This window comes from Grampus griseus (assembly GCF_964374135.1).
Source record: "Grampus griseus genome assembly, chromosome: 11".
Classification (NCBI taxonomy): Eukaryota; Metazoa; Chordata; class Mammalia; order Artiodactyla; family Delphinidae; genus Grampus; species Grampus griseus.
The window spans coordinates 44,529,161-44,585,487 of record NC_139005.1 but is presented as its reverse complement, the minus strand read 5'-3'; the positions used below and the strand labels follow the sequence as shown (position 1 = coordinate 44,585,487).

The following is a 56,327-nucleotide window of genomic DNA, read 5'->3' as shown; positions in this document are numbered from 1 at the left end:
ACTCTGTTGCTCTTTTTTCATGACATTTCAAGCTTTTTTTTTTTTTAATAATTTTCTTTCTGTTTAAAGAAATTCCCTTAGCCATTCTTTTAGAGTAGGTCTGCTGGTGACTAATTCTCTTAGTTTTCCTTAATCTGAGAACATCTTGATTGTACCTTAATTTCTGAAGGATGTTTTTGCTGTGTTTTCTCATAGAGGGAACTTTTCACACCACCAAGCTGTTGATTCTGCCAGTCTCCTAGCCCATCCTCCAAGAATCGGCTCGAATGTGCTTTCTTTTGTGAAGCAGTCTGTGTCACTTTTTTTTTTTTTTTTTTATCGTGGTGTGCGGGCCTCTCACTGTCGCGGTCTCTCCCATTGGGGAGCACAGGCTCCAGACACGGACGCTCAGTAGTTGTGGCTCACGGGCATAGCCGCTCCGCGGCATGTGGGATCTTCCCAGACCGGGGCACAAACCCGTGTCCCCCGCATTGGCAGGAGGATTCTTAACCACTGAGCCACCAGGGAAGCCCTTTGTCACTCTTTGAACCCCAAACCAAAAGCAATCACTTTTACAGCTGGGATTTGTTCATTCCCCTGATAAAGCACCAGTCTTACAGGGTTTCATCTTGTTCTTTTTCCCACTAGACTGTGAACTTGAAAGCCAGGATCAGGTGTATTCACCTTTGGATCCCACAGGTACATTCATTAATATATCCAACTAACACAACAGTGTATTGATGCCTCCTACTTAGGAGTCACTGTGTTGGGCACTGGGTGTCAATTGGATGTGATTACCCAAAGACTAGGTATACAGAGGTGAATAAAGCGATGATAATAAGGGTCCCAGCGCTTACTGATCTTCACCAGTGCAGCATTAAGCACAGAGTAGCTGTTAATACTAACAATCTGGTAAATCTAGAGGCTAGTCCTTTTACTCTGCTGCCACTTTCTACTTCTTTGACCCCATGGGAAAACTTCCTGTGGAGTCCAGACATGCTGAACCCCGAGAAAGTTAGATGCTGCTTTGAGTCATTCAGAGGAGGAGGAAAGCTTCAGCCAGTGCTGGAACCTGAAGTCTCTGGAGGGTAAGGCCTGAGGAGGAGTACTGAGCACAAGCCCTGAGGGCCCTCCTGTTAGCCAGCAAAAGGAGAGCAGGTCTGGTGTCCCAAGGGGCTAATAGGAATGCTATTGATTACTTATGTACCAGCCTTGCTGGTCTAGGGGGCTGATGAAGTTACTTCGATGCCTCCTAGCTCAGTGGGAAACCAGGCTGATGGGGACTGACAACTAAAAACAACACCCAAGATTTTTAGGGCAGTGAAAGTATTCTGTATGATACTGTAAATGTAGATATATGACGTTATACATTTGGTAAAACCCATAGAACTGTGCAATGCAAAGAGCTGAACCCTAATGTAAACTGTAGACCTAGGTAATAATAATACGTAACATTTAAATAATATAACAATCAAGTGTAACTAAGGTACCATACCAGTGGAAGATGTTAAAAATAGGGGAAACTGAGGGGTTGGGGGAGAGGGAATATTTGGGAACTCTGTACTTTCTGCTCAATTTTTCTATAAACCTAAAACTACTCTAAAAAATAAACTTTTTTTTTTTGGACTCTGCTTCTTGAGCCATTTTATTTTATTTATATATTTGTTTTGGCTGTGCTGCATGGCTTGTGGGATCTTGGTTCCCCAACCAGGGATCAAACCCGTGCCCCGTGCAGTGGAAGCATGGAGTCCTAACCACTGGACTGCCAGAGAATTCCCAAAAATGAACTATTAATTAAAACAAAAAACCCATCATCCAAGAAGTGACAGCTAATGGGAATTGATGAACAGATAGAAGATGAGGACAGGAGCAAAGGTAGGAAGTCTGATTGGGGGGACCTGGCTTTGTCTTCATCCCTCTGTCATTCCTCAGTCCTGGAGACAAGCTCACCACCACTTTCCATCCCCCTACATATTTGCACAATCTCTCTTCCCTGTCATTCCCAAGGCACCAGAGTTGGAAATTCAAGGAATTTCAAGGAAAAGTAATTTTCATATTGAGGATGAGGATGACGCTGATTGTAGAACTGGAGGTCCAGTTATGGATGGTGAACTCAAGTCAGAAATGGGAGACTCTGGCAGGACCCAAAAACTTCTCTAAGCTGTCCGGAAGCAGTAGAGTCTTGAGGTTTCCTGTGGACTTAGGGTCCAAGAATTTCAGGCAATAGTGTTGGATACCTCTACATCTAGTTCTCCCAGTTTTAGGAATGTGTCCCTGTAGCTTTCTGAAGACTTAACTTCTCTTATTCTAGGGACTGATTTCTTTTTGCTTATTAGGGAGCCATCCTGGGACTGAGAGGAGTGAATAAGATAGGAGGAGGGACCCAAGACCCCTTCATTGACCCGTTCCCTTTGGTTGTGTTCCAAGGTGGGTTATGGCACCAGAGAGAAACCTTTATGCCACAATGATGTGTGGACTTTTGTACCAGTTTTAGGAGGCACCATATGCCATTGTTCCTTACTGTTCAGACTACAGTTTCTCACCTAGACCCCTGTATGAGAAATGAAGCCCTATTCCTATAGTTTTGATGTAGGCTTAGAAAGGGGTACTATCAAGGTAATGGATGCATTTAATTAGGGAATTGCACTGGAATTAATGTAAACACTGAAAAGTTGCTCTTATCTGGTCTGACTTCTGGTGGATTCTATTGTCCTATTCCTCTACCTATTAAATCCATTGAATAAGAACTATTTTGGGCAACTTCCCTGGTGGTCCAGTGGTTAAGGCTCTGTGCTCCCAATGCAGGGGACCTGGGTTTGATCCCTGGTCAGGTAACTAGATCCCTCGTGCATGCGCAACTAAAAGATCCTGCATGCCACAACTAAAGACTCCATGTGCCACAACGAAGACCTGGCGTAGCCAAATAAATAAATAAAATATTTTGGGCAAAGTTACAGTTACCAAAGGGGAAACCGGGTGGGGGGAGGGATAAAGTAGGAGTTTGGGATTAACAGATACACACTGCTATAGGTAAACTAGATGAACAACAAGGACCTATATATAGCACAGGGAACTATATTCAATATCTTGTAATAACCTATAATGAAAAAGAATCTGAAGAAGAATATATATATATATATGAATCACTTTGCTGTACACCTGAAACTAACACAACATTGTAAATTGTAAATCAACTGTACTTTAATTAAAAAATAATAAAAATTTTTATGGGCTTCCCTGGTGGCGCAGTGGTTGAGAGTCCGCCTGCCGATGCAGGGGACACGGGTTCGTGCCCCAGTCCGGGAAGATCCCACATGCCGCTGAGCGGCTGGGCCCGTGAGCCATGGCCGCTGAGCCTGCGCGTCCGGAGCCTGTGCTCCGCAATGGGAGAGGCCACGGCAGTGAGAGGCCTGCGTACCGCAAAAAAAATAATAATAATAATAGTAATAATAAAAATTTTTAAAGAACTATTTTGGGGTCTCCTACCCAGAAATCACTGGTATCCCTGCCTTTCACCTCTCACTTCCCCAGAAGACCCAGAGGAGTTTTTTCTCATCGAAGTTTAGGTCTAGAGAAATCCTTAGGATGAGAGGGATACGGGGCAGGAAAAGGGAGAAACCTGATATCAGCATGGGGGCAAAGGTAAGGGCAAAGCCTGAACTAAGAAGAGGCAGATAAATATTTGTGAATGTTATGTCCTTCACTGTTTTCAGAGGGGTCAACTGTTTTGTCTCAGGTAAAGAGAAGGTCAGATCTAGAAAGCAGTCATTCAGATCAGAGAAGCACAGAGGCAAAGGACATGTTCAGACCATCTCATTCCTCTGGCTTCTTTTTTTACCAGGAGCAGGTGAGTATCTCCCACAGCCTATAAGGTTTGATGTCCAGCGTGATTGAAATTTCCAAGGGCTAAGACACTTCCAAGCTCTGACCAGTCCTGGTGTCTCTTCATCCCAAACCTTTCCCCACTTCCCAATCTGAGCATTGCTTCTTTCCAGCAGGGCTGTTCTGCTGACCCAATGATCCAGGCTGTGCTGCTCCTTTGCTGTGTCTTGCTGTCCCAAGGGGCTGCCTTTCCAAGAAATGCCCAGGAAGGGGCCCTGAACTTCCAGCCATCTTTCACAGAAACGGCATCCTCTGAATGTGCTCTCCAACCAGATCCCTCTCCCACATCCCCATACTTGCCGGGATCTCTTGCACACAGTCCCCTCCTTAGCCCCTCTCTCTGAGTACCTATCCAACTTAGCTCTGGAGGCGGCCCTGGAGGAGGTTGGTTGCACAACCAAGGCCCACATTCTGCAGCTTCAGCTTGTTAAGATGGGAGGAAAGGATACCACTGAAACCCTCATCCATGAGAGCAAAAAGCACAACAATAAGGAAGAAGAGATTGGTAATGCTAAGGTCATTCTGAAGGATCTGGGAGGATCCTTAGGGGAGCTTAGGCGGGTACAGCGCTGTTACCCTTCCTGAGGCATGTAGGCAGGAACATAAGTGGGTGCTCTACGAGACAGCGCAACTGATAGTTGAATTTGCTGAGAAGCTCCCTTCCACTGAGCTGGTAACAGAGTTAAAGATTTCTGTCATTAGTGTCACCCAGAAGTGCACGGATAAATCTTGGGAGCATTTGGAAGGAGTAGGCAAACGGCTGATGGAAAGCCCTGAGATTAAAGACTTCACAATGCCTATGGAAGATCAGATATACTTTGTCAAACATTCCACAACTATTCTGATGTGCCTTATACTGGGACTCATACAAAAACATTTCCAGACAGTTTTTGGATAGGGAAGGCCTCTGAGGAATCCCATCTCCTGTCTCAAATGTCTCTGATAGGACTGTGTACAAGGACTGTGCACAACAGGTAGTTAGAAATGTTGAGACAGCTTAGGGCAGAAGTGTGCTATTCATTTGATCCCAGTGCTGAAAGACATGTGACCAGAGTCAGCTTTGCCCCCTCTCTTAATAGGTCCTAGCCCCTATTTTTTTCTCCCAATTTCTCTTTATTTCAGTTAAAAGATACTGTGGTTATATCATGTGCTAGACATGAAGGATATTGTAATCTTTCCCCGTTCATCTACCTTTTACTTTCTAATTCCCCAACTGGATGCTATAGCTTGCTTGTGTTAATTTTTAAACTGAAAAGAGAAATTAAATGTTGCTTCTATATCAGAATCACTGTTATTTGATCTCTCTTAACGGCAGGTCTCCGTGGCATTTTTTGGGGGGTGGGGCACTGTGCAAAATGGGATCTTAGTTCCCTGACCAAGGATCAAACCCAGGCCCACAGCATTGAAAGTGCCGAGTCTTAACCACTGGACCACCAGGAACTTCCCTCCACGGCTTCTTTTGTGAGCTGGAGATGAAATGTGGCAGGAACATGTAAGAAGTGCCAATGTATTTTCAGGCTGAGTGTGTAACAAGGGGACAAGGTTTGAGCAGTCAATACAAATGGGCAAATAGTTATAGAGGTCATATCCCTTGCTGATCATTGGGGAAAGCAACCATCTTTCCTCCTTATGGGACAGAGAACTGGGCAGAGTGGGTCTAGATCTACCAGAGCAGTTTCACTTCTCACTGACTGGATTGTGTGGTAATTTGGGGCCCCATACCTGCATGGAATGGGGCCCATGTAAAGCAGAGGAAGTACCTGGTGATCTGGATAGGGAGACCAAGAAGAGCAATTGAGTCCCATTCCCTGGCCCCAAACTTAAAAGGAAGAGAGGCTGGGAGTTGATGGGTGAGATGTCCTCTAACTGAGCTCTGGATTCCTTCAGACCACAGCCCAAAGGAAACAGTTTGTGTGTTGTCTTCCACTCTAGTATAGTCAGATCCAGCTAGACATCACCAAGACCCACCATGACCTGCTCCTTTAGTGCCTCCTGCTGTACCCCGTGGTTGTCACTTCATGTGGTGCCCAGAAAAAGACCCTGGTGCCTTTTTCCTCATCTCTGGGGATCCAGCCACCCACAGCAGGCTCTTGGTTCTGCCAGACTCTGCTCCCAAAGTCCCTGGCTGGCCTCACCCACTTTGTACTCCACCAAGGGTGTCCCTGGAGCAGACTGATCATGAGACTGATTCCTAGACCCTGCAGCTTTGTCTTTATAGCCTGGAGGATGTGAAAGCCATGCAGGTTTTCTTCAATCAAATACATGCTGCCATGCTGCCACATGGACAGCAGCACAGGGAGGGGCCTCCCAGGGAGTGCCCTGGTCTCTGTTCCACAGCTCTTAGGCAGGGTTTAGCCTGATCCAGGGAGATAAAGATGTGCCTTCTCTACTCTACAATGTTAGTATGAGCAAGAGCAGCATATGTACAACGTGGTCCAGCTGTTGCCAGGACTGGGAATCTACTACGAAGTCAGGCATAGCTTTGTACTCTGCTGCTCAGAACTACAATAGACCCAAGGAGTGAGGCTGAGATGAGGCCACAGACCTAGGCTGCAGCCTTCGGATGATCATGCCCAGGTTATCAGGGGACCCAGTGGCTACTGGTGAGCTCTGTGCTTAAATCTGCAGCGAAATCTGGGGTTCAGCAGCTGAACCATTATTACCATGAAAAAGAGGCAAATACCCCTCTGTGAGAGACTAGGGAGGAGGACTTGGAAGGCACCACAGATGTAAATCACCCAGGGGGACAAACAACAACCATGGCCTCGGAAGACAAGACTCCTGAAGTAAAGTCACCTCCTACTCATTTCGGGCCTTATTCAAGGGCCATGACTTAGATACTTTTTGTAGGAATCTTCTGCTTTATATAAATAGATTATTCACAGAAGGAATTAAACTGAATTTAAAATTATCACCAACTCCCTTATCCTAAACTTCAGATATGGAATAGAATATTCAACTATGATTATGTCAGTCTGTCATTATTCATGGTAGTGAAGAGAATCCTCTTCCCTCAAAAACAAAACAAAACAAAACAGGTTTTTTCCCTTCATCATAAAATCATATGACTCCTTAAATCATATACATGCTTGCTTTATTCTGTTAGGCTCTGGGTACTGCAATAAATTGAGATTTCCCAAAGATCAGATGGCCCCAGGAGCAAGAATGCTGCCCAGGCCAGCAGGTCTTTCACAGATGTGCTAATCCACGTACTGAAAATCAGAGGTGACAAGTTTTACCAGTCCTTGTTGAAATTCCAGGTGGTTGGAACGGGGATGATCCCTCTGATTAAGGTAGGGAAGAGGGACCTGGGGGTGTATTAAAATAGAGTCAATTACAATCTTAGGGGTTTTATGACTTCTCCCACAATTTCCAGACTACTGCAATCCAACAGAAATTCGAGAGATGATGGAAATGTTCTATATCTGTGCTGTCCAATATGGTGGACACGAGCCCTATGTGTCTACTGGGTGCTTGAAATGTGGGTGGTACAACTGAGAAACTGACTTTTCTTTCCAAGTTTTAAATTATTATTCATAGTTTTTATTGTTGGTATTACATGATAATGTCTCTAGGTATTATGGACTGAATTGTGTCCCCCCTCAGAATTCATTAGTTGAAGCCCTAACCCACAACGTGACTATATGTGGGGAGAGGGCCTTTAAGGAGGTAGTTAAGGTTAAATGATATCATAAGAGTAAGATTCTAGGGACTTCCCTGGTGGCACAGTGGTTAAGAATCCACCTGCCAATGCAGGGGACAAGGGTTCAAGTCCTGGTCCAGGAAGATCCCACATGCCGCGGAGCAACTAAGCCCGTGCACCACAACTACTGAGCCCGCGTGCCTGGGGCCCACACTCCGCAACAAAAGAAATCACTGCAATGAGAAGCCCGTGCACCAAAACGAAGAGTAGCCCTCCCTGCACCGCAGCTAGAGGAAGCCTGCACACAGCAACGAAGACCCAACGCAGCCAAAAATAAATAAATAAATAATAAAATTTAAACAACAACAAGAAAAAAAGAGTGGGACTCTAATCCAAGGGGACTGGTGTCATAAGAAGTGGAAAAGACACCAGAAATGCATAAACACAGAGGAAAGGCTATGTGTGGGAACAGCAAGACGGCAGCCATCTGCAAGCCAAGGAGAGATGTCTCAGGACTAACCGAACCTGCCAACACCTTGACCTTGGACTTGTAGCCTCCAGACCATGAGAAATAAATTCATTTTGTTAAAATCACCCAGTCTATGGTATTTTGTTATGGTGGCCCTGGCACACTAATACATTAAGTATGGGGTTTTTTTCACCTATTTTCTGGTATCCTGTGAGTCTACTCAATCTGAAAATTTTTTCTTCTTCATTCTTTTCTTAGTTTTTTTTTTTTTTTTTTTGGCTGCTCTGCGCAGCTTGTGAGATCTTAGTTTCCTGACCAGGAGTCAAACCCGGGCCCACGGCAGCGAAAGCACTGAGTCCTAACCATTGGACCGCCAGGGAAGTCCCAGTTTAGCTTTTTTAAAACTGTGGTAAAAAACACATAGCATAAAATATACCTTCTTAACCATTTCTAAGTGTACAGTTCAATAGTGTTAACTACCTTCACATTGTTGTGCAACCCATCTCCAGAACTTTCTCACCTTGAAAAACTGAAAATCTACCCATTAAATGACTCCCCATTTCCCCCTCCCCTCAGCCCCCAGCAACCATCCTTCTACTTTCTGTTTCTATAACTTTGACTACTCTAGATCTCTTCCTACTCATTGCAATTTGTCATCTCCGACTGAGATTCCTGCAGCAGCCATCCTGCTAGTCCTCCTCACTCTAATCTCCCCTCCTCCTAAGTCCACCTTCCACATTGCCTCTTGAGTTATCTTTCTAAAACATAGGTTTGATTCTATCACTCCCCTGTCCAGACAACCTGATGGTTCCCCACTACTTTCAAGACAGAGTCCAGAGCCTCTGTGTCTGGCCTTTGTCCAACCTTGGCAGCCTTAGGTCCATGCCACCCACATACCTACTTTACATTGAAGTCATCTTCATCTTGGACTACTTTCCATACTCCAAAAGCAGGCTTTTTCTCTCAATGGTTGGTCATGCCCGTCCCTCTACTAGAAGGCTCCAACCACACACACACATACCTCACCTGTCCTCCGGATAAACCTCTGCCTTCAAGACTCAGCTCAATTGTCACTCCTTTTGAAAAGTTGTCCCTGTTACCCTTTGAATCTATGGAGAAACTCTGGCAGTTGAGCTCTCTTCTTTCCACTGCTATAGCACAAATCCTCTGGTGTCACAGCACATTTCCTACTTCTCCCCCTAAATTGTGAGCTCCTAGAGTGTAAGGATCCTGCCTTGCTCACTTTTAGACCTTTAGGATCTATTCAGTAATTTACACAATTAACAAATATATTTGGGGCAGCTGGAGAAGTGGCTAGAAGCACTTCCCGCCCTACCCTTACCCCACACTGCCACCTGTGCTTCCTAACCTTTAATGGTACAATGGTACAATAGCTGTGGTCAAATTTGAGCATACATCAGAATCACCTGTAGAGCTTGTTAAAACAGATTTCTGGAGAATTCCCTGGTGGTCCAGTGGTTAGGACTCCGTGCTTTCACTGCCAAGGGCCTGGGTTCGATCCCTGGTCAGGGAACTAAGATCCCAAAAGCCTGCGTGGAGTGGAAAAAACAAAACAAACAAAAAAAACCCACACAGATTTCTGAGCTTATTTTGAGTACCTGATTTAGCAGGTCTGGGATGGGGCCTAAGAATTTACATTTCTAAGTTCCCAGGTGACGCTGAGGCTGGTGACGGTCTTGGGACCACACTTTGAGATCCACTACCCTATAGCCATCAGGGGGTATTGGTCTCATGTTTCTCCCCTCCTCATAATGATTTCATCTCTCCTGCCCGACTCCATGGCCTCTCTGCAGCCTCATTCTCACTCCCCAGCCTTTTGTTCAGTGGGAGTGATGGTTTAACCCAAAATCTTTTTTTTCTTTTTAAAATATTTATTTATTTATTTATTTATTTGACAGTGCCATGAGGCCTGCAGAATCTTAGTTCCCCAAGCAGGGATTGAACCCGCGCCCTCGGCAGTGAAAGCCCAGAGTCCTAACCACTGGACCACCAGGGAATTCCCTAACCCACAATCTGACAGTCTGATTTCTTCCTTTTTAATCTTGTATGAGTATTTTTTTACTTTTGTTTGAAATGAACATAATGTAAAAAAGTAAAGAAAAATTACCTATAGACCCACCTCATGGGGCTAGTTTATTAATATTTGGGTGTCCAACTATCCTTATAGAATTTTTCTATAACTGTAATATGCACATACATTTAAAAAATATTTATTTATTTATATTTTTGGCTGTGTCGGGTCTTCGTTGTGGCATGCAGGATCTGTTTTGTTGTGGCGCTCGGGCTTCTCTCTAGTTGGGCGTGCGGGCTTCCTCTCTCTAGTTGAGGCTTGCAGGCTCAGTAGCTGTGGTTCCAGGGCCTAGTTGCCCCACGGCACGTGGGATCTTAGTTCCCTGACCAGGGATCGAACTCGCATCCCTTGACTTGGAAGGCGGATTCTTTACCACTGAACCACGAGGGAAGTCCCTGCACATATATTTTTAAGCAAAAATTGGACTTTACTCTTCATACTAACTTGAAGCCTGTGACATTTGTTTTGTGACTGGAAGTTTGTACCTCTTAATCCCCTTAACCTAATTTACCCATCCCCCCATCCTGGATTCATTCTTATTTTCCGGAAATAATTTCCCAGAAGTGGAATTTGTGGGTCAAAGGATATACACATTTTTGCTGTTGGTTGATCCATTAATATCTTCTCCTTTTTTTAATATCTTCTTTAAAATGAAAGAATTGGTTTTATTTTCTGGTAGTAAATGTAATATATCCATATTGCAAAAAAATCTGGACAATTTAAAAGAAAAAGCCCCCCAAATTTGATCACTCAGAGATCACTTCTGTTAATAATTTTTTGGCTGAGGTATAATTAACCTATAATAAAACAGGCAGATTTTAAACAGCAGTTCAATGTGCTTTGACACACAAAAAAACAGGAACTCACAGAGATAGATAGATACATAAATAGATACATAGATACATCATCAGGCCAAACAAGGTACAGAACATGTCCTACACTTTAGAAAGTTCCCAGTCAATCTCACTCCCCTGCCCTCCTCGTCTCCTATGACTCCCTCCCCATCTCCTATGACTCCCTCCACACATGCAAACATTGGTCTGATTTCTATCTGTGTAGTTGTGTTGCCTCTCTGTAACTTCACACACATGAAATCATAGAATATGTCTTTTGAGTTTGGCTTCTTCTGCTCAGCGTGTCTACGCTTTATCAATGTTCTCATGGGTATCAGTAGTTTATAGCTTTTTAATGCTAAGTAATATATCAGTTTGTGAATATACGACAGCTTTCTTAAAATTCGTGCACCTGTTAGTGGATATTTGGGTAGTTTCCAATTTGGGGCTATTATGGATAAATATGCTATGAACATTCTTGTCTTTTATGGGACATGTGTTATCATTTCTCTTTGGTAAATATTTAGAAGAAAAATTGCTAGGCAATAGGATGGGTATATATTTAACCGTATATACATATATATGTGTATGTGTGTATATATATATATACACATATAACTGCCAGTTTTCCAAAGTGATTGTACCAATGTATGAAAGTTCTACTTGATTCTCATCAACACTTGATATTATCTGTCTTTCTAATTTTAGCTATCCTAGTGGGTATCTCCTGATGGTATTAATTTACATTCCTTTGATGACATGATATTGTACATCTTTTGATATGTTTATTGGCCACTGTTTTCTTTTGTGAAGTGAGTATCTGTTCAAGTCTTTTGTCCATTTATAAAATGGAATTGTTTGCTTATTTAATATTGTGTGTCTATATGCATATTGCATGTATCATACCACTGATGTAAATTATAGTGCCATACAGTCCTCCCTCGGTATCTGAGGGGGATTGCCTCCAGAACCCTCCCCCCATACCAAATCTGTGGATGCTCAGGTCCCTTATATAAAATGTCATAGTACAGTCGACCTTCCATACAGGTTCTGCATCCATGGATACTGAGGCCAACTGTTTATCACTGACATAAATTTCACACATGTATCATATGTGATAGATATTCTTTGGCAGATATATATTTGCAAGTATTTTCCCCAGACCATGGCTTGTCTCTTCATTTTCTTAACAGCAGAAGTTTTCATTTTGAAGTCCAATTTATTGATCTTTAATTTCATGATTAATGCTTTTTTATTGTGGTAAAACATACATAACATAAAATCTACCATTTTAACCAATTCTAAGTGTATGTTTAGTGACATTAAGTACATTCACACTGTTGTTAATATCCATTCACTTTGTTAACATATCAATCTCCAGAACTTTTTCATCATCTTCTCAAACTGAAAGTCTGTACTCATTAACACTAACTCCCCATTCCTCCCTGTCCTCAGCCCCTAATAACCATTATTCTACTTTCTGTCTCTGAATTTGACTATTCTAAGTACTTCATGTAAGTGGAATCATATAATATTTGTCCTTCTGTGTCTGGCTGATTTCATTTACTATAATGTCCTTAACGTTCATTCATGTTATAGCATGTGTTCAAATTTCCTTCCTTTTTAAGGCTGAATAATGTTCCATTGTATGTGTATACCACATTTTGTTCACCTATTTGTGAGGGACATTTAGGTTGTGTGAAATGGCCTTTCATTGTGATTTTGATTAGCATTTCCCTAATGATTAATAATATTGGGCATCTTTTCATGTGCTAACTGGCCATTTGTACGTCTTCTTTGGAAAAACGTCTATTCAAGTCCCTTGCCCTTTTTTGGGGGGCAGGGGAGTGGGCTGTGCCGCGAGGCTTGTGGGATCTTAGTTCCCTGACCAGGGGTCCAATCCAGGGCCCACTGTGGTTAGCAATCACAGTGAGAGTGCCAAGTCCTAACCACTGGACAGCCAGGGAATTCCCTTTTGACCACTTTTAAATTGAATTGTTTGTTTGCTGTTAAGTTGTAGGAATTCTTTATATAGTCTGCATATTAACCCCCATCAGCTATATGATATGCAAAGATTTTCTCCCATTCTGTGGGTTACTTTTTCACTCTGTTGTTAGTGTCCTTTGATGCACAAAAGTTTTAAAAGTTAATTAATTTAAAGTTTTTAATGAAGTCCAACTTATTTTTTCTTTTGTTGCCTGTGCTTTTAGTGTCATATGCAATAAATCACTGCCAAATGCAATGTCATGAGGATTTTTTTCCTATGTTTTCTTCTAAGAAACTGTTTTAGCTCATGTTCAGGTCTTTGATCCATTTTGAGTTAATTTTTTTTTTTTTTTTTTTTTTTTTTTTGCAGTACGCGGGCCTCTCACTGTTGTGGCCTCTCCCGTTGCGGAGCACAGGCTCCGGACGCGCAGGCTCAGCGGCCATGGCTCACGGGCGCAGCCGCTCCGCGGCATGTGGGATCTTCCCGGACCGGGGCACGAACCCGCGTCCCCTGCATTGACAGGCGGACTCTCAACCACTGCGCCACCAGGGAAGCCTTTCTCAGTTTATTTTTTAAATTGAAACTATGTTTTGTTTTTCTCGTTGATTTTTATAAGTTCCCAATATGTTAAGCAATGTTAAGCAAAGTCTCTCATCCACTTATCTGTTAGGGCTAAACTAGAATTATTTTCAGGAAATGCTTTCATTTGCTGAAGCATATTCTCTCGGGAGGCAAGGCTTCTTTAGTTGTGTGTCCTCGTTTGTATCTTCATTTTTTAAAAAAATAAATTTATTTATTTATTTATTTTTGGCTGTATTTGGGTCTTCGTTGCTGCACGGGCTTTCTCTAGTTGCAGTGAGCAGGGGCTACTCTTCTTTGCGGTACACAGGCTTCTCATTGCGGTGGCTTCTCTGGCTGCGGAGCACGGGCTCTAGGTGCGCGGGCTTCAGTACTTGGGGCTCGCGGGCTCCAGAGCGCAGGCTCAGTAGTTGTGGCGCACGGGCTTAGTTGCTCCGCGGCAGGTGGGATCTTCCCGGACCAGGGCTCCAACCCGTGTCCCCTGCATTGGCAGGCGGATTCTTAACCACTGTGCCACCAAGGTAGTCCCAGTATCTTCATTTTTAAGAAGAGGAATTATTCTCTCACTGCAGCTCAGCTGCTTACAAAAGCATGCAAGTGTGGCTTTGACTGGCTTTGCAGAATGACTCCTGTGAGGTACTTGTCATTATGTGTAGTACCATACTGTTATGATTACTGTAGCTTTTTTTTTTTTCAGGAACCACTTCAGTCTTATTTTATTGACTTCTTTTTGATCATCAAAATTGTTTTCATCTTTGTAGTGATGTAGCTTTGTAATATATTTTCAAATCAGAAAGCAAGTCCTCCAAGTTTGTTTTCTTTTTCAAGATTGTTTCAGCTATTCAGTGTCTCTTGAAATTTCATGTGAATTTTAGGATGGATTTTCTGTTTTTGCAAAAAACATTACTGGGATTTTGGAAGAGATTGCATTAGATTTGTTAGTCTCTTTGGGTAGTATTGACATCTTAACAATGTTAAGTCTTCCAATCTATGGGTGTGATGTCATTCCATTTATTTATGACTTCTTTAATTTCTTTCAGCAATGTTTTGTAGTTTTCAATGTATAAGTCTTTTGCCACCTTGGTTAAGTTTATTCCTAAGTATTTTATGCTTTTTGATGCTGTTGTAAAAAAATTGTTTTCTTTCTTTATTTCGTTTTTCATATTTTTCACTGTTAGTGTATAGACATGCAGCTAATTTGGGGTGTTGATTTTTTATCCTGCAACTTTGCTTAATTTGCTTATTAATTCTAGCAGGGGTGTGTGTGTGTGTGTGTGTGTGTGTGTGTGTTGTGAATATTTAGGGTTTTCTACATATATGATCACGTCTTCTGCAAACAGAGATAATTTTGCTTTTTCCTTTCCAATCTGCATGTCTTTTTTTCTTTTTCTTGCCTAATTGCTCAACACTATGTTGAATAAAAGTGTTGAAAGCAAACATCTTTGTCTTGTTCCTGATCTCAGAGGAAAAGCTTTCAGTCTTTTACCATTGAATATGATGTTAGCTGTGGGTTTTTCATTTATGACCTTTATTATTAAGATAGTTTCTTCCTATTTCTATTTTATTGATGTAAAATGCTTTTCTACATCAATTGAGATGATCATGCGATTTTTCTCTTTCATTCTGTTAATGTGGTGAATTACACTGATTGATTTTCATATATTGAACCACTCTTACATTCTAGAAATAAATCCCACTTTGCCATGGTGTATAATCCTTTTAATATGCTACCAAATTCAATTTGCTAGTATTTTGCATTAATATTTTCATGAGGTATAGGTCTGTAGTTTTCTTTCCTTGTAGGGTCATTGTCTAGCTTTGATATCAGGGTAATGCTGGTCTCATAGAATTAGTTAGACATGTTCCCTCTTCTTTGATATTTTAGAAGAGTCTGAGAAGGACTGGTATTAATTCTTCTTCAAATGTTTGGTAGGAAAAAAAAGAATATAAAAAATAAAAACTAAACTAAAAAAACCCACAAATGTTTGGTAGAATTCACCAATAAGACTGTTTTGTCCAGGACTTTTCTTTATTGGGAAATTTTTGATTACTGACTCAATCTCCTTACTAATTATAGGTCTATTCATATTTTCTATTACTTCATGATTCAGTCTTGGTAGGTTGTATGTTTCTAAGAATTTGTCTATTTCATCTAGATTATCCAATTTATTGTCATACACCTATTCATAGTACTCTCAAAATCCTTTTTGTTTCCGTAAAACAAATAGTAATATCCCCACTTTCATTTATTCTTTTTATTGAGATGTAATTGACATATTATATTAGTTTCCTTGGTGGGAATGTAAACTGGTGCAGCCACTGTAAAAAACAGTATGGAAGTTCCTCAAAAAATTAGGATTTTCTACATAAACAGTCATGTTTCTAAATAAATACCGTTCTAATTTCCTTTCTATTTTTTATGCAATTAATTTTTTATTATTTCCTCATTACACTACTTAGGACTTCCAGTACAATGCTGAAAAAGTGATGAGTAGATATTCTTGCTTTTTGATAGATCTTAGGAAAAAAGGGTTAAATATTTTATCGTTTGTTATGTTACTCCACAGAAATGGTATAGTCCTAGGTAGGATTCCCTAGGGATTTAGCAACCAGTAACTTCAGGTAGTGTTGGACCGCTTTGCACCTAGTTCTTGCTTCCTACAATTTTGGTAGTGCATCCTTACAGACCTACCCCTCTTCTTTCTTCTGTCTGCTGTTAGTTGTCAGGGACCGCTGCTGGGAACTGAGGGAAATGAAATAGAGGGAAGGACTCTGGACCCCTCCCTCTGGCCTGTTCCTTTTGGTTGTCTGTCAGAAATGAGTGACAGCAACTACTGAGCCCATGCGCCACAACTACTGAAGCCCGTGCACCTAGAGCCCGTGCTCCTCAACAAGAGAAGCCACCGCAATGAAAAGCCCTCGTACCGCAACAAAGAGTAGCCCCCGCTCGCCGCAACTAAAAGAAAGCCCACGTGCAGCAACGAGGACCCAACGCAGCCAAAAATAAATAAATAAATTATTTTTAAAAAAGAAATGAGTGACAGCACCAAAGAAACTTTTTACCATAACAATATGTAGGAACCTGTACCAGTTTCAGAAGGCATCAGATACCTTCTTCCCGTAATTTTTGGACTGCAGTTATGCTAAGCCCTAGATGAAGCCCAATGTTTGGAGTTTTGGTTAGATATGGAAAGAGTTACCACCCAGCTGATGAACACATTTTATTTGTGTTTTGCATTGGAATTAGAAAAGTGAGAAGTAGAAGTTGTACCGATTTCATTTAACTTACCAATATTTTAAGTTTCCCTGGACTTTCACCCAATGTGTACTTTTAATAAGAACTTATTAAACGTTTTGGGGGTCTCTTGCCAATGGTCATCAGCGTTTTTGCCTTACCTCTTCTCCCTTTCAGAAGATACAGGGGAACTTCTCCTCATCTCATGTATAGGTCCAGGGTAAAACCTTAGGACAATAGGGATATGGGGCAGGACTAGTAGGGTCAAAAAGGGAAAAGGCCTATTTGTCAGTATAGGACAAAGGTGAGGAGGACAAAGTCTGAGCTGGAGAGAGATGAATAAATATTTGCAAATGCTATGTCCTTCATTGTTTTGGATACTATCAGCATTCTGACATCCTCGTGATTCTGGCTGGGGCAAAGGAGAAAGTGGGATACAACAAAAAAAATCAGAACAGTCATTCCAGCCATGAAGATACCAAAGCAAAGGAGATTTTTGGACTTTCTTGTTCCTCTGGTTTGTTTCTTCCTCAAAACAGTGAGGATCTCCCATAGCCTTTAATAGTGGGCCTGAGGTATGCCCAGGTAACCAAAGTTTCTAAGGGCCAAGACACTTCCTAGTTCTGACCAGTCTTAGTATCTCTTCATCCCAAGCCTTTCCCCACTTCCCAATCTGAGCACTGCTTCTTTCCAGCAGGGCTGTTCTGCTGACCCACCATGATCCAGGCTGTACTGCTCCTTTGCTGCATCTTACTGTCCCCATTGGCTGTCTTTCCAAGAAATACCCAGGAAGGGGTTCTGACTTTCCAGCTGTTTTTCATAGAAACTGGGCATCCTCTGAACATGCTCTCCAACCAGATCCCTCTCCCAGATTCCAAGACCTGCCAGGTTCTCTTATGTACGGCCCCATCCTTAGCCCCTCTATTTGAGTACCTATCCAACTTAGTTCTGGAGGTGGCCCAGGAGGAGGATGTCGGCCCAGCTGAGGCCCACATTCTGTAGCTTCAGCTTGTTAAGATGGGAGGAAAGGACACCACTTAAACCCTCATCCATGAGAGAGAGCAAAAAGCACAATGAGGAAGAAGGCATTGGCAATGCTAAAGTCATTCTGAGGGATCTTGGGGGACCCACAGGGAGGCTTGGATAAATCCAAAACTCAGCTACTCACCCTGAGGAATGTATTAACGATGGCAAATATGCCCACTGGGGTGGCTGGTCTGCCAGTTAGCTTGGATGGTGATTGAGTTTGCTGAGAAGCCATTCCCCATGATGCTGGTGACACAATTCAGAGCTTTTGCTATCAACATCCCCTAGAACTGCGGGTATGAGTCTTGGGAACATGTTGGAGAATTAGGTAAAAAGCTGAAGACACCCCCAAGTTAAGAGCCTCTCAGTGTCTATGGATGATGACAATATAATTTATCAAATGTTCCACAGTTATTCTGAAGTGCTTTATGAGGAAATTTATTCAGGAACTTGTCCAGATTTTTTACTTCAGATATTCAGTGCCACCTAGGTGACAAGTCTGCTTTCCCAGGACTACTTTCAAGGATGGGACACAGTAGGTAGGCAGAAATGTTGGACACCACTTAGGATAGGTATATGCTCTTTATTTCATCCCAGTGCTAAAAGACACAGGTGACTGGTGTTAGCCTTGCTTTTCTCCACTTAGTAGCTCTCAGTCCTTATTTCACATTCCATTTTCCATTTTTTCTTTCAGTTATCATATACTGTACCTGTAATATGTCTAAGCATGAGAAGCATTTTAACTTTCTTTTTCTGTTTTTATAATTTTTATTGACGTATAGTTGATTTACAATGTTGTTAGTTTCAGGTGTACAGCAAACTGATTCAGTTATACTTATACTTATAGCTGTTTTTAGATTCTTTTCCATTGTAGGTTATTAAAATTTCTAATCATCTTATTTCTACTCTGTGCCCACTAAGCTAATAGTCTCTTACAAGCTCTTATCAAACTCCACTCCACCCTTTCCTACTACCCTCTCTTTATAAGTTTTCATTCTTCAAAGTCATTACAAAAAAGCATCAACGTTATGAAAAGTAAACACAGGACTCAATGGTTCCTAACACTTTTTTTCCTGAACTTTGTCGATGCGTTGTAGAGCACAAAGTGTTACAAAGATCAAATGACTTAGAAATTATTCTTTTGAAATCTTGAATTGCTTCTAGGAGGTATATGATTTCAATCCTCCAAATGAATTCCCAGGCACCATTGAAGCTGACTTGCCCTAATGAAGTGTTAAAAACTAAATAGATAGGTTGCTTACACTTCTGTATGCCCATTTTGTTTCTTTGTTCATTTGTTTTTCTATTCTCCTCTTTTAAAAAATGATAATTTTATCTTTGGAATGCACGCAAAGAAACTTCATCATATTCTTTCTATTCTCCAGTCCCTCATATTTCCCTCCACATGTTGAAAAGTGTGCTATTGAAAACATTAGCTAGATAGAAAGACAGAGAAATAGATACATAGACAGATTGATTTTTTATTGATAATTACATTTATAATTCAAGGAAACTTCAAATGTTCAGAACATTTACAATCTGATGAAAGCTTAAAGACACTTATTGTTAACTAATAAAAATGGCTAAGCAATGATATCACAAATCTGTGATCCATTATTATATCCATTAGAATGACTGGATTAGTAAAAGAAACAAGTGGAAGTTGGGTGGATTATACTGGAGCTCAATCTCTCTCAGCATAGAGAACAGCTGATGGATAAACAATTGTTATCCACAATGGATGAGTCCAGCAGATTCTTATGGGCTGCATAACGTTATTTCTATCTTTGGAAAGGGAAGTTAAAAATAAGGCAAAACTACAGAATAGAAACACGTAGAAGCATTTTAACTTTTTTCTCATTCATCTACCTTGTACTAAATCTCCAATGAGACACTGAATCTTGCTAATTTAATTTTTTTTTTGCTAATTTAATTTTTAAACTGAAAAGAGAATCATAGATACCTAACCTCTTCTGATTCTGGGTTTCCCAGCTTCTATCATGAGCTGGAGTGTGAAAGTGACAGGGACCGGCAGGAAATGCCAAAGAACAGAGTTTTTAGGTACTGAGGTCCAGTGTGTGACAAGGGGACAAGGTTTGAGAAGCCAGTACAAATGGACAAATATTTGCAGAGATTACATCTCTTACTGATAATAGGGGAAAGCCAATATCTACTTTCTTCACCCGACAGAGGAGTAGGCAGAACAGGATCGAGGAGCTACCAAATCTATCAAAGCCGTATTACTTCTTAATCACCAGACTTTGTGGTAATTTGGGGCTCCCTATTAAATGGGTGGAAATCAGGCAGAGGAAGACCTGAAGATGGAGAAGGTCAAGAGGGAACAATTGGGTTGCATTTCCTGTTTCTCAGTCCTTTAGCTAAAAAGAACAGAAGTTTGGAGGTGATAGATGAGGTTCTTCTCCCTGAGTCCTGGGCTCCTTTTGGACCACAGTCCTTACGGAAACGGTTTGTATGTTTCTGGTTTCTCCCGTCTCCAGTGCACTCTGCTCCGGACATGCGTGGTCTCAGACTCATCATGGTACCAGCTGAGCTACTTCTTTGCTGCTTCCTGCTGCACGCTGTGGATGCCATTCCATATGGAAACCAGACAAACGTCTTGGTGCATCTTCACTCATCCTTGGGATCCTGGCTACCTTCCTCAGCCCCATTGTCTTGCCGGGCCCTGCTCCCCAAATCCCTGCCTGGCTTCACCCACATGGCCCTTCTCCCCAAGTTCCTGGTAGGCCTGCCCCTGATGATTGCCTTGGAGAAAGCTGGCTGTCAAGCTGATGTACGGGTCCTGCAGCTTCAGCTCTACCGCCAGGGGAGTGTAAAGGCGACACAGGTCCTCATCAGACATCTTCAAGAGCTCGAGAAAAGCAGAAGCACAGGGACGGGAGTGTCAGTGGATGCCCTGGCCTCTGCTCTGCAGCTGTTGGCCAGGGAGCACCCAGACCCAGAGAGGGCCCGACGATCCCTCTCCATCAAGGACTGTGAGCAGGAGCAGGAGCAGAGTGTGCACAATGTAGTCCAGCTGTTGCCAGGAGTGGGAACCTTCTACAACCTGGGCACAGCATTGTATTATGCTGTTCAGAACTGCTCGGACAAGGCCAAGGAACGAGGCCGAGACGGGGTCATAGATCTGGGTTATGAACTTCTGATGGCCATGGCTGGATTGTCAGGGGGGCCCACGGGAGTAATGATCAGTACTTCACTTAAACCTATAGTGAAGGCTGGGGTTCAGCGGGTGATCCAGTATTATAATGAGAGAGAGGTGAACAGCCCTCCACCAGAGACCAGCAAGGAGGTCTTGGGGGGCACCTCAAATTGAGTCACCTGGAAGAAACAACTACCATGGCCCCTTTGGTATCAGTAGTAAGTTCAGTTCCTTACTGGCAGTGGACCTTACTCTATGACTATGGCTTAGATCCTAGGGATGGGAATACTACTGAGATATAAAAGAAGGTGGTATGGAATTCCTTGGCTGTCCGGTGGTTAGGACTCCACTCTTTCACTGCCCAAGGGGCCAGGTTCAATCCCTGGTCGGGGAACTAAGATCCCCGTAAGCTGCGCAGCAATCAATCAATTATAAAAGAAGTGGTGGGACTTCCCTGGCGGCCCAGTGGTTAAGAATCCACACTTCCACTGCAGGGGGTGCGGGTTTGATCCCTGGTGGGGAAACTAAGATCCTGCATGCCAGCGCAGTGCAGCCAAAAAAAAAAAAAAAAAAGGTGGTAAACATGATGACTGGATCTAATATTCTGACAAGTTGTACGTGTGTGTTCAAAATCCAAATCTCTGATTTTTTTTATCAGGGAGGAAGGCAGTACTGTAAAATGTAGAAATTTTAAAGTTTGTGGTTTGGAATCAGAGGATTTGGCTTTGAATCCAGGCTCCACTTGTTAGAGCTTCAGCGACCATTGACTAGTACCTTCTTTCTCCAAACTCAGTTTTTTAAATTTCTAAAGAATAGTGATATGCAATGGGTTTCGTGGAAATTAAAAACGGTACGGTGTCCTAATGCTTAGCACGGTACCAACAATAAATAGGCTTTTGTGGGTTTTGTTGTTATTACTTAAGCCCTCCCCTTCCTGTCCCAATATGTCGAAATTCCGTCTCGCTTGTTAGCTCAGCGCCTCCAAGGTCCTGAGTCAGTCTCGGTTCCGCTGCGTATGTGCGGGTTCTCGGAAATCAGCTGTTTCAGTCCTGAGCTCTTCTGTTCATTGGATTCCTCCCTCCGCAGATACGGGGCAGGGCTTACTTGAGCTTTCCTACCAATCGCTGCAGTTAGAGGTGTGGTTTCAGCTCCGCTTGTCCCGCCTCGCGGAGAAGGAGGAGTTGTGGTGGCGCCAATGAACTCACAGCCTGGAGAAGAGGTTGGCTGAATGGCAGCCAGTGTCGGGGCGCCTCTATGGGAATGGCGAGTTCCGGGGTTCAGCCGCTCACTCAAGCCTGTGGCAAGGGGGTGGGTTCGAGAGGCGGGCCGAAGCCGAGGGCGGCGCGGGAGGCCCTGGTGCCAGAGCTGTCTCTGGGAACCGGAAGCCTGGACCACAGCTACTGGAGGGAGCGGGGGCTGAGACTCTAACCAGGTACCGGCCCTGAGAAGGTGCGTGGGGGTGTGGGTGGAGGCGGGGGTTTCTCTTTGAGAGGGCAGGCAGGCCCTGGGGGGTACGCCCCGCAGGATTCAGACTCTGTCCCCAGGTTGAAACAGGAGCTGTCGCCTCCTTCATCCTCCTGTCCAACCTAGGTCCCCAACCGTAACGCACCCCGCCCTCCAGAAACGCCCCTGCAACTTCCAAGACCCGAAACCTGGCATTGTTGCATTGGTTCAGTGTCTTGGCCAACGCTTTTACCTTCCGGTCTGTTATTTTTGATTCTTACCAAAAAAAAGAAAGAAAAAACTAGAGTTCTTTTCAGAAAAGCTTATTGAGCACAAAATACGCGCCTAAAAGAGTGTTGGATAACTGGAGAAAAAAGGAGTTTACAGCCCTTAACCTCCGTGCTTGCAATCTATTTAAGAAGGCCAGGTTTTTTGGTTTTGTTTTTCGTATTTAAACCTCAGGGTTTACTTGCCGCCTTGCTTTATTAATACCAGCCAATTAGTTCCTTAGGAGCTGGGGCCTCGTCGTTTGTTTTTTAGTGTAAAAAGTCAAGCACTACTAAAGGGTTAAAGTGAAAAGTAGGAGCCCCAGCCCAATTCTTTACTTCCCTTGTTCCTGCTTCCCAGAGGTAGAAAGGCAGCTCATGATTATTTGTACTGGTGGAAAAGAATCTTTCCCACCCCAAGCATTTGATTTGTAATAAAATCATGTGACCTTTTTTTAGACCACAGACGTGGGTGTTAATTCTTTTTTGTTAGGTTCAGGCTGCAAGATGTTTTGATTTCCTAAACAGACAGATGGCAGTGGGCGGGGAAAGGTAGGGAGAAGGGCTCCTCCCAGCCTGCTTGGTGGCAGGCAAGAACAAGTTTTGAGTGAATTTTCTCATGAACTTAATAATCCACATGAAGAATCAGAGATTGACAGAAGTCATAAAAGTGTCACAATCTTAGGGATTCAGTGACCCCTTACACAGTATTTAAATATCTTAAACATCTTCTAGAGAATGGAGCTCCTCCTTCCAACATGGAGAGCAGTTTATCTCCAAGGAGGTTCAGCCTCTGATAAAGCTTTGGGGCCAGCCGGGATAATGCTGAAATAAATACTTAAGACTGAGACTTCCCTGGTGGTCTAGTGGTTAAGACTCCACGCTTCCACTGCAGTGGGTTCAGTCCCTGGTGGGGGAACTAAAATCCTGCATGCCGTGCGGTGTGGCCAAAAATAAATAAATAATTTAAAAAACCCTCTTTTTAAATACTTAAGACTGACCTTTAAATGCTCCAGCATAAGTGAATACAAACACGAACAAATAAATTTAAAATAAATTCATTGGGGGAGATAGATGACATGAGATTGCGGAAGTGTCATACATGTTTGTTGAAGCTGGATGATGGGTACATGGATGATCCTTGTACTATTCACTCTACTTTGTTGTGTGTTTGAAAATTACCATTGAAACAAAAAGGCCTATGTATTGGAGCTCTTAAGTAGTACTCCCTGGAAGAATATACGCCAAACTGATAATATTGGTTACTTCTGGAGAGGAGGAAAAGGGACCAAGATTGGGAGTGGAGTCAATCTAGACTTTACTTTTTTTCTGTATTTTTTCTTACCTGTATAATTAAACATTTCTTAAAATTTGTAATAATAAACAATCACGAGACTGTGGATGGTTTAGTCCAGCAAAATTTCCAATTGGGAACATGCGTCCTTTAGGCTCAGACCCCAAATGGCGCAGTGGGAGATGCTGCAGAATCTTGACAGCCCATTTCAGGATCAGCTGCACCAGCTCTATTCAAATAGCCTCCTGCCGGTGGACATTCGACAGAACTTGTCTGTCTGGATTGAAGATCAGAACTGGTGAGGCCTTCAGGAAGTTGGGGGGATGAGGAAAATGATTTCTTTCTTCTGAGCCCCCAGGATCCTGGAGACACCAAGGGCAGGAAGGGGTTGGAAGGCCTCAAGATGGTAGCAACCCTGCAGAGATACTAATCCTTGTCCTTCCTGGTCCCTAGGCAGGAAGCTGCACTGGGCAATGATGAGGCCAAGGCTAATATGCTGTTCTTCCACTTCTTGGACCAACTGAACTATGAGTGTAGCCGCTGCAGCCAGGACCCTGAGTGTTTGTTGCTACAGCACAACTTGCGAAAATTCTATCGGGACATTCAGGTACTTGGAGGAGCCAGGAATAACAAAGTAGGAATGGCAGCTGAGTGTAGAGGAGTACGTTTTAGGGTATGGAACATAGAACAGGACCTGGAGGTTCAAAGGACAGGGGAAGATCTGGGGAAAATGGGACAGAGTCTGGACTCGGGAGATCACTGGCAGAGAGAAGGACATAGTCTAGATGACCTGTTTGGAAAGAGGCTAGGGTTTGGGGGACCAGTGGTGAAAAGGGGTAGGGCCTGGGACCCTGAAGAAGGGGAGAATACTGAGGTCACTGGTGGGGAGGGCCTGAGGTGGTAGTTCATTGATGGTAGTTAAGTTAAATCAGTCCTTTCTCTTTTCCTACTGCAGGCCTTTCCCCAGGGTGCTACCCAATTGGCTGAGATGATCTTTAATCTCCTTCTGGAAGAAAAAAGAATTCTGACCCAGGCTCAGAGGGCTCAATTGGTGAGAACAATTTGGTGGTGATGTTGAAAGCTCCTGGAGTAGAGAGGGATCCTGCAAAGGACTCAGTAAATTTGCCTCAGAACAAGATCCCTCCACATCCTGTGGTTTCATTTCAGGCCTGGATTTCAGGGATGAAAGGTCAGAGTTGAAATGTGCTCAGAGCCTCTTATTTCAGGAGCAAGGAGAAGAACCAGCCCTTGCAGCACCTGGGGAGAGCCAGCAGCATGAGATTGAATCCCGGATCCTGGAATTAAAGGCTATGATGGAGGTTGGTAGATGTGGCAAGAGCCAGGGTGGGCAGGACTCAGCCTGCCTCCTCTCACAGAAGCAGCCTCATCAGGGTCTCATCTCCTCTGCAGAAGCTGGTGAAATCCATCAGCCAACTGAAAGACCAGCAGGATGTCTTCTACTTCCGATATAAGATCCAGACCTCAGGTAGAAAGCACATTGAGGGGTGGGAGAAAGGTGCCTACTGGGAAGCCAAGGGTAGAATAGAGCAGAAGGGGAAAGCCCCAGCAAGCAGTAATCACCTTCGGCTGCATCTTGCTGGTTACAGTCCTGCTGCCATTGCAAAGCTGGAGGTGCCAGGGTATGTTGTAGAGGTCAGGCTGGAGGTGTAGCTGAGGGACAGCTAGTGAATGTTGGAGGGGATGCTTGGGAAACTGCCTTAGCAGATTGAGTGGGCTTCTGGTTCTAGCAAGACCATTCAGAATTTGCATGAGGGCCCAGAGGTGCCTGTGCTTTGGTTGGTTCCCCTTCTTCTCCCTTCAGAACTCCCCACTCCTGACTCTGGCTGAGGTCTGGGCTGGGAAGGAGAAGGGGAGGAGCCCTAGGTCTGAGCATTTGTCTCACTCCTGCTCCTGCTGTCCAGCAAGGACACCCTCTTTGGACCCCCATCAGACCAGACAGCAGGACATTCTGCAGGAAACGCTCAATGAACTGGACAGAAGGAGAAAGGTGGGTGGCAGAGGACAGAGGGAGTGGGCAGCAGGGAACTGGGGAAAATGAGGCATCGGGAGCCCGGGCCTCCTAGCCTTGGCTTCTTTGTCTCTTCATCCCTGGTTGAATGGTGGAGGGTGATGGTGAGAGGCTCTCAGCACTCACTTTATGTCTTTCATAGGAGGTGCTAGATGCCTCCAAAGCACTGCTAGGCCGATTAACTACCCTGATTGAGCTACTGCTGCCCAAGTTGGAGGAGTGGAAAGTTCAGCAGCAGAAAGCCTGCATTGGAGGTCCCCCGGATGGAGGGTTGGAGCAGTTGGAGAAGTGGTGAGAGGCACCTCCCCACCCTCGTGCTCACCTGGCCCTAGTCCTACCTACCCCCTGTGCTTTGTAGGTTATAATGCCCTGTATATGACAAGAGATATTGCCCTCCTTAATCTCTGCTCCCCAGGATGATCCCAGCTCCCTTGTCTGACTGCAGCTATGCTCTGCTCTTCATTCTCACCACTCAGGGAGCCCAGAGCCCAGTCTTTGCTTTGGGGAAAGTAATGAATTGATCCACAATCCGATTTCTCCTTCCTGCTTAATCACCCGAGAAATATCGTTTTACCTTTTTTTCAGTGCAGTGAATATAATGCCAAAAAAAAAAATTACCAGTTACCTTAATATCCAGATGTAGCTACTATAATATTATTAAACAAAAATTGAATCATACTGTTCATACTGTTTTGAGACCTGTGGGTTTGTTTGTTTTTTTTAACTTGGCACTATATCGTATTTACCCATGCCCATGATACTTTTATTTTTTGCATCTTTTGGCCATGCCACACAGCATATGGGATGTGGGATCGTTCCCCAACTAGGGATCAAACCCGTACCCCCTACAGTGGAAGGGTGGAGTCTTAACCACTGGACCATCATGGAAGTCCCTACGCATGATACTTTTTTTTTTTTTCTTTTTTTGGCTGTATTGGGTCTTCGTTGCTGTGCGCGGGCTTTCTCTAGTTGTGGTGAACGGAGGCTACTCTTCATTGCGGTGCACAGGCTTCTCATTGCGGTGGCTTCTCTTGTTGTGGAGCACAGGCTCTAGGCGCGCGGGCTTCAGTAGTTGTGGCACGTGGGCTCAGTAGTTGTGGCTCTTGGGCTCTAGAATGCAGGCTCAGTAGTTGTGGCGCACAGGCTTGGTTGCTCCGCAGCATGTGGGATCTTCCCGGACCAGGGCTTGAACCTGTGTCCCCTGCATTGGCAGGCGGATTCTTACCCACTGCACCACCAGGGAAGCCCTAAACAAATTTCTTTATTTGTTTTCCAGTAAACTCCTTATTTTATATTAATTTTATTGTGATGTAGAAAAAAATAACTAATGTGTCCTTCAACATATTTGAAAAATACCTATTATTTAGATATTTTGTCATGAGAAAATTTATTATAATTTAAACTATTAAAAATATACCATGGGGGGGCACCCGTGGAATGAACTGGGAGACTGGGATTGACATATATACACTATTGATACTATGTATAAAATAGATAACTAATGAGAACCTACTGTATAGAACAGGGAACTCTACTCAATGCTCTGTGGTGACCTAAATGGAAAGGAAATCCAAAAAAGAGGGAATATATGTATACATGTAGCTGATTCACTTTGCTGTACAGCAGAAAGTAACACAACATTGTAAAGCAACTATTCTCCAATAAAATTTAATATAAAAAAATAAAAATATACCACTCTTCAGATAAATTGAAAACAGTTATATAGGGCTTAGAGTACAGGATAAGTATTTACATTACAGTTGCACATGTATTCATCATTTTGTACAGGGGTTGGCAAATTATGGCCTGTGAGTGATTTCTTGCTATTTTAAACAGTGCTACAGTAAATAACCTCATAGCTCCATCTTTATTTACATCTCCAGTTATTTCTGTAATGTAAGTTATCAGAAGTGATATTCCTGGGTTAAAGTATATATTGGATTGGCCAAAAAGTTCGCTTGGTTAGTGAATGCATTGTTCGATAAAATTCTTGGTGAAAACGAAAAATGCGTTTTTTGTTTTTACTTAAAACTGAATGAACTTTTTGGCCAACCCAATACCTTTTCTTGGTGGTGATGCTGTTACTGTGTTGTTCTTTTGTTTCATTGTTTTTAATACAAAGAGCTGTATTTCTTTTTCTGATTGTAAATATAAAATATACTAATTGGAAAAATTTCAGAAAACTTACAAGAGAAAAAAAGTAAAAATTACCCATGTGCATAATCTGATCATTCAGAGGTAACCACTATTAATGCTTTTCAAAAAAAATTTTTTGATATGGACCATTTTTAAAGTCTTTATTGAATTTGTTACAGTATTGCTTCTGTTTTATGTTTTGGTTTTTTGGCTGTGAGGCATGTGGGATCTTAGCTCCCCAACCAGGGATCGAACCCACACCCCCTGCATTGGAAGGTGAAGTCTTAACCATTGGACCACCAGGGAAGTCCCCTGTTAATGCTTTTGAATACATTTTTCCAGATTTTCCTGGTGCATATTCACAAATATACATCTATTTTAAACAGAACTCAGATTATATCATATATATACTGTCTTGTAATTTTTATAATTTAATGTTTTTGAAAATTTTTTCTTGTCAAAAATTTGTGTCTATATCATTTTTAATGGTTGCATAGTATTCCATGATGTCAATATGCCATAATTTACATACCCAATACCAATTGTTTCTAATTTTTCTATTACAGAAAACAAAGCTATGAACTATGAACATCTGTCTTTGTCCATTTGTTTGTCTGATTATTTCCTTAGGATATATCTTAGAAATGGAATACTGCAAAATGTATATACATTTTTTGAAGCTTTTTATTTTTTATATATTTTTTGGCCACACCACGCAGCATGTGGGATTTTAGTTCCCCGACTAGGGATTGAACCCGCGCCCCTTGCATTGGAAGTGTGGAGTCTTAACCACTGGACCACCAGGGAAGTACCCTGAAGCTTTTTAAAAAAATAGTTCCAAACTGCTATCCCAATCTGTTTGCTCTTATGTAGTGGATAATTGTCTTCCTGTTACCATATTGCCTATTATTATTATTTCTTATTATATAGACAGTAAAACACATACAACTTCATCCCTTACTAGTTTTATGACCTTGAGCAAGTCACTTTAATCTTTCTGTGCCTCAGCTTTACCATCTGTAAAATAGGGATAATAATAGTACCTACCTCATAGGGTTGTTGTAAGAATTAACCCTATGCATGAAGATGTGTGAAGCACTTAGAATAAAAAGTACATATCAGGGCTTCCCTGGTGGCGCAGTGGTTGAGCGTCCGCCTGCCGCCTGCCGATGCAGGGGACACGGGTTCGTGCCCCGGTCTGGGAGGATCCCACATGCCGCGGAGCGGCTGGGCCCGTGAGCCATGGCCGCTGAGCCTGCGCGTCCAGAGCCTGTGCTCCGCAACGGGAGAGGCCACAACAGTGAGAGGCCCGGGTATCGCAAAAAAAAAAAAAAAAAGTACATATCAAGCATCATGTGAAAGTTAGCTTTATTATGTTAATAAATCTTTTATCAATTTTATATGTGAAAGCGGCTTTGATATTCGTTCCTTAGGTTATGAACAAAGTTGAAAAATCTTTCACATGTTTCCTGGATTCTTTTTTGTCCCAATCAGTTTCTGACTTTCCACATAGTTAAAGGGGAGCTCTTGGAGCCTGTTTGGGGATTCCAGGAAACTGATGGATTCTTTCTCCCTTGAATTCTGTCACCCAGGTTCACAGCTGGAGCAAAGCTGTTGTTTCATCTGCGGCAGCTGCTGAAGGAGCTGAAGGGATTGAGTCACATGGTCACCTATCAGGGGGACCCTCTGATCGAAGGGGTGGATCTGCGGAAGGCCCAGGTCACAGAGCTGCTACTTCGCCTGCTCCACAGGTCTAGAGGCCAGGGAGGGACCTCGAGGGAGGCCAGAGGGAAGGGACAAGGGGAGCCATTCTTACAGATACTGACCTCTATATATTCTCTCCACATCTCCCCAGAGCCTTTGTAGTAGAAACCCAGCCCTGCATGCCCCAAACTCCCCATCGACCCCTCATCCTCAAGACTGGGAGCAAGTTCACCGTCCGAACAAGGTTGGCATTTCAGAACTCATTCCTACTTCCTTTTACCAGCCCTGGCACTGATGCTTTCTGGTTTTACAAATCTTCCCACTCTTGGCTGTTTCTTCTCTCTTTTCCCCTCAATCTCCTTACCTCTTCTAATCTCTTCCCTTGTTTTTTTCAAACATCTGGTCTATCCAGGAGATTGAAGTTGACCACTTTCCCCCATCTCCTTCCCTCCCTTGCAGGCTGCTGGTGAGACTCCAGGAAGGCAATGAGTCACTGACTGCAGAAGTCTCCATTGACAGGTAAGTTGGGGCAGGTGAAGGGTGGGACCAAGGGGTGGCCAGGAAGTGGGGTGGTGGGGTGGAGGAGGCACCTACTCTTCACAACAGGGCCCTGGGGCTGTGTTCTTTTCCCTTCCATCCCTACCTCATAGAAATAGCTCATCTCTTTTGTTGAGTGCTTACTACGTGACATGTAGCTTGTCAAGTACCCAATTTAAAGTTGTCACAGGGGGCTTCCCTGGTGGCGCAGTGGTTGAGAGTCCACCTGCCGATGCAGGGGACACGGGTTCGTGCCCCGGTCCGGGAAGATCCCACATGCCACGGAGCGGCTGGGCCCGTGAGCCGTGGCCGCTGAGCCTGCACGTCCGGAGCCTGTGCTCTGCAACGGGAGAGCCCACAACAGTGAGAGGCCCGCGTACTGCAAAAAAAAAATAATAATAATAAAAATAAATAAATAAAATAAAATTGTCACAGGAACCCCATGAGTTAGGTATTATCAAGGCACTATTCAAATGAGGAAACAAGTTCAGATAATTTATGTCTCTAGTGCAAGGCCACATAGCTGGTGAGCTGCAGATTTGGGTTTGAACCCGGGTCTGTCTGATTCCACAGACCAAATTCCTAACTTCTACACTATTTTGCTTCCCAGTGATTTTTTTTTTCTTTACAGAAATCCTCCTGAATCACAAGGGTAGGTGCCTGACAAGGACACTGCAAATTTTTGTGCACTGCATGACCTGTACCATCACATGTGGCAGCCCTGATGGGGACACAAACAAGGAGGAGGTTGATTTGGGTGGTGTATGGACAGAGGGAGAAGGGGAGGTCTGAAATGAAGTGGAACTTTTGTTATTTTCCTGCTGAGTTTTTAGAATAACTCTGCTCCTGACCTGCATATATCTTCTTCCTCCTTGGAATAGCTTCCGGAAGTTCAACATTCTGACCTCAAACCAGAAAACTTTGACTCCTGAGAAAGGGCAGAGTCAGGGCTTAATTTGGGACTTCGGCTACCTGGTAAGAAGGGATGGTATCTTAAGGTTGTAGTCCGATCGAACAAGCTGGAGGAAGTTCCCAGGCCTTGGGAAGTCCTGAGGGCAAAGCAGGGGTTCCAGGGACCCTGGGGTCCTTGCTCTGGCCTTCTCTCTCCCTCCCCTCAATTCACAGACACTGATGGAGCAGCGTTCAGGTAGTTCAGGAAAGGGCAGCAATAAGGTGAGGCCTGGACAGGGGGTTGGGGGGCAGGAGGAACTTACCAAAAGGCACGCTGATCACTGTGTCTTCTGCTGTCCCAGGGGCTGCTAGCCGTGACAGAGGAACTGCACATTATCAGCTTCACAGTCAGATACACCTACCAGGGTCTGAAGCAGGAACTGAAAGTGAGTGAAAATGGAGTGCGTTTGGGGAAAGACCTAAGGAGGGGTTAAGCAGAAGCCTCTCAGGGTGGAATATTGTCTGCCCTTGACAGATGTCTACAGCTGGAAACATCACATCCCTCTTCTGTGATTTCTGTCTCCTCCCCAGACAGACACCCTTCCTGTGGTGATTATTTCTAACATGAACCAACTCTCAGTCGCCTGGGCCTCGGTTCTCTGGTTCAATCTGCTCAGCTCAGACCCCCAGGTAGGCGGTGGGGGCCAACAGGTGAAGGGTGGCAAGGAGGGGCGTGGAAGCTTGGTGTGAGGGCACTACTTCTGAGCCACCCGGTCCCTTCCTACCTCTGCAGAATCAGCAGTTCTTCTCCAGCCCCGCCAAGGCCCCCTGGGACTTGCTGGGCCCTGCTCTCAGTTGGCAGTTCTCCTCCTACGTTGGCCGAGGCCTCAACTCAGACCAGCTTGGCATGCTGCGGGACAAGCTGTTTGGTACAGACCTTCTTTTCTCTCAGCGTTTCCCCAGCCTTTGTCTGCCCGCACCCTCCATCCTTTCTGTCCCAGGACCCTTGGCCCTGCCTTCTGTCATCTCAACTGTCTGTCTGCCCACAGGGCAGAACTCCAAGACTGAGGGTGACTTGTTGTCCTGGGTCAATTTCGTTAAGGTAACTCTCTGCATCCTGTGCAGCTAGACCTTGGCCCCCATCCAATTACTAGTCCTTCCCCACACCCAGGGCAGTTCCACATCTCTTCCTGCCTTTCCATTCCTCCTTCAGCGAGAGAGCCCCCCTGGCAAGCTACCGTTCTGGACATGGCTCGACAAAATTCTGGACCTGGTACATGACCACCTGAAGGATCTCTGGAACGATGGGTAAGGCCTTGGTCAGCCTCCCTCTCTTCCCTGCCGCCTTTCTCTGCTTGAGACTGGACTCTGTGCGCCCTCATGTGGCAAATAGGGGGAGAGAGCAGAACCTGGTGCCAGGTCATAACCCCCTCACGTTTGCAGTAATAGTCTCCTAGCCCGTATTTGTCTAGCATCCACTGTGTTCCAGAGCCTGCGGGGTGCTTTTTATGAATTCTCTCACGTAATCCTTATAACCTTGCTGGGTGATGGGTGTTGCCACCCTCAAGGGAGGAAATGAAAGCTCAGAGAGGTTAAAGGACTTACACCAGGGGCAGAGCTGAGATTCAAACCGAGGCCTGTCTGACCTCACGCCTATGCTCTTTCCACCACACTGCCTGCCCATTTGTGTAGCACTTTGCCTTTTACAAGGTGCTTTTCATCTGTGTGACCTCACCGCAGCTTCACACCTCTTCCAACCCTGGGAGGTGGATATTGTCAGTAAAGTGAAATGACTTGGCCAACATGGAACAGTTTGTAACAAGGTGGCAGAGCCAGGGCCCAGACCTGGCAGTCTGTCCCTCTACAAGGGGAGCAGGAGGCAGGAGGGCCTCACAGCTGCTCTCTGTGCTGCAGACACATCATGGGCTTTGTAAGCCGGAGCCAGGAGCGCCGGCTGCTGAAGAAGACCATCTCTGGCACCTTTCTGCTGCGCTTCAGTGAAACATTGGAAGGGGGCATTACCTGCTCCTGGGTGGAACACCAAGATGATGGTCAGCTGCCCTGCCCTCCTGTTTCCACAGCCTCTCTTGCTGCCCCTCTGCCTGCCCTTGGCTTCCCTGGCTCTGTCCTGAATCCCTCAGCAGATTTGTTGTTGGGCAGCCAGGGTGGGGAGCTCCCAGGCCCAGCCTCTTCCCTCAAGCCTGCCTGTTCCTGTGTCCACTCTCCAGATAAGGTGCTCATCTACTCTGTGCAGCCCTTCACCAAGGAGGTGCTGCAGTCACTCCCGCTGGCCAAAATCATCAGCCAGTACCAGCTGCTCACTGAGGAGAACATACCTGAGAACCCACTGTGCTTCCTCTACCCACGAATCCCCCGGGATGAGGCTTTTGGGCGCTACTCCCAGGAGAAAGGTGAGAAGCATTGATATACTTCACTGGTAGAGTGCAAGGATCCACAGGCATCCACACATCCAACTCTTTCCTTTCAGCGTGGGAAAACTGATATCCAAAGAAGTTAAGGGCTTTGTCTGTGGGACACTGCTAGTTAGTAGGGAGACATGACTGTCAGGACCACCTGCACTAGGGGACTCTGGGGCTATGTGTCCAATCTCCTGACCTCCCCTGCCTCCTGTGTCTGTCCCCCATAGTTAATCTCCAGGAGCGGAAGAAATACCTGAAACATAAGCTCATTGTGGTCTCTAACAGGTGAGATGTGAACTCTTTGCCCATCTTCCCTAACTCTTTTTGGCTGATATAGTGACCCAAACCTGCCCAATTCCGGTCTCTCCAGCCTTCTTTCCTACTGACCCACACTCCCCAGCCTTCTGGGTTTGTTTCCTGCTCTTTTAGTCTCTCTCCTCTCTGTTTTCCTGCTGCCATCCTTAGGTTGTCTCCACAGGGGTTCCCTGATAATAATAGTCATAATCATTGATGTTAATGGACATCTACTTAATGCCAAGCATGGTACTAGATTTTTTTTAGAACATTTTCAAAATTTAATCCTTATGAGAACCCATTTGAGCCAGTAATGAATGATAACAGCCACATTTAATGAAAGTTTATTATGTTCCAGGCACTGGGCTAAATGCTTTGTGTTCATTTTCTCATTTATTGAATCTTCATAATTGTCCTATGAGGCAGAAGATACTGTTATTACTGTTTTCAGCTGAGGAACCTGAGGTTTAGCGTGGTGAAGTGGCATGCCTAAGATACATGGCTAATCAATGATCCAGGTCTGTCAAATTCCAAAGCCCTGCTTTTAACATCTTACTGCCTCTCAGGTATTATGAGGTATTGTTGTTCCCTTTTTACAGATGATAAATCTGAGGTCAGAGAGGTTAGGTCACTTTGCCTAAGGTCACCCAACTCGTAAATGATAGGATTTAAACCTCTGGTTAACCTTAAGCCCTCTGCTCTATTGCCTTTTAGACTAGAGAGATAGCCTCTGCTTTCTCTACCATTCCCCACTTTACCTAAACGACTGAGCCCTGCTCCTTTGTCTGTATTGGGGTATCCAGACAGGTGGATGAGCTGCAACAACTGCCGGAGCTTAAGCTGGAGCCAGAACTGGAGTCATTCGAGCTGGATCTAGGGCTGGCACCAGGGCCAGAGCCAGGGCCGGGCCTGGACTTAGAGCCACTGCTGGAGGCAGGGCTGGATTTGGGGCCAGCACTGGAGTCCACTCTGGAGCCCACTCTGGAGCCCGTGCTGGAGTCCACTCTGGAGCCTGTGCTGGAGTCCACTCTGGAGCCCACACTGGAGTCCACTCTGGAGCCCGTGCTGGAGTCCACACTAGGCGAGGTGTCACAGAGAGTCCCAGAGCCAGACCTGGGACCAGGACTGAAGCTGGAGCCTATTCCAGAGCCTATTTCACAGCCACTGCCAGAGCCGGATTTGCCCCATGATCTGAGACACTTGAACACTGAGGACATGGAAAGTAAGTGATGAGATGGGGCTAGGGAAGAGGGGACACATTCCCGTTCCCAACTCCCCTCCCTCACCCACTACAGAAAAAGACAGTTCTGAGCTCCTCATTGGAGAAAGGCTTATATCCCTGTGATTTCTTTTATTAGGAAATACACACACGCCTCCCCCGCCCCACCTAAGTGACCCCCTCAGGCCCTGTCTAGGCCTCTGCTGCCATCCTCTCTCACTTTCCCTGCTGCTTTGGGAACTCCTTGCCTAAGATCAGGGCCTGACTTCTTTCTCTGGACTATCTAGTCTTCAGAAACAGCATGAAGATTGAAGAAATCATGCCAAATGGTGACCCACTGTTGGCTGGCCAGAACACCGTGGATGAAGCTTACGTCTTCCCTCGCAGCCATTTCTACACAGATGGGCCCTTGATTCCTTCTGACTACTAGAAACTACATTTTCTCTGTTCTTTCCATATATTTTGCCCCTCCTACCTCTCACATCATGATGTTGCTCTCCAAGGATGGGAAATCAGGCATGTGCTCCTTCTAAACTGGGTTAACCGTGGGATTTGGAGTGAGAGGTAGAAGCATAATACGGGTAAGGAACAGTCACCAATGAATCAGAACAGATGTTACCCATAGCTCCAGCTAGGAGCCTGGAGGCTGCCTGCTGTGCTGGGAGGTATAGGAATTTGAGAGCAGGCCAGAACAGTTAGGAGGTACTTGGAGGGCTCAGGGCAGTGGCTTCTTTCCAATATGGAAGGCTTTCAACATTTTAGTAGCTGATAAGACTAACCTAGTGCCTACTTCATCTTCCTGGAGTGCCCTTTCTGCTCAAAACAGCTCTGACTTCTGATCCTGCAGTGATTCAGAACTCCTGTCTTTGGCCAAATACACTCTTGGCCAGGAAAGCAGGGAAGGAAGCCCTGGGTCAGGGAGCAAGAGAGGGCCACACTTAGGATCCCCACTTCCTAATCACAGTCCCTTGTAATCTCATTCAGCTTGCTTAGCCATGTAGGGATTAAGGCCAAAAAGATCACGGTTACTCTATATACCAAGGGGTCATGAGGAAAGATCCCTCTCCACCGTAGCCCTGCAGAGTAGAAGGATGCATTTTGTAGTCCTTTGGCCCTGTTTTTCCGTTCTGTTTCTTTTTACTAACAAGCCTAGAAATTAGACTTAGATATCCACATAAATAAGTCTTTATTGAAAAAAGTGCATAATTCAGTATAAATATAATAAATAATCCTCCTCCCCAAACTGCTGCCATGACGATAAATAATCCCAAAATTTCCCTTCCCATGTAATAAATATTCATCCTGTTCTAGGTCAGCATCATAAGTCAGTTTTGGTAATTTTTCAACAGAGCAAGTCCTGTTAAAATTAATGGACTGATTAACTTGTTGGCTCACAGGTGTCTAGGCTGATAAATTCATCTTAGCATTGCTGAGCCGTGGAGGTCTGGGTGCCATCCTTAAGCTGCTGGCTTAGGGGCTCAGAGTTGCTGCTCCATGGGCAAAGACCCTGGCAGCTACAGCCACAAAGGCCTGGAGGCTGCGAAGGATCTTGAGGCGGAGAAGGAGGCGCTGCCACGGCTGGCTGGGACTGGGGCTTGGAGTCTGCTCAATCTCCCAGTGGTGACCCTCGGGCTGAAAGGACACAGGACACAATCAGAGAGGACTCTAGATCCTTCACTCCCCCGCCAGGCCCTGTCTCTGACACCTGCAAGCCCCACTTCTCCAGGCCCCTAGTTCATACCTGCAAGAGTTCCCTGAGGCCCAGTAGGGAGGCATGAAGCTGGCCCACAGGGCCATCGGGGAGTAGCGAAGGCTCCCCTGTGAAAATATCTGAGCCCAGCAGCTTCTCGTAAAAAACCAAGCCTTGGTGGATCCTTTGCAAGCAGGACTGGGGAGAAAAGAAAGCAGTGAAAGAAAACAGATACAGGGACTTCCCTGGTGGTCCAGTGGTTAAGACTCCGTGCTTCCACTGTAGGGGGCATGGGTTTGATCCCGGGTTGGGGAACTAAGATCCCGCATGTCACTCAGCGCAGCCAAAAAGAACACCAAAAACAAAAAAGAGAGGGAGAGGAAGAGAGAAAAAGAAAAAAGGAAGGAAGGAAAGAAAGAGAAAAAAAGGAGGGGAAAGCAAAGAGTGAGAAGAAGGAAGGAAGGAAAGAAAAGAGAAAGGAAAAGAAAAAAGATACTTTCTAATTACTTCACCAAAGACCCATCTGATATTTGCCATTCTTAGAAACGGCTGTGATATGAATGTTTGTGTCCCCAGAAAATTCATATTTTGATATCCTGATCCCCGTGTGACTGTATTAGGAAGTGGGACCCTTGGGGGGTTATTAGGTCATGAGGATGGAGCCCTCAAGAATGGGATTATTGCTCTTATAAAGGAGACCCACAGAACTCCCTAATCACTTCCACAATGTGAGGAGACAAGAAGTCTGCAACCTGAAGAGGGCCCTCACTCAACCATGCTGGCACCTTAATCTCGGACTTGCAGCCTCCAGAACTGTGAGAAATAAATGTCTGTGGTGGGCTTCCTTGGTGGCACAGTGGTTAAGAATCCGCCTGCCAATAGCAGGGGACACGGGTTCAAGCCCTGGTCCAGGAAGATCCCACGTGCCGCGGAGCAGCTAAGCCCGTGTGCCACGACTACTGAAGCCCACGCACCTAGAGCCCATACTCCGCAGCAAGAGAAGCCACTGCAATAGAGCCCACACACTGCAACGAAGAGTAGCCCCCGCTCACCGCAACTAGAGAAAGCCCACACGCAGCCACAAAGACCCAACGCAGCCAAAAATAAATAAAAAATTTAAAAATAAATTTATTTTTTAAAATAAAAAATAAATGTCTGTTGTTTATAAACCACTGAGTCTATGGTTTGTTGTTATAGCAGGCCGAATGGACAAGGACAGATACAACTTTTACTAATTCACCATGGTGTCCAGCTCTGTCCCCAGTCCCCTCTTCCTTGCAGCCCAGCCTCATCTTAGTACCTGACTGTTGTCCCTGAGTCCTTGTGGATCACAGCCATCCTCACACTGGATATGGGGGACATGATTTGTAGTCTCATCATCTTCCTCTCTTGGTAGATCCTGGAATGGAGGAGAGGTGGGAAGAGTAAAGAAAGAAGTACTTTCAAACCCCACCTGGATCCTCAGGCTGTGACTCTCCCTGGAACCCCACTCCCCTGTCCTCTCTTACCCTCTGATGGCTTTCAACCCTCCAGTTTCCACCCTAGGCCACAGAGTCTTCCACTGCAGCCTTGGAGGGCTTGGATAGGCTCCTGTTTGGTCCCAGAGGCTGCCACTCACCACATGTCCCATTGGTTGATGTGCACTCCAGGCCAGCATGCAGAGCTGCTGTGAGAGCTGCTGGCCCCGAACCCAAGCAGGGCTGCTGCCCTGAGGCGCAGCCCGGCCCCGAGCAATCCAGGGCAGCAGCAGCAGCAGCACAGCTCTGCTCCCCAGCATCTCGTTGCCTGCTTCTCAGATCTGGCTGGCTCTGTGCCTTGCAGTCCCTGTGGAATCTCTGTCCACTTCCCCTTGCTCTGAGCCTGATTCTCTTTGTTCTGTGCGTCTCTGGTTTGGTTCCCTCTGTCGTTCACCAAGTTTCTGAGCTGCTTTCTGTAGATTTTCTCCCCTTGTCTCTGAGTCTCTTTTTAAGCTCCCTGCATTGTAAGACCCGCCCTTTATACTAGCAGGTGACTCACAGCAGGTGGGATTCCCCTCCCTGCATCATCTCCCTCCGTGGGGAGCCCAGGTAAGTAGCCTCAGTTCCAGGGGAAATGAGTCGTGTGGTTGCCGTGACTGGAGGCCTGGGATGGGACTTAACGTGTAATGCTCTCCAGGAATCAAAGAGGCTGTAGAAGGGGGTGGGGTGGGAGTAACGAATATTTAAATGAATCTAGTCTCAAGTTCCTTCCTGCTTAACCTTTCCCTCATCTTTTTGCCTCTCTAAGCTATATCTTCCCTCCCTTCAAATCTAATTTCCTCACCCCTGCCTGCCTGAGTAAAAATCAAAACAGAAGCATTCATTTATCTCCCAATAGGATGGCAAGCTCAGTTTGGAATGAAGTTTGGTTCCCACCTGATGCCCTCAATCTAAGAATAAGGGGGCTTCTTAGTCTCTGTTGAGAACGGTGTTATTTTCACTGGGAGACAATGGACATGAAGGCACTTTGTGAACTGGGAAACCACATAAGTTCGGTATAAGGTATTATTGCTCCCTCACTTCAGGCCTCACTCTGGAGGCTAGGAGGGCTGTTGGAAGGAAAGAGCTGTTGCTAAGAACCATCTGATTCCTCAACCTTAGTGGCCTAAGTTTCTTGGGCTCTGTGGGATTCAGGTGATTTGGGGGTGGGGGACACCAGTGTAAGCAAGGGCTAGAAATCCAACTGAGATATTCCAGCACCCAGCCCTTCACCGTGGCTAGAAAGTCCAGGGTTCTGGGTAGTTGAAGGTGCACAGTGTCAATGACCCTGGCTGGTCCTTCAGCCTGTTGCATCCATGGGTAAAATCCGCTGACACTGATTTCATCACCATCCCTGATGCAACATTCAGTGAAACGGCTGAGACTGTGAAGTTGGGCGTGGGAGTGGAAGGTGGTCCAAATCTGGGACTGCCCCAACCCCACTGGAGGGTCCCAGGACAATCTGGACGTCAGAATGAGGCCATGGATGACCACACAGATGGCTCCCAAAGGCTTTCCAAGAGGTTGACCCTTTTTCTCTGAGAAACACCCTCGATAGAGGTCTCCCTTCTCACAGGACTATTCAAAACTGCCCAATGAAACCTCTGATTCGAATATGACTCTGCGGTAAATCCACCCTTTGGATAAAACATTTGCAGCATCAGAGAGGTTACCTCAGTTTGAGTGAGAAATGGTTTGCCTCTCGTTACAGTGGTGAATACAAATGAAATAAGGAAATTGGGGGTGGGGGTGGGGGTAGGGGAGCTCACCTCACTTTTGTATAATGTCTCCCATGCTTTTCCTGCCTCTGGTTCCCATTCTGGGAGCCCTATAGGATAGGAGATGGAAGGTGAAAAGCAGGAGGAGGAAGTGGAACGCTGGGGGATGGGATGAGAGGGACAAGGGTGAGTTGGAGGCATGGGGCTTTGTTTCACTTCCTGGTGCTTCGGGAGTTGGGAAGGAAGCAAGGTTGGTGGGGCGATTGTGGGACTGTTGTGTGACAGGAACTACTTCCAGGACTAGGTCTGACCTGGAGCTGCAAGGAGACCTTGACGTCAGCAGGACCTCAACCGTTAATGCAAATTATACTGACAAACAGGCCTTTCCAGTTGGATGCCCAGACGCCAAATCCAGTTGAAGTTTCCCGAGGTGGTTAGTAATGATGGCTTATATCCAACTCTCACTTTATGCCAAGTACTTAGTTTAAGCACTTTTCATATATTAACCCATTTAATTCTCACAACAACACAATTAGATAGGTACTATCGTTATCACCATATTACAGATGAGGAAACTGAGGTGCAGAGATAAGTAATTTGCCTAAGATCACTATTAAGTGGCCAGAATTACAGTGCAGACTCCAGATCCTGCATTCTCAGTCATTCCATTATATTGGACACTGAGGCAACACTAAGCATCTTAATAAAGTAGCTCATTTAGCCCAGGTATATCTGGCATCTCAGGCCCTTTAATTCTCACTGTTGAGCCTTTCTTAGAGACCTCAATATAGAAATTTCTCAAGGGTAGGTACTGTCCCTGTCTCTCAGCACCCATCTTTTTACAAGATTTTAAATCTAGGGACCTCTGAAGTCAGACCAGTTTGAGAGACCCTCTGAGTTAAGGTGTTTTTCTCTCCATCAATGACCTCTGACAAGTCTAGAACCCCTCTGAGTCCTGGAAAACTAAATTCTTGGGTTCTTTTATGAAGGTCTATTTACCAGTCTTTATTGAGAGAGAGAAATGCTTTAAAACTGTATCCTCTATGAGGAATTCCTTCCACCAGAGGCCCTCTATGTGGCCTTTAGAAACTGAGCTAAAATACCCCACAGACATCTAACAACCTGGATCTATTCCAAAGCAGTTCAAGCTCAGAGTTGGACCCCAAGAATCCCTAAGTGCTGACGCTAAATCTGTAAGAGTTTGGGGAAGGCAAATGTCTCAATTTGCTATGCCCTGTCCCTCTGAGGAATAATGTCCAGCTCCACGAGCTAGGGGAATTTGATAGCTGAGGAGTCCTGTTCCCTGGAAATATTACCGGCGCCTCCGGGGAGGGAACAATCACAGATGGGAGTTTCAGACGGTTGCCTTTAGAATCATAGAAGATACAGCTACTTGGGCCGTGTTAGGAGGCTGCCTCCCGCTTCCTTTTTTCTCTCCCATGCCTGGAAATGATAGGAAATGCCAGCGAGTTTCGGGGGTTACAGGGTCGGAGGTGGCGGAGTGCTCACAAGAGCACCACGGGAAGAGGGGGTGGACTGGGCCATACTGGGAATACCCAGCAATCGATTCCCAATGCTTTGCCTTGGGCGCCCCTTATTCTAGTTTCTAAAGCTATAGGGAGCATGAAAGTTCGATCTGCAAGCCTGGGGCTCTCTAATTTTGTTTAAAGAAGGCTTAAAAGAGAAGAGGTTACTTTCTAACGCAACAAACAGGGACAAGGTCTGACTACATTTGTCCCTACCCGCCCCCCGTATCTCTTGCTTTTGCCCAGCTCCCGTGTCACACGTCTTCTCGCGGGGCCGGCTGTACCTGGCTCCTTCCGATTGGCTGAGGTGAGCCCCTAGCCCTTCCTGATTGGAAGCGACGACTGGGAGTGCGCCGTCTTTTCCGTCGTGGAGTTTGGTTGAACCAGAGGCGCGGGGGAGAATTGGGGAAACTGGAATTTCCCGCGGAGCTGACGGCGCTTGTTCTCCCCCGTACTCGTTTTAATTCCACGCGCTCCAAAATATCCGCCATGGAGAAATCTCGGTAATGACCCAATCCCCGTAAGCATCCCGGGAACACATCTGACCCCTTCCCTAATCCCTCCCCTCCCCGCCGCCGGGGGAGAATTATGGGTAATTGATTTTTCTGGTTCCCCCAGAGAATTCTGGGTAACTAGCTATTTCCATCACGTACCCCTACCCCCGCCCCAACTGTGGGTAACTGGCCATTCTTATTTTCCCCTAGAGAATCCTGGGTAACATTGCAGAGGATTCTGGGAAATTGACTTCTCTTGGTCTCCCCTCTCAACCACCTACCCCCACCCCTAATTCTGGGAAACAAGCACGTTAGCTCCCTCTACCTAACCCCTACCCCCGCAGTTGCTGCTCTTACTACTGATGGTTCAGAGATGAACCAGGCAAGTGAGCAGGCCTGAAGAGAGGTGAAAGGGAAGTCAGGGATTAAGTTAGTGGGGTGGTGGGGAGTACAGAGTGCCTAGAGGAGAAGAGGAAGGGACAGCACTTCTCCCACCTCTATCCCAATGCCCATTCCCTTCCTGCTTGTTCGTCCCGTGCCTAGCATTCTCACATTTTCTGCCTGTATCATCTCCTCCCTGCCGGTAAAACTTGGAACACCCTAAATACAAGTACCTGGGCCTACCCCTGACTCAGCTATCTCTTTCCCTTTGCAGGTAAGGATGTCCATTCTAGGTCCACTGGTGTCATCCTGCTGAAGGCTGGGTCAGACATCCAAAGGGGCTGTGGCAAGGGAGGGTGTGACACGGGTCTGATCTGCTGCCATCATCATCATCATCATCATGAACTTCGAGGTTCTGGACCCTGGACTAGCAGAGTATGCTCCAGCCATGCATTCTACCCTGGATCCTGTCCTGGATGCCCACCTGAACCCCAGTCTGCTACAGAATGTGGAGCTGGACCCGGAGGGAGTGGCCTTAGAGGCTCTTCCCGTCCAGGAGTCAGTGCACATAATGGAAGGTGTCTACTCTGAGTTGCACAGTGTGGTGGCTGAAGTGGGTGTGCCTGTCTCCGTCTCCCACTTTGACTTGCACGAGGAGATGCTGTGGGTGGGAAGCCATGGGGTAAGAACTGTACTCCTTTGTAATGGCTGGACGGAGATGTTGGAGGTCTTTTATCTGGTTTTAACCCAAGAACAGATGCTTTGCAGGGAGCCAGAACTGAGTTGAGGTGATGAAAGTTAGCTGGGTCTCCAAGTCAAGCCAAGAGGAGGGGAGTGGAGGGAGAAAGAGGGAGTCATAGGATCCAGAGATGCTTTACACAGGTGTTCTTTTTCAGAAGGCATCCCAGTTCTACCACAATTTGCCCATTCCATGCTTTGATTAATCTTAATAACTGTACACATCAGTTAGCCTATAGCCATCTAAATATAGTCTCTAATGCTCCTCCTCTGTTTTCCATTTTTATAATTATAGAATATTTTCTTTTCTGGCCGTGCCGCGTGGCTTGTGGGATCTTAGTACCCCCAACCAGGGATCAAACCCGGGCCCTGGCAGTGAAAGCGCCAAGTCCTAACCACTGGACCACCAGGGAATTCCCTAATTATAGAATGTTTAGTGCATGTTTCTGCATGTGTTACATGGAATCATTTTGTCTTTGGCTGATTATAATCTCTCTGGGAGCAGTTATCATTGTTAATTTCTTAAAATGTATCAATATTGCCAATATGCTAGGGAGCCCAAAGATTTTGTAAGAAATAACATGGTATCCTTGGTTTACTAATTTACCTTCCATAGGGCGGGAATTGTTTGTCCATTGGAATGAGTGGTTTTTTTGGGTAATATACTCAATTCAGTAGGCAGTGTCTACTGGCAGGCTAGGCCCAGGGAATAAAGCTGAATAAAACATAATCCTTGCCCTCAAGGAGTTCACGGGACGAGGAAAACAAAAAAACATATGAACAGATAATTTTATGGCACTTTAAAAGAAACTAAAATGTTTCACTTAATAATTATGAATTTAGAATATAAAGTAATAAATGCCAGTGTGAAAATACGTACTGAGTGTTGGTGAGCATAGAAGAGGATTAGAGGATCTCCAGAAGGAAGTGACACCTGCGTTGAGTCTTGAAGGATGAGTAGGAGTCAGGTGAAGAAGAGGAGGAAATGCTATCTTGGCAAAAGCAATGGGGTAAAACAGTGATTCCCAAGATATTATATAGCATGATGATTGCGGAGCGCAGGAACTGTAAGCAAGTAGGGTTTACTGGACTAGACGATGAAGCTGAAGAGTTAGACATTTCTTCAGCCAGTGTGTTTTGAGCACCTTTAAGGTGCCAGACCTTGCTCTGGGGTCTAAGTTTGGAATAAGCATTTTAAAAGGCAACACAAATATATTTATGACATATCAGGTGTTGCTTAGAATCCTTAAGAAAAATACAGTGGAATAAGGGAGTTGAGGTATCGAAGGGTGGGAGGTGTTGCTATTTTACATAGTTGGTCAAGGGAAGGGCTCTCTGATAAAGTCACATTTGAGTAGAGACCTGGATGCAGGCCAGGATGTCCATTCTAATCTCCCTAGAAGGGAGGGAGGGAGCCATGCAGATATCGGGGGGAGAACATTCTAAAAAACCTCATATGCTATGCTAAAAGAGTTGGACTGATTCTTCAGTCCACTGAAGGTTTTTATCCAGAAAGACAAGGTCCGGTTTGCGTCTTAGGTGGAGTGCTGAGGTAGCAGTATAGAGTTTGATTTAAGGGGAATGGAGCAGGACTCAGTGTGCAGTATGTTGTAGTAGTTCACATAAAGTACATTGAAGGCCTGAATGAAGCCCTGTAGAAATTTATCCATGAGAACAGATTTGAGAAATATTTAGGAAGTAAAATAAATAAGATTTAAGTCAACTACCAGTGACTTACTCCACTGAGTAGATCATGGTACCATAGGGAATACAGTTAAGAGGAATTGAAATGGAGTAAAGATGGTGAATTTTTTTTTAAAATTAATTTATTTTTGGCTGCGTTGGGTCTCCGTTGCTGCGTGCGGGCTTTCTCTAGTTGTTGCCAGCGGGGGCTACTCTTCGTTGTGGTGTGCGGGCTTCTCACTGCTGTGGCTTCTCTTGTTGCGGAGCACGGGCTCTAGGCTCGCAGGCTTCAGTAGTTGCAACACTCGTGGGCTCTAGAGCGCAGGCTCAGTAGTTGTGTCACACAGGCTTAGTTGCCCTGTGGCATGTGCGATCTTCCCGGACCAGGGCTCGAACCGATGTCCCCTGCATTGGCAGGTGGATTCTTAACCACTGCCCCACCAGGGAAGCCCAAGATGGTGAATTTGATTTAGGATGTAACAAGTTTGAGGTTCTCATGGGATATCTAAAGAGAGACATATAGTAGGTATTTGGATGTATGAGTCTGAAGCTTGAGGCAGTGGTCTGGGCTAGAGGAGAAAAGTAGGATTCATCAACTTTAAGATGAATGGTTAAAACCTTAAGAGTAGGTGAGATTATCTAGGAAGAAAAGTAGAGTGAGAAGATAGTGGGCTGGGAATAGCCATGTTTCAAGAGTGGTCATAAGGGTTGCACGTAAGGAGAAGATAGTGAGCTAAGAGTCAGGAGAGAAACCAGGAGTGGATGATGTCATAGGAGCCAAGGATGGCATGAGTTTCACATTCTCTCTATTCCAGCCTGTGACCCACAGTACACATTTCCCAGTTGGCTGGTAGAGATTATGACTTGACTGTGGGGACTTCCCTGGTGGCGCAGTGGTTAAGAATCCGCCTGCCAATGCAGGGGACACGGGTTTGAGCCCTAGTCCGGGAGGATCCCACATGCTGCAGAGCAACTAAGCCCGTGCGCCACAACTACTGAGCCTGCGCTCTAGAGCCCACGAGCCACAACTACTGAGCCTGCGTGCTGCAACTACTGAAGTTCGTGAGCCTCGATCCCATGCTCCACAACAAGAGAAGCCACCGCAGTGAGAAGCCCATGCTCCACAATGAAGAGTAGCCCCCGTTCACCACAACTAGAGAAAGCCCGCGCACATCAACGAAGACCCAAAGCAGGCAAAAATTAAATAAATAAATTTATTAAACAAAAAAAAAAGACTGTGGAACATAAGAAAGCCAGCTGGCCATTGGAGGATTGGACCCACGTCCCTGACCTTCTGAGCACTGTTCTAACCAACTGAGCCATTACCTATTCAGCAAGGACATTGTGAGGATAAAATGAGGTAGAGTTTATAGAACTACTTTGTAAAGCATTAAACATAAGATAGTATTATCAGTGTTTTTATCACTAAGATTGGTGCTCAGCCTTATTCCTTAGTCACTGCTAGCCAGAAAGGCCAGGCAAGAATGGAGAAAAACTGAGCAATGTCCAGTCTCTGATTTGTATCTGGGATGGCCTTGCCCCTCCACTCAGGATGTCTCTCATCTTTTTGTCCACTACAGGGCCATGCCACGTCATTTTTCGGCCCAGCTTTGGAACGCTACTCATCATTTCAGGTCAATGGCAGTGATGACATTCGGCAGATCCAAAGCCTGGAGAATGGCATCCTTTTTCTTACCAAGAACAACCTGAAGTATATGGCCCGTGGAGGCCTTATTATATTTGATTACCTGTAAGTAGTTTCTCACCTCTGGACTGGGAAAGAGGGTCCCTCACAGAGTGGGAAGTCTAGAGAATTGGAAACTTTTGAGACCCTGGCCCCTTAGCTTTTCCTCTCTCACAGGCTGGATGAGAGTGAAGATATGCACAGTCTGCTGCTGACTGACAGCAGCACTCTGCTCGTTGGTGGGCTGCAGAACCACATATTGGAGATTGACCTTAACACTGTCCAGGAGACTCAGAAGGTACAAGCAGGGCCTGAGGTTATTGGGGGGAGTATAAGCTGGAAATGCCTGTGATGTGTGCGACCTTTCTGTTCCTTTGGTCTGTGGGAAGAATCATGCTCACTGGTTTCTCCCGCTTCCCTCCACAGTATGCAGTTGAGACACCTGGAGTCACTATCATGAGACAGACGAATCGCTTCTTCTTCTGTGGCCACACATCTGGCAGGGTGACTGACTACGTTCCACTTTTCCTCCCACCATGGGGCCTGTTTCACCAGATATGTGATTGGGCTCTGCCTTTTCCTCATTTCTGGGGCTGTAGTTGGAGGGTGGGAGGAGTGGATTGAGTTCCTACTTAGCCATGTTATACTATGAGATTATCTTTCAAGCCTGATGTTTTCTGTTGTAAATGGGTATCTCAGAGGCAAAGGGGTAAACAAGAGCTCTCTTTGGGGTCCCATCCGGCTCTTGGCGTCTGTTTTTCCTTTTTTTTTATGCTTTAATTGCCTGTATCCTAGAGCCGTAGTTTTTTTTGTTTTGTTTTGGTTTTGTATTTTTTGTTTTTTGTTTTTTTTGCGGTACGCGGGCCTCTCCCTGCTGTGGCCTCTCCCGTTGCGGAGCACAGGCTCCGGACGCACAGGCTCAGTGGCCATGGCCCCCAGGCCCAGCCGCTCCGCAGCATGTGGGATCTTCCCGGACCGGGGCACGAACCTGTGTCCCCTGCATCGGCAGGCGGACTCTCCACCACTGCGCCACCAGGGAAGCCCAGAGCCGTAGTTCTTTGGGTAGGGGCCTCACAAGGTTGGGTAGGTGGCAGGTCCTCTTCCTGATAGCAGCGCTGGCAGATAACCAAGTTCTCTCTTCTTCAGGTTTCCCTGCGAGACCTCCGTACTTTTAAGGTGGAGCATGAGTTTGATGCCTTCTCAGGGAGTCTGTCGGATTTTGATGTGCACGGCAACTTGCTAGCCACTTGTGGTTTCTCCAGCCGCCTCACTGGCCTGGCCTGTGACCGTTTCCTTAAGGTGTATGATCTACGCATGATGCGTGCCATCACACCACTTCAAGTTCATGTGGATCCTGCCTTCTTACGCTTCATCCCTACATATACTTCTCGTCTTGCTATCATCTCCCAGTCAGGTATGAAGGGGATGTAGGATGGGGTAGGAGGAGTTAATGAGTGAAGGGGAACTAGGCACGAGAAGAAGTGTGCTCCCTGGAATTTCTTTGTTGGGGAAAAAGTAACCTTTCTGAGGGATCTCAGGGTCTCACTTAGGTTTGGTAAGAGATTAGAGCTTTTATTTTCTCCGAGTGTGAAGAACACATATGCAAAAAATATAGGTAGAGCAGGCAAAACAACTTTAGAACTGTTCTTTGCTGGGTAGTAAACCTCCCTGTGGTTTATGGGAAGGCATCAGATGGTACTTTCTCTTATCTCTAGGAATGGATTTGGGGCCCATCTTTGCTTGATACCAGGGGAAGAGGGTAGGAACGGCATAAAAGGATGGCTCCCTTTCATCTTCCAGGGCTTAGTGGGCTTCCTTCTCCCTCCTAGGGCAGTGCCAGTTTTGTGAGCCCACAGGGCTGGCCAATCCAGCAGACATCTTTCACGTGAATCCTGTGGGGCCTCTGCTAATGACGTTTGACGTGTCAGCCAGCAAGCAGGCCCTCGCCTTTGGGGATTCTGAGGGCTGTGTGCATCTCTGGACTGATTCCCCTGAGCCTTCCTTCAACCCCTACTCCCGTGAGACCGAGTTTGCTTTGCCTTGTCTCGTGGACTCACTGCCTCCTCTGGACTGGAGCCAGGACCTGCTGCCTCTTTCCCTCATCCCTGTCCCGCTCACCACTGACACGCTTCTCTCTGATTGGCCTGCTGCCAACTCCGCTCCAGCTCCCAGGTTGTACCTCACCCCTGGGCCAAAAGGAGGGAGGGGGAAAGGGCCAAGATACCAGGATTCTCTGCAAGCCGTGTTATTATTCTACTTCTTTCCTGATTTTTGTCTACTCTCAGTATTTTCTTTTTTTTTCTGGTCCCTTGGGGATTGGGGCTGAATGGGCAGACACCACAACCTTCAAGCCCTAGAACTATGCTACATTATAGGCGAGCACCCCCTGTGGATGCAGAGATTCTGCGCACCATGAAGAAGGTGGGCTTCATTGGCTATGCACCCAACCCCCGCACCAGGCTGCGCAATCAGGTATGTTCAGAGAGGAGAGGGTCAGCCCCCACCCCAGGCCATTGGTGTTTCTCCTGTCTTTTTCCTTTGGTAGTTCTCATTAATTTTTTTAAAATAAATTTTATTTATTTATTTATTTATTTTTGGCTGCGTTGGGTCTTCGTTGCTGTGCGCAGGCTTCCTCTAGTTGCAGCGAGCAGGGGCTACTCTTTGTTGCGGTGCGCGGGCATCTCATTGCGGTGGCTTCTTGTTGCGGAGTGCAGGCTTCAGTAGTTGTGGCATGTGGGCTCAATAGTTGTGGCTCACGGGCTCTAGAGCTCAGGCTCAGTAGTTGTGGCACACGGGCTTAGTTGCTCCGCGGCATGTGGGATCTTTCCGGACCAGGGCTCGAACCCGTGTCCCCTGCATTGGCAGGCGGATTCTTAACCACTGTGCCACCAGGGAAGTCCCTTCTCATTACTATTTGCTTTTAGTCAGTCAGTAAAGGTTTTTTGAAGCCTGCTGAATTGAAGGTACTATACTAGGTGTTAGGGTTCAGAAACATAAAAGATAGGGTCCTTGCTCTTAAGAAGTTTAGTGTTCGGTTGGTGAAGGTAAGACCTGTGCATAGCAGAAATTATTTATGTTCTATCATTAAATGCTAAAGGAATGTTAGAAGCATTCAGTGCGAGAGCTGTTTAGAGGGAAAACTGTACTCTGGGCTAGAGTGGTCAGGGAGGGCAGTACTAAAAGAGGTGGATGTTGAGCTGGAAAGGTGAAAGACGGGCAAGTAGATGGTAACAGGGGAGGCTTTCAAGATGAGAGAACAGTGTTACTGAAGTCTCAGAAGGCCTGACAGGGATTATGCTGGAGTGGCTGTTAGTATTGGGAAACAGTGAGAGATGAAGTTTGGAAAGGGGCCAGTTGTGAAGCCTTGCATACCAGTGTATAGCAGAAGTGATGCACCGAAAGGGCCATTCTGGGTGGGGTAGTCTGGTGGCGGCATGCTGGACAGAGTGCACGCGGGGGAGCCCAGAGTGGAAGCCATCGGCATTGTCCAGCTGTGATGAGGTAGGGTGGTGGCAGTGGGAATGAAAAGGAAGCAGTGGATGCTGAAAATCCCATGAAATTAGAAGGTTCAGGACTTGGTGATGATAGCTTCAGTGTTGGAATAAAGGTAGGGGGAAACCAAAGACGATTATACACATCCAACGAGGCTACCTCTTTTTAAAAACCCTAGATTCCTTACCGACTCAAGGAGTCTGACAGTGAATTTGACAGCTTCAGCCAGGTCACTGAGTCACCAATAGGGCGGGAAGAGGAGCCACATCGCCACATGGTCTCTAAGAAATACCGCAAGGTGCTGGGGGATACCAAGGAATGGGCCTTCTGGGATGTGGGGAAAGGTTCCCAGGGAAGGGGGTCACATGAGAAAGAATTGAAGGGCTCATTCAGGAAGCCTTCACCTATCACTCTGGACTCAGGAGGGAGGTTTGGGGGAAGGTTATGGCTACTGCAAAGATTTAGGGGACTCTGAGGGTGTCTTCCTCTTGCTCAGACTGTTTCTGCTTCAGGTGACCATCAAATACTCCAAGCTAGGGCTGGAGGACTTTGACTTCAAACACTACAATAAGACGCTGTTTGCTGGATTAGAGCCCCACATCCCCAATGCCTACTGTAACTGCATGATCCAGGTAAGGCTGGGTGTTCCTGCGATTTGAACATGGCTACTGCTTTTCTTTTTCTCTGTGGGCCCCCCAACCCCTCGTCTTTTTCCAGGTCTCCCCAGCCAAGTCCACTTAGACCTCCTCTACCATTCTTTCTTGCCCCTCAGCCTTCAGGTCTCCTCTGTGAGCTCTGCTTCTTCAGTGGACTCCAGCTCTGTATTCTCCACCATCTCTTAACCTTCCGATTTCTCTTCCTCCCTGTACCAGTTGTCTGCATCATATCTCCTGCTCTTCCCTCCAGGTGCTCTATTTCCTGGAGCCTGTTCGCTGTCTAATCCAGAACCACCTTTGCCAGAAGGAGTTCTGCCTAGCATGTGAGCTGGGCTTCCTCTTCCACATGTTGGACCTCTCCCGAGGTGACCCTTGTCAGGTCAGTGCCTGGAGACCTGGGACAATAAAAGGGGAAGGGAGGTGGACAGTAGGCAGGGTCATCACTCTGCAGATGGCCACAAAAGAGAAAATAACCCTTTTCCACCAACACACTTCCTGGATTCCAGGGCAGTAATTTTCTTCGGGCGTTCCGCACCATTCCTGAGGCCTCGGCCCTTGGTCTGATTTTGGCTGACTCGGATGAGGCTTCAGGCAAGGGCAATCTGGCCAGGCTCATTCAGAGGTGGAATCGCTTCATTCTCACTCAACTGCATCAAGATTTGCAGGAGCTGGAAGTACCCCAGGCTTATCGAGGTGCTGGAGGCAGGTATGGAATTGGGACAGGAATAGTTAAAGCCCCCATGATAAGCCCCACTGTGACTTAAAGGGTCTCCTAACTCCCTCAGTGTGCCTATATTGCCCTCCCCACTCTTAGCAGCTTTTGCTCATCGGGAGACTCTGTCATTGGGCAGTTGTTCAGCTGTGAGATGGAAAACTGCAGCCTCTGCCGCTGTGGCAGTGAGACCGTGCGAGCCTCATCCACCCTGCTCTTCACGCTCTCCTACCCTGAGGGTAGCAACACTGGTATACCCTGCAGCTGGGTTGGGGAGGCTCCCCCAGATGGCCTGTAACATCAAGGAGAGGGTGTTGGGGGGCTAACAGTGGGTACAGGGAGGACCTGGAATGAAGCATCCAGTTTCCCCTCAGATAAAACCGGGAAGAACTGTGACTTTGCTCAGGTGCTGAAGCGAAGCATCTGCCTGGAGCAGAATACACAGGCCTGGTGTGACAACTGTGAAAAGTACCAGCCCACGGTGAGTGGGCTGTTGCACTGGACTAGAGTCCTGCCATGTTGGGGACTCGGCCATGGTCTCATCTGGGACTGGCTGGGTCAGCACCACCATCCAGCGATCTATAGGGAGTGGGAAGAACTCCAACTGGAGGATGCAGATCCAGGCTTAACTGTTCATGTCCAGGTTTCTCTCTCTGTAGGCCGCCTGCCATTCCTTGTTTGTTTTATCCTCTCAGATTCAGACCCGCAACATCTGCCATCTCCCAGATATTCTTGTCATCAATTGTGAGGTGAACAGCTTGAAAGAAGCTGATTTCTGGAGAATGCAGGCTGAGGTAAGGACTGAGTCTGGAAACAGGACTTTAGGAGTACTTTTTAGTTCTTCCCTCTTTTGACTTCCATATATGATTAATGTTCCTGAGGAATTGGATATTTTCTCCTTTGTGTTCAGGTTGCCTTCAAGATAGCAATAAAGAAGCATGGTGGGGAAATCTCCAAGAATAAGGAGTTTGCTTTGGCTGATTGGTAGGTATTGTCTATAGAGTGGTCAAAGGATTGAACTACTCAGGGGCTTCTCTTGTCACTGGTCAGATCTCCTCAGAACAAATTTCCAATTCTCCTGTCCTGATAGGAAGGAACTAGGGAGTCCAGAGGGCATGCTGATGTGTCCCTCCATTGAGGAGTTGAAGAATGTCTGGCTTCCTTTCTCCATTCGAATGAAGATGACCAAGAACAAAGGGCTGGATGTTTGCAATTGGACTGATGGGGATGAGATGCAGGTTGTTGAAAAACTGGGAAGAGGAGGGGGAATAAGGGAGAGAAGGTCCGGGAATTCCCTGGCGGTCCAGTCGTTAGGACTCGGCGCTTTCACTGCTGGGGCCCCGAGTTCGATCCCTGGTCCGGAACTAGAATCCCATAAGCCGCGTGGCGCGGCCCAAAAAAAAAAAAAAAAAAGAGAGAAGGTCGGGGCAGAAGCAAGGCAAGGGGAAGGTGGAATTTAGCATAGGGGAAAAAAGGGAATAAGGCCTAGTATTCACCAGTTGTGGGCTTTTCCAGAGTGACTCAGTTCAGTGTTGGGAGTCATAGATGGGCTAGGATGGAAAGAACCCACCCTCGTCCCCCATCCCTATACCCCAGACTCCCTGTCCTCTATCCCCATTCCCCTTCCTTCCTCATCCTTAAACTTAGCTTAGCAGCCTGGGTACCCCCCTCACAGTGGGGCCCAGCCAGGGCAGAGGAGGAGCATGGTGTCTATGTGTATGACCTGATGGCTACTGTGGTACACATCCTGGACTCACGCACAGGGGGCAGCCTGGTGGCTCACATCAAAGTTGGAGAGACCTACCACCAGCGCAAGGAGGTGAGTGAGGTAATACAGGGCAGGGACACTCCTGGTGGTGGCCACAGTGGAGTCCCAGGTCTGTCCTTATCTTAAGTCTGAGCCAGAATGCTCCAGCCATCACTTTGGCATCACTGTGTCTCTGTATCTCCACAGGGTGTTACCCACCAGCAGTGGTATCTCTTCAACGACTTTCTCATTGAACCTATTGATAAGGTTAGTTGTAATACATTCCGTTCCCCCTTTCATCTCCCTTTTTTTTAGCATCCTCATCCTCAGTGCCTGAGAGAGTGCCAGGCAGATTCAGAGGGAGGGATGGGGCCTCAATAATAAAAAGCAGAGCTAAAAATAGCACCTGAGTCCTGTCTTCTCTCTGACTTGGGATAAAGGGAAAAGGGGCATATATGTAGGCCATTAAGTGCTTTTTCTTTTATAGCATGAAGCTGTGCAGTTTGACATGAATTGGAAAGTGCCTGCTATCCTTTATTACATCAAAAGGAATCTTAATTCCAAATACAACCTGAACAGTAAGTGGTACAGTGTAGATCCAAGGGTGTGGGCAATTAGATTGGTCTCAGGAAGAGATCTGGGAAATAGCTTGTTAAGATTAGGACTGGTGACCAGTGTTAATATTTCCAGGGACAGTAGAGCAATTCCTGCTCATTAGGCCTTAAATTTAGAATCTGGAGATACTGAGGGTGTCGAGGGAAGAGGTGATGGGGGGGAAGTGTGATCAAAATGGCTAAGGTTATGATTTTGAGACTAACCATTCTTATCCCCAAGTGAAGATCTCTTTTTTTGGTGATGAACTCCTTATTAAGTCCCTTTTTGATGCCTTTAAACCATAGTTTCTCTGTAACTTTATTTTTCTGGATTTACTAAGGTAAAGTCTAAAGTGAGAATCTTATTCCTTCCTCTCTGTTAACTTCTTTGGCTTTTTTTAGCATATTTCCCGATAATTTTCTGATTTGACCTGTTCCGTCTACCTCCTCTGTCCATCAGACATGATCTTTTTACTCACATGCTTTGATTATTGGGATAACAGTGTAGACCTGGTCTCTGGTAGCCACTCCAGCTTCCCTCCCCTGGTCACTTCCCTCTCCCGAGCCATCTTGTCTTCTGGATTCTCCCTTCCAGTTAAGAACCCCATCGAGGCAAGTGTTCTGCTGGCTGAAGCCTCATTAGCACGGAAGCAGCGGAAAACACATACGACCTTTATTCCCCTGATGCTGAATGAGATGCCACAGGTTGGGGACTTGGTGGGCCTGGACGCTGAGTTTGTCACCCTTAATGAGGTAACCAAGACCAAAAAGTGTGGGGTGTTAGAACAGAACTCTGGGGATATTAGGAGTCATAAGCATTTCTCTGATTTCCTTATGAACTCTTCTCATATAGGAAGAAGCAGAGCTGCGCAGCGATGGCACCAAGTCTACCATCAAGCCAAGCCAGATGTCAGTAGCGAGGATTACCTGCGTTAGGGGCCAGGGACCCAATGAGGGTATCCCCTTCATTGATGACTACATCTCTACCCAGGAGCAGGTAATAGGATGTGGAGATGCAAGTGAGAGAGACCCTGTGCTTATATAGAGTGCCCTAGAACCCAGGGAAGAGTGGCAGGGGGAACTGTGCACCTCGTTTCCTGGGTCACTTGACCTTTTCTCTATCCCTAGGTGGTGGATTACTTGACTCAGTACTCAGGGATAAAGCCAGGAGACCTTGATGCCAAGATTTCCTCTAAGCACCTTACAACTCTAAAGTCTACCTACTTAAAGCTTCGTTTTCTCATAGACATTGGAGTCAAGTTTGTGGGTCACGGTCTGCAGAAGGACTTCCGGGTCATCAACCTCATGGTTCGGGCAGGGCTCTTTTAAGAGTCTTTCTTTGTGTGTGGGCCCCCCAGGGTATACATTGTGCTTTTGGAAAATGGGAAATTATGGATCCCCTACCTTCAGTCTCCCACTCTTTTATCCCTGGCAGGTGCCCAAGGACCAAGTCCTTGACACTGTTTATCTATTTCACATGCCCCGAAAACGAATGATTTCCCTGCGATTCCTTGCTTGGTACTTTCTGGGTGAGTTGCTCTGCCTTGTAGCTCTTGCTGTGGTCAGCAAGAGCATGAAAATGTGTGAGAGGCCAAGGGGAGTAGCTGCGACCCTGGGTTAGTGGTGAGAGTTACTGATGGATTTAATTAGCTTCAGTATCCCTTCTGTGCACTAGGGTTGATGTTTGGCTCTTTCCCTTAAGGGTAGTCAGGTTTTTGTTGTTGTTGTTTATTGGGAGTTGGGAGTGTGAGTAGAGGACATGTCCTTATCTCCCTTTGCTAGGCCCCAAACTATTCCACCTCTACTTTCCCCAGACTTGAAGATTCAAGGGAAGACCCATGACAGTATTGAGGATGCCCGCACAGCCCTTCAGCTTTACCGAAAGTATCTGGAACTAAGCAAAAATGGCACTGAGCCTGAGTCCTTCCACAAAGTGCTCAAGGGCCTTTACGAGAAAGGCCGAAAGATGGACTGGAAGGTGCCTGAGCCCGAGGGCCAGACAAGTCCCAAGAGTAAGGCCTGGGATGGGACAGGGGAAACTGGACTGGGTGGGTTTTGATTGTATATGTGAAGATTATACCCACCGTAATAAGAATGATGATGATGTTAACAACAGTACCGCCCCAACAGGTTGTAATATAAAGCACTTAACAGTTTACAAAGCACTTAATCCTCAAAACATTCAGTGAAATTGATTTTATTATTGAAACTCTCTATTGGTCCTAACCTCTTCTTGCCAAGTTCTAAAATGTTTGGGGCAGGTCCACGCCCTCTTTCCTCTTGCATTTTTCCTTCATAAGAAGTACCCCAGGTGCTTTTTCTCCACTCATCTTAGGAGTCAATGCTCTTTGTTTTGTCTCTGACAGATGCAGCTGTCTTCTCTTCAGTGCTGGCGCTCTGACCTCACCCTCTCCCAACGAACAATTCCCTCTCCCTTCAGTCTTCTGTGGCCCTAGAAGTGGGAGATGGCTTCCCAAGTTGGCTATACCCTGTCTACTTCCAGAATTGGACTTGCTCAGGGTCTACAGATGGTGCTATTAATAGAACTGGAATGCAGCAGAACTGTTGCAAAGGGTCTAGGAGCCAGATTCCTTTTTCATCC

At 45.9% G+C, this 56,327-nt stretch overlaps 4 protein-coding genes across 14 annotated transcripts in view; 3 read left to right on the top strand and 1 right to left on the bottom strand.

Moving 5' to 3' along the window:
- Positions 1-19,894: 19,894 nt before the first annotated feature.
- APOF (apolipoprotein F) lies at positions 19,895-21,322 on the top strand. Its single transcript, XM_082665479.1, is given in 3 exon segments — positions 19,895-19,991; positions 20,224-21,047; positions 21,053-21,322. Coding segments are annotated over 2 exon segments (939 nt in total). The 5' UTR covers positions 19,895-19,991; positions 20,224-20,240; the 3' UTR covers positions 21,185-21,322.
- A 563-nt stretch (positions 21,323-21,885) lies between these two features.
- STAT2 (signal transducer and activator of transcription 2) lies at positions 21,886-35,558 on the top strand. 3 transcript variants are annotated; one of them, XM_082665476.1, is made up of 24 exons: positions 21,886-22,331; positions 24,040-24,183; positions 24,339-24,492; positions 24,841-24,936; positions 25,112-25,204; positions 25,296-25,371; positions 25,808-25,893; positions 26,057-26,205; positions 29,643-29,801; positions 29,906-29,998; positions 30,214-30,273; positions 30,923-30,943; positions 31,173-31,266; positions 31,417-31,464; positions 31,545-31,628; positions 31,774-31,872; positions 31,976-32,111; positions 32,232-32,284; positions 32,396-32,490; positions 33,097-33,233; positions 33,411-33,593; positions 33,830-33,887; positions 34,700-35,118; positions 35,403-35,558. In XM_082665476.1, exons 2-24 carry the CDS (start codon positions 24,053-24,055, stop codon positions 35,543-35,545), a joined length of 2,667 nt encoding a protein of 888 aa, XP_082521602.1. In that variant the 5' UTR covers positions 21,886-22,331; positions 24,040-24,052; the 3' UTR covers positions 35,546-35,558. The 3 variants fall into 3 exon arrangements, with proteins under 3 accessions (XP_082521602.1, XP_082521603.1, XP_082521604.1); XM_082665478.1 differs by having other exon boundaries at positions 22,086-22,314; XM_082665477.1 differs by lacking the exon at positions 24,040-24,183.
- Positions 35,559-36,574: 1,016 nt separating this feature from the next.
- On the bottom strand, positions 36,575-41,471 carry IL23A (interleukin 23 subunit alpha). Of its 2 annotated transcripts, XM_082665480.1 has the most exons (4): positions 38,424-38,639; positions 38,106-38,204; positions 36,857-37,003; positions 36,575-36,747 (listed from the first exon to the last, which is right to left on the bottom strand). In XM_082665480.1, the coding sequence occupies exons 1-4, from the start codon at positions 38,580-38,582 to the stop codon at positions 36,586-36,588; spliced, it is 567 nt and encodes a 188-aa protein (XP_082521606.1). In that variant the 5' UTR covers positions 38,583-38,639; the 3' UTR covers positions 36,575-36,585. The 2 variants fall into 2 exon arrangements, 1 of the variants encoding a protein (XP_082521606.1); XR_014297413.1 differs by lacking the exons at positions 36,575-36,747; positions 36,857-37,003; positions 38,424-38,639 and adding an exon at positions 41,336-41,471 and having other exon boundaries at positions 38,117-38,204.
- A 440-nt stretch (positions 41,472-41,911) lies between these two features.
- PAN2 (poly(A) specific ribonuclease subunit PAN2) overlaps positions 41,912-56,327 on the top strand; it is a 14,837-nt gene continuing 421 nt past the window's right edge. Inside the window, exons 1-26 of one of the 8 annotated variants that reach the window (XM_082665471.1) lie at positions 41,912-42,048; positions 42,695-43,102; positions 46,422-46,591; positions 46,703-46,823; positions 46,952-47,029; positions 47,672-47,939; positions 48,355-48,697; positions 48,901-48,997; positions 50,196-50,315; positions 50,530-50,649; positions 50,924-51,052; positions 51,180-51,379; positions 51,491-51,624; positions 51,760-51,866; positions 52,081-52,179; positions 52,296-52,369; positions 52,476-52,623; positions 53,061-53,204; positions 53,340-53,399; positions 53,620-53,710; positions 54,321-54,478; positions 54,579-54,722; positions 54,854-55,033; positions 55,161-55,254; positions 55,540-55,737; positions 56,092-56,327. The exon at positions 56,092-56,327 is cut by the window's right edge and continues 421 nt beyond it. In XM_082665471.1, coding sequence (XP_082521597.1) covers positions 42,821-43,102; positions 46,422-46,591; positions 46,703-46,823; positions 46,952-47,029; positions 47,672-47,939; positions 48,355-48,697; positions 48,901-48,997; positions 50,196-50,315; positions 50,530-50,649; positions 50,924-51,052; positions 51,180-51,379; positions 51,491-51,624; positions 51,760-51,866; positions 52,081-52,179; positions 52,296-52,369; positions 52,476-52,623; positions 53,061-53,204; positions 53,340-53,399; positions 53,620-53,710; positions 54,321-54,478; positions 54,579-54,722; positions 54,854-55,033; positions 55,161-55,254; positions 55,540-55,737; positions 56,092-56,126 — 3,594 coding nt within the window. In that variant the 5' untranslated portion in view covers positions 41,912-42,048; positions 42,695-42,820 and the 3' untranslated portion in view covers positions 56,127-56,327. Of the gene's footprint in view, positions 42,049-42,694; positions 43,103-46,421; positions 46,592-46,702; positions 46,824-46,951; positions 47,030-47,472; positions 47,588-47,671; positions 47,940-48,354; positions 48,698-48,900; positions 48,998-50,195; positions 50,316-50,529; positions 50,650-50,923; positions 51,053-51,179; positions 51,380-51,487; positions 51,637-51,759; positions 51,867-52,080; positions 52,180-52,295; positions 52,370-52,475; positions 52,624-53,060; positions 53,205-53,339; positions 53,400-53,619; positions 53,711-54,320; positions 54,479-54,578; positions 54,723-54,853; positions 55,034-55,160; positions 55,255-55,539; positions 55,738-56,091 lie in introns of those variants that run through there. The other 7 variants (XM_082665469.1, XM_082665470.1, XM_082665468.1 and 4 more) reach the window with 7 other exon arrangements.

What these genes read in the sequence shown, in the direction of transcription:
- STAT2 (XM_082665476.1), top strand. Translation starts at nt 24,053, where the DNA reads ATGGCGCAGTGGGAGATGCTGCAGAATCTTGACAGCCCATTTCAGGAT. An exon ending in AAGTTCACCGTCCGAACAAG is followed by an intron (nt 29,999 to 30,213) that starts GTTGGCATTTCA and finishes CCTCCCTTGCAG; the next exon opens with GCTGCTGGTGAGACTCCAGG. An exon ending in CAGGAAAGGGCAGCAATAAG is followed by an intron (nt 31,465 to 31,544) that starts GTGAGGCCTGGA and finishes CTGCTGTCCCAG; the next exon opens with GGGCTGCTAGCCGTGACAGA.
- IL23A (XM_082665480.1), bottom strand. Translation starts at nt 38,582, where the DNA reads ATGCTGGGGAGCAGAGCTGTGCTGCTGCTGCTGCTGCCCTGGATTGCT. An exon ending in ATCAACCAATGGGACATGTG is followed by an intron (nt 38,205 to 38,423) that starts GTGAGTGGCAGC and finishes CCTCCATTCCAG; the next exon opens with GATCTACCAAGAGAGGAAGA. An exon ending in GACTCAGGGACAACAGTCAG is followed by an intron (nt 37,004 to 38,105) that starts GTACTAAGATGA and finishes TTTTCTCCCCAG; the next exon opens with TCCTGCTTGCAAAGGATCCA.